General features: G+C 46.0%; 2 protein-coding genes across 3 annotated transcripts in view; one reads left to right on the forward strand and one right to left on the reverse strand.

The window, feature by feature from the left end:
- Positions 1 to 6,320: 6,320 nt before the first annotated feature.
- Positions 6,321 to 31,806, reverse strand: Kcnj5 (potassium channel, inwardly rectifying subfamily J, member 5). Its single transcript, XM_013009593.1, has 4 exons — positions 31,654 to 31,806; positions 15,841 to 15,874; positions 10,572 to 11,510; positions 6,321 to 6,741 (listed from the first exon to the last, which is right to left on the reverse strand). Exons 3-4 carry the CDS (start codon positions 11,506 to 11,508, stop codon positions 6,428 to 6,430), a joined length of 1,251 nt encoding a protein of 416 aa, XP_012865047.1. The 5' UTR covers positions 11,509 to 11,510; positions 15,841 to 15,874; positions 31,654 to 31,806; the 3' UTR covers positions 6,321 to 6,427.
- A 19,887-nt stretch (positions 31,807 to 51,693) lies between these two features.
- Positions 51,694 to 71,469, forward strand: part of Kcnj1 (potassium channel, inwardly rectifying subfamily J, member 1) — a 31,808-nt gene continuing 12,032 nt past the window's right edge. Inside the window, exons 1-2 of one of the 2 annotated variants that reach the window (XM_013009818.1) lie at positions 51,694 to 51,883; positions 60,915 to 61,022. In XM_013009818.1, coding sequence (XP_012865272.1) covers positions 60,963 to 61,022 — 60 coding nt within the window. In that variant the 5' untranslated portion in view covers positions 51,694 to 51,883; positions 60,915 to 60,962. The remainder of the gene's footprint in view (positions 51,884 to 60,914; positions 61,023 to 71,469) is intronic. The other variant, XM_013009819.1, reaches the window with a different exon arrangement.

A 71,469-nucleotide genomic window follows, 5' to 3' on the forward strand; every position in this document is an offset into this window, starting at 1 on the left:
AACTGATCACCTAGGAGGAATGGGCCTCCTTGATCTTGGATATCTCAACCTTCAGACTTGTGAGCAATGAATTTCCTTTGTGTATAAATACATCACCCAATCAGAGTCAGTCTTGATCATGACAGATTCCACAGTGCCTCTTCCTGCTTCTAGAGCAGATACTCAGTAAATGGTGGCATGTGTAAGAAAATGAAGCAGTGGGAAATCAGACTTTAGACTTTATGTGGAGTTACAAATCTTTAGACTTTATGTGGAGTCAGACTTCTGTTGTCTTTATTGTTGGTGGGGACTGAGCCCAGGGCCGCCTGGTACATGCTATGCAGGAGTTCTACCACTGAGCTACTGTTTTCTGATACATATTTTTCAACCTCTACTATAATGGGACAGTTGCTGGAATGGCTATCAAAGCTCTACTGAGCCCAGAGGAAATGATGAGAATGGACAGCTACTGGGCTCATGTCCAGGTTCTGCTGTGTGAGACCCAGGGACCTGCAGATAGGAACAGCTCCCCCACAGGAGTCCCTCCTCACCTACAAAATGGGGTTAAGAACCCCTGAAGGTGGGCCAATTGGTGGGAAGAATTCTAGTCTGGTTAGTGTGAAGAAGAGGGCTGCCTGGGGAGAGGGCGGGGAGTTCTGCCAAGGGCAGTTATCCAATGGGAATGAGCAGGGGAGTCAACCGGCTAGTTCTCATCATTGAGGGTGCAGTCAGTTGAGTGGATGCTCGCTCTTCCTTCTTTCCCAGATGCCTCGGTGGGTCAGAGCCCACAGGCTCCCCTCTGTGAGGAGAACAGATGGCTGGTGAATTCCTGAATGACCGGGATTTCTCACTTCTCCAGGTAACAACAGCACAGCAGGGAGGGGACACGTGACTGCCTCAAAGTCCAAACCACCCAGAGCGGCTTCCGTGGCTTTCATGAGTGAGTTCATTTAAGAGGTGATTGAGAATATCACAGTGACATCTAGTGACCTGCAGAAGGGTACCTACAGGCCAGTACACATACATCGACCCCTTTATTCCTGGACGCAAGCTTACCCTACTCAGGCCGGCCCTCTCTGCTAATGCTTTTGTCACTGGAAAGAAGAAGAAAAGCCCAGATTCTCAGTAATATTTCCTCCCCCCCCTTGGGAATTAGGATGTTTGCTTCCAGCACAGAGGACCTGGGGATTATTTGAACAGCAGCTTCTGAATAAAAGTAAACAGTCCTCTGGAGAGAAAGAGAAAAAAAAAATTCAGCCAAATTCCTATTTCCCAAACTCTTCCCTGGGTGCTTATTTACCACAAACCAACGCGCCTCTTGCTGGACTCTAATGAGTCTAATGAGGCTCTGTGCACACCAATGCTGATTTTCTAACTCGTAGAGCAAGATGGATTTTCTGGGCTAGGGTGGGTTTTTGTAATGTTCCAGTGTTTTGCTTTTGATTGGGTAAATCAGTCTGGTTCTTCCTCAAATCGCAATTCAGGCTTGACTGGCAAATGTGCCCATTTAGGAACCACAGGTCTTCCTGAACATTATATATGTTGCTTATTGGGACTGTAACTGAACCATACTTGCAGGGTAGTTCCCAAATAAAAGGGAGTGCTGGCTACTTCAGACCTACTCATGTTTTCTGTCCGTTCTGGAAGGCAGTGCCCTCAGTGTCACCAGGAGCTCATGCCCACTGCTGATAGTGGTTTTGTACCTCTGACAGTACAGGTTCTGTGGGCTAATTAGCTTCTGTCTGGTCACTACGCAGGGTGGACACTGGGAAGTCGTGGGAAATGCAAGCACACACTGCGGTGTGCTGTCCCATCCCCAACCTACAATACTGCCTTTTAGACTGTGGTCATGACGACCACCACATTTTCCTCTGTTGCCTTCCACAGCTCTTAACATCAGTCATTATGTGAATCAGGCCATCCGTCCAGGATCCCCTACATTGGTATTTTTAAAGGTCTCAAAGGAAGAGCATATTTTTTAAATTACTCATGACTTCTGGTGATGTAGATTTGGAGTATTTAGCATTAATGAGCAGGTGGGTGTTACTTGAGGGCACAATGAATGGGCTACTATGTGACTCCATACTGCAGTGCTTAGCTGCATTTGCCACCATCTTGAATTGATCTTTGCCTCTTGGGGCTGCACCCTGATCCCTGGGGCAGTTGTAGCCCTCTGGTCTGGTCTGTCTTTTACCTTTGCCCCTACATCCACCTCAGTTTCCATCTAGCTGCTTATGTTGCCCTTTTAAACCAAAGCAAACCATGAAGGGCATTTTTTCAAAGTGGCAATGCATCTGAATGGGAACCAGGTGGCCATCTATTTTAAAGGAGGCAGTTCTTTTTGTAAGGTCAAATCTACTTTACTAGGTGTTATTTTTAGCAGTGTAATGGTGTCCTTTTTCATAAGACTGACAAATCCTACACAAGAAGAAAAGATGGGGCCCAGCAGTTTAAGGAGATGTCATTAGCAAAAAACTAAGTCTAGCAGAGTAAAGTGGCTTCTCTCCGGAAAGCAATTCTTCTTTGTCTCGTCTCTGTTCACAGCTCATTAGTTCTCTGGGAATCAGAATAAGGCGTTTCCCAATTATCTGGCCACAGGAGAATGTTGCTGATGGATGGAGCTGAGCTTTACAGCAACACACACACACACACACACACACACACATATCCTGGCACCATCCAAAGAGGTGGGTCTTTCCTTATTCTTGAGGGAACCCTGAGAAGCTCTTGATACTATAGCCCTGCCCCTCATCTCTGGCCTTCGGCAAACTAGGGAACCTCTCTGTACCTCCACAGGCTTATTGGTAACAAGGGGACTCATAGGCATTCTCTGCAGTGTTTTGAAAATCAAGTGCCAATATCCAGAAGTGCCTACTGTGTTCATTCAGTGGTATACATTCAGAGATATTTTCACGGCACTGTCTTAAAACACAGTGGGCAACTTTTGCTTTTATTTTTTGCAACTTCAATACAAACAATTCAAGTTGCCATGGTCCTTGTGTGACAGAAGACACACAGTTGAGAGGCAGGCCAGAAACTAGAAGTGTAAATAAAGGTACATAGGACAAGCTACCAGACAAACAGGGTATCTTCCCCACAAGGTCAGCTAGCTACAGGAGCTAGATCTCAAAGTAGCAGGAAGAAATGATGGGCTGCCTCCCTGATCTCACAGGAAGCCATGGGGGGCGGGATCTGAACAGAAGAGGCGTGGTCAATGTCCTTTTTGCCCTGGTCCTGTGGCAATAGTACAACATCTAGCAGGTACCAGACCATTGGAGAGAAAACTTGTGAGCACTTATCTTCTTGAGTTTCTTGAAGTTTCTCCATTATGTGAGGATATATGAGAGTTAAGGCAGGAAGTCAGTGCCCCAAACTTTTAGGGTCTGACAGGTGTGCTATTTCTTTAGGATTTTGGAGTGGCTCAGTCTGAGGGACCCAGTCTTTAAAGTAGGGCTTAGCTTTCTGTGGTCATCTGTGAGATACGGGCTCAGGGCCATGAAATAAAGACTGTGACCTAGAGCAAGTGGTTTGTATGTAGGAGCAGTGATTTGAAAGTTACCAAGGGAAACACCAGCCATCATCAGACTCTGTATTTAATTGTCCCATGTTTATTCAACAACTTCTAGCCAGGTGCTGATGGCTCACATCTGCAATCCTAGCTACTCAGGAAGCTGAGATCTGAGCATAGCAGTTCTAAATCAGCACAGGCAGGAAAAGCTATAATTCTTCTCTCCAATTAATCACACAAAAGCCAGAAGTGAAGCTGTCACTGAAGTGGTACAGCACTAATCTTGAGTGAAAAGCTGAAAGACAGCATTCAGGCCCTGATTTCAAACCCCAGTACTGGCAAGATAAAAGAAAACCAAAAAAAAGGCCCACTTTCTAGAAAATGATTTGAACATTTGAAACTTTAGTTAGATCAACTAGTCATGAAGGTGGAGATTTCCTTAGGATAGGAAGGGCAGTCTTCAGCTGGTAGAAAGAAGAGTAAGCACATTGGGATTTGTATGTTACGAATTCAGTACACATCAGCTCTGGTCTTTCAGAAAGCTTTAGAATAGGATTGTACTGCTCCTTTCTTCAATCACTTCTATAACTTCTAGAGTTGGCAGAGAAGGATTGTGGCTTCTGGAGGCGGCAAGCAGCTAGAGAACGGCAGAAAGGCTCATCTGTCCAACCGGGCGATGCCTCCAAAACATACAGGAAGACAGATATGAAACAGAAGCCAGGTTTCCATCCAGCCTCCTCTGCAGCTTTCCATCCCTACCTCACTACCATAACAACTAGTGTCATAACCAAAGACACGAACTGGTTCTAAGACCAGCTATCTACCCTGCTCTCTACCCTCTAGCCTGGGATCTTGCTAGAGCCAGGGCTGAACGTTAGCCCCAGCCGAAGGGGTCTAGCTGCAGCTTCCTCCATCCTAGGCACCCAGTCTTAGCAGGGAGCCCCCTTGTCTTAGACTCTTGATTGCATGTATTTTATCTACTGTGGTGCATTCAGATGCCTGCCTCCCTTTCTCCTGAGAGGGGAATAGAGGCTCATTCCTTGTTCCCTGCAAGATCAGCTTTAACAACAAGATGCCTGGAACAACAGCCCCAATGTCCTGTCCCTGAGGGACTTGCAGAGATCTCTACTTGCCACATTGTCCACCTTTCAACGTCCAACCCATTGTCAAGCACAAGACTTCCCACTCCTGCGTGGGGTCAGAGCCCATCCCAGGACCCCTTCCCCTTCATCCCTCCAGCCCAGAACCTAGGAGGCCAGCCTGAATTCAACAAGGTATCCCTTATGAGCCCTCTGCCCCCATGTGGGGCCAGAACCTGGGAATGGAGCTGGGGTTTGGGAGAAGGCAAATGCTTTGATTCTCCAAGGCCATGTGAGAGTTGTGAATGCTGTGTGTGTGTGTGTGTGTGTGTGTGTGTGTGTGTGTGTGTAATTCCATGTCTGGGAACATCTGATTTCTCTCTATAGGATCAAGCCAGGGAATCACAGGCCTGATTTTTGTCAACATGTGCTTCATCAGCCTGGTAATCTGTATTCCTTGTCCTTTACACTGATTATAAGGCTTTTTCTCTACTCCCTTTCTTAACGTTCTTCCTTCCTGGATTCTCACACCAACTTCCCAGGGTAGGAAGAAGCAGCCTTTCTCCTCCCCTTCCCTGGTCCTCATATTTCTTCTCTTGCCTAGCCCATCCTGTTGAAGTAAGATTCAGGAGCTGCCCAGCACCAGCCAGAGACTCTGGTCCAGCCTGGCCTGACAGTGCAGCTGTTTCTTCAGTCACCTGTCGGATCTGATTCACATCCTACTATACACCTGGATAGCCAAGGTGTGCTGAGCACTGAGGCAGGTTTTGGGGAAGATTCCTCTTCCTCCTCTTCTTTGGTGAGACAGGATCTGATCTTATTATATATAGCCCAGGTTGTCCTACAAAGATTGATCCTCCCACCTCAGTCTCCAAAAACGCTGAGATTACAGACGTGTGCCATCATGTCCAGTTTTCCACTCTTTTCCTTTCCTCTCTATCTCGCCCCCATCTCAGTGCTACACATGACCCTTTCCAACTCAGCTTTCCTTCAGGATCTCATTGCAGGCACTCTGGGTTGTGAGAGAAAACTACAATGAAGGAGGTTCTTGGGCCAAAAAAAAAAAAAATCCTACCAAAAAATCAAACAAACAGACAAAAAAATCAAGAACTGCCAGGGTTCCCTTGGATGGACAGTAGAGGGCACCGTGCGCTGAGCGTGAGTGAGCTGGACAATGGCATGCTGCCTGTACCTGTGTTCCTAGGTGCTCAGTAGTTGAGTGACTCTGTTTCCCAGTAGGTCATAGTAGAAACCGCAGTATAGAAAACACGCATACTCAGTGGATGACAGAGCGGGGTGGGGCTTGCACTCTGCAGCTCTTAGTAAATGGCTCAAGGCCTCAGATTTAAATATTTAAACGTTCCCCCATGACTTGGACGAGTCCTTAGCTCACAAGGGCTCAGGGTGAACTCCAGGCTAGAAGCTGGAGTCTCCAACTGGAAGAATAGATCCTCCCTGATCTATGGACATGCCTCAGTGGTAGGAGGTCGGGGATGGGGGCAGGGGGTTGAGAGCCTCTAGGGAGGCCTTTGAGTACCAGAGAGGGAAGTGACTGGGGCCAGTAAGCGGAGAGAAGAGAGATGCCACAATGCCACTCTCACCATGGGAAACCTACCTGGCCCAGCCTTGAACTAGTGTTGACAGAAGCTTGAGAAAAGGCATCACTGTCCCAGGGGCCTAGGCCTGGTCCCTGAGCCTGACGGGAGGGTGGGTATATATGCTGCTTCCCTCCACAGTGTTGGGGTCCACAGTGTCTGGGCCCCCAAACAGCACACTCAACTACCTGCCCTTTCTGCTCTCCCTTACTTTGTAGCAAGTGCCTGGAAGGTGGCAAGGGGAAGCTGTGGAGAGCGAAGAGTCCTCACACTGAGCCCCTGGTCTCCTGGGACCGATGTAGCACATCCTCTACATCCTGTTCAGCCTCTGCATCCTGCTCTGCCTCAGTACAGGCCCCCAGCAGTGGGGGGCTGGGAAGGTACTGGAGGAGTCGGCCTTCCCGCTTCATTTCTGCCAGCTCCTTGGCACAGCAGCTGGGTGTGTTGGTCTCATAGGTGTCGTGGAAGGTGTTGTAGTCCACCTCATAGAAGCCCTTCTCCAAGGTAAGGACGGGTGTGAACCGGTGGCCCCAGAGCACCTCTGTATCCATGTAAGAACTTCGTGCTTGGCAAGTCATACCTGAGAAAATAGATGTCACGTGCATTATGATATAATCTACTGTCCATCCACCCACCCACCCATCCTTCCATATTTTCAACAATCTATCAGTCTAATTATCCATCCATTCACCCACCCATCCCTCCATCTATCTATCATTCTATCTAATTATCCACCCATTTGCCCACCCATCCACCCATGTACCCATCCTTCACTCAGCCATCTTTACATCTATCCAGCACTCTGTCTATCCAGTTGTCCATCCATTCACCCATCTACCTATCTATCCATCCTCCTACCCATCCTTCCTTCTATTCAATAATTTATCAGTCTAACAGTTATTCATCCATCCATCCACTCATGTACCCATCCTTCATGCACTCATCTTTATACCTAGCCAGGAATCTATCAGTCCATTCAGTTATCCACCCATTTACTTATCCATCCATCTATTCATTCACCCCTCCTTCCACCTATTCAATAATCTACCATTCATTAAGCATGTCTTCAGGCAGATGCTGTACGATTGATCTGTACCCATTTCTAAGTAAGCATTTTTTGAACATCTATTTGTGCTAAACAACCAGAGATATAAAGCAAAATAAGACCTAGTCCTTGTCCTGGAGAAGCTCACAATGTGATGGGGACAGAAAACTGGAAGCAAACATGCAAAATTCCAGAGAACATCTCTAGAGATAAGAGTGAATAATTTGGGGGGAGGTAGTTGAGGGAAAACACTTGATTCTTGAAATTCGCATTCAGGTACAGAAGACTGAGACAGGAGGGGAGGCAGACAAGGGGCTAAAACCAAGATGAATTCAGAATGGGGGAAACATAGAAGAGCTGGCAGAATTCAGAACATAAGGGGATTGTTTGGAGTAACCACAATATGGACAGAAGCCTGCATGCTCCTGCACACATGCATGTTCATGCACATATATATGTACACACAGGAAGGGGAGCAGTCACCCCCTCCCCGACAGACTTCTTGATCTGAAGATGCTCTCTAGTGCCTCCACGCCCTCCCCACACAGCCCTTACCATGCCCGTGTTATTTTTAGGTATTGCTCGCTTGCTCACTCTCTCCAGAGAGGGAGGGCAGCTTTGTTTATGGATGAGGAAGCCTTTGAACATAAGGATCACAGGAAAACAGCTTTCTAGTTATCCTTTGAGCTTAGGAAAGGACTAGTTTGTGCACTTTGGGCACCTTTCTGAGAGGGGTATTATACAAATCAAACCCAAGCCAAAGGCTACCTCCACCCACTTGTGCTCCAGTGTCCAGACACCCCCCCACGGGACCCCAACCTTAATGGGCTTTTTGCCTGCTCTTAGTTCTCATGGGGAGGCCTGTCTAGGCCAGGTGTCTCCATTCAATCCTTACTCTTTTCTGCACACTCCCTAGCCCCAGCAGAAATATAACTGTCCACCTCTAAACTGGGCACTGACCAATCTAAAACCATAGGCTCCCACCCAGAGCCACTGGGACCAGGACCTCTTTGGGAGCCTTTGGGACCAACTTGCTGAGCTCTGCCTACTCATTTTCTAGTGAGCTGCCTTGCAGCTAAAGGTCCTGCTTAAGTGCCAGCCTGCTCGTGACTCATTCTGTCACTTTACCACATACAATGGCAGGGAATACACATTAACTCTGGTGCTCCATTTAGCCATTACATCTTCCCCAACAACCCCATGGGATTAATTTTCCTGATGGGTTGACAAGTGGAGCAAGAATCCAAGCTCACCCAAGTAGGCTGTGACAGAGTATGTGCTCCTCAAACCAACTAAACTCTTGGCTTAAGATCAGAACAATTAGGTGAGTGATTTTCCTCCTGACTCCCAGGGTCTCCCAAGGGGTGGAATCCTGTCTCTCATAATGGAGACAGAGTAGCCCAGGTTGAGGGGAGGAGGTCAAGCAAATCAGACAAGTCAGTGTTCTGACTTGGAGGGAGGAGACAGTGGGCAGAGTGAGCAATCAATCTCTGGGGGCATGTGGGTGCTTTCCCCACTAGCAGAGATGGAAGCTGTGGGAATGTTTCTTTGCCTCCCTCCCTTTTACTTGATCCTTCCTTCTTGACCTCACAGTGGAGCAAATCCCAAGAAAGTAAGCCTGCTTTCTGATCGTGACTCTGTCACCAAGGGCAGAGTGACCTGGGCATCCTGGCTCTGTAAGAGGCAGCTTCCTGAATTCTGCCTGTCCTTAGCCCCAAGGGCTCTCCCAGCTGCTACCATATGCTTCCTGTTCAGGCTCCGGCCCCCAGCAGATGGCCAGGCAGCCCCTCTGGCACTGTCCCTAGAGCCTGTCAGCACCCCTGCCTGGTTCCACTGACTCAGAAACTAGAGCCCCGGCTGAGTCCCCCCACTCAGCATCCAGCTTTCAAAGGCTAGGCAAGTGTGCTTGGCCACTAGCAGGCCTTAACATTGAGGGGTAGACTTGAAAATGAAAGGCCTGGATCTGAGCACTTAGTGTCTGCTTGAGCCTTTCAAGGAAACCAAACCCTATCCTGTTGTCTGCAAGAAAGAGAAGAATAGAAAGGTGCATCATTCTGAGGATGGATGAATTCTCTATACATCACAGGGAGGGCCTGGCTTGAGGCTCAGTCTACTTGATGGAAGGAAGGAAGGGATGGAGGGAGGGAAGGAGGAAGGGAGGGAGAAGGGGAGAGGGAGGGGGGAGGGAAAGAGTAGGGAAAGGAAACGAGGAAGAGGACAAGGAGGAGGAAGAGGACCAGGAGGAGGAGGAGGAGGAGAAGGATGGTATATTGACGTAGGCTCTCCTCCTTGAGGAAGCCCTGCCCAAAATGTGGGATGGGATGTGTGGATCCCAGACCTCAAGCTTCCTTAGGAACCATGTTCTCTGGAGCGAGCCACCTTAGAGCCATTTGCTGAACAGGGCAGTGTGTCTGAGACACGTGGAAGCCCTCAGCTCCCAGCTGCCCGTGAGAGTCAGCTGAACAGGAAAGCGCCAGACTGGTCCCAAAGAAGACATCTTTCCAGGCATACCTAAGTGGATTGGCACACGTCTGTGTGGATGCACTGATTACTGCAAACAGAAGCTGTGCTTGGCTTAGGGAGGAAGGCTGAGGGGAAGTTGCTCCAGGGAGGGGCCAATGGAATAGTCCCTGCCTCACGTCTGACTCCTTGGTGTTTTTGAGAAAGAAGAGTGCAAATCCCTGTGAGTTTAGAAAAGGCTGCCTGTGGCAAACTGTCATCTCCTGGAGATAACATTCATAGTGGAATCATGAGGTCCTACTCTAAAGAACCAGCTCCCGTCCGGCACCAGTGGCTCACACCTGTAATCCTAGCTACTAAGGAGATCTGAAAACCAAGGTTTGAAGCCAGCCCAGGCAGACAAAGTCCATGAAACTCTTAGCTCCTATTAACCAGCATAAAGTCAGAAGTAGAGGAATAGCTCCAGTAGTAGAGCACCAGCCTCAAACAAAGAAGCTTAAGGACTTATGCCCAGGCCCTGAGTTCAAACCCTAGTACTGGTAACAAAAACAAACAAACAACAAAACCCCTCAGTTCCTGTAATCACCCCAGATTTTTCAGGGTTATTTGTAGCTGTCAGGGGAGCACCTTTTCTTGTTTGGCTTCTGTTTCTATCCTCCAAGGATGTGGGAGGCTCCTAGCCTGTATATGTGCTTACATTTTAGATCTGTTCCTGAAAGTTGGACAAGCCCAGCAATGCAGTCATTTATCATGACTCCAACTTGAGTGACAGAACCTTTCAAATCACATTAGAGACTGGACAGGCTACCTCAGGATTCTTACATACAAGCTTTCCAGTTCGGGTGTCCCAGTGACCCTTGCTCCTGGCAAGGGTAACTGGACTAGGAAGAAGACAGATGTCTTACCTGTTGCTTCCACCATTCCTTCTAGAATGACCACCACTTCGAACTCCTCCTGATCCAGCTGAGCCCTGGACATCTCCCAGAAAGGGCTCTTCTCATTGATTTCGTGGGAGATGATGAGCGGAGACACCAGGAAGAGGCGGTCATCGCCAGTGTCGAAGCCCACGTTGATGTCGGTCTGGTTCAGGGGGATGAACTCCCCTTCTTTGGTCTGCCGAGACTTGATGAGCTTGGCCCGGATGGAGGCCTCTACGATGTGGGAGTTGCGGAGGTCTCCCACCCGAAACATGAGGCACAGCTTCTCATCCCGCATGGAGATGACCGCGTTGTTGGAGAACATGAGCGTCTCCGCTCTCTTCTTGGGCTGGCTGATCTTGACAAACATACAACCCACCATGAACGCATTGACGATGGAGCCCAGGATAGCCTGGACCAGGAGGAGGATGATCCCTTCTGGACACTTCTCAGTGATGACCCTGAAGCCGTAGCCAATGGTTGTCTCCGTTTCAATGGAGAACAAGAAAGCAGACACAAAGCCACTGAGGTTTTCCACACAAGGAATCCACTCTTGGTCACCAACGTGGTCCAGATCGCCCCGGATGTATGCAATGAGCCACCAGATGAAACCAAAGAATAGCCAGGTGATGGTGTAGACCATGGTGAAGACGAGCAGGTTGAAGCGCCACTTGAGGTCCACCAGGGTGGTGAAGAGGTCGCTCAGGTAGCGGTAAGTTTCCTGCACGTTGCCGTGGTGAACGTTGCATTTCCCGCTCTTCTCCATGTAGCGCTGGCGGGGCTTCTTGCCTTCGGCCAGCAGGCGAGTGCGGTCGGTGGCAATGGGTATGTAATCGCGAGCCTGCTTGGGAATCTTGGTGGGGTTCTGGGAAGTTACTCCAATCTCCATGTCCTGGTTCATCGCATTCCTAGAGTCACCAGCCATAGCTGGGGCACATTGAGTTAATAAAAATAAAATAGGATAAAGAGATCATTGTGAGTGAAGAGGGCTCTTGTGATTCCCAGAGACCGAAGATTCATGGTCATTCTGACCTGGGGGCACTCATGGGTGATCTTCTAAAGGTTTGTTGAGCTGTCCACAGGTGGCTCACAACTATAATCCTAGCTACTTAGGAGGCTGAGATCTGAGGATCACTGTTCAAAGCCAACCATGGCAGGAAGTCTAGGAGATTATTAACTCCAATAAACCACCACAAAAGCCAGAAGTGGAGCTACCCTTGAATTAGTGACAGAACGCTAGCCTTGAGCCAGAAAGCTAAAGGACAGCACCCATGCCCTGAGTTTAAGCCCCAGTACTGGCTTAAACACACTTACACACACACACACACACACACATACACACACGCATGCACACACGCACGCACATGTTGTTGAGTGAACAAATAAATAGGGGCAAGGTATACATAAAATAAGTAAAATATTTCAAGAAATCTGGCAATAATTTGAAAAATAATAAGGACCACAGTGTATAAATGCATATTCTATGCTATGTATTATAGACAGAGTGCCACTTGTAACCAAAATAGCCATCCCTTTTTGTACTGTGTATTCTGTGGATTTTGAATGATGCCTTTCCCTCCCTTAGAAGGTATGTCCCACAAAGATATAATCTTGGGTCCTTTTGTTCTGAATACATTTCAAGCAACTAGAACATTGTCTGGCCAGCCTTATGTATTCAAAAATACTTTCTGAATGAACAAATGATAACTTAAGAAAACAGAGTCCCAAAGAAGGGAAGTGATCATCCCTAGGTCACCACACAAGGAAAGTGCTAAAGCTGACATTTGGATTCCTGCTTACCTGGTGCACAGCTTGTGCTCCGTCCTTTATACTTGTCTGCCTCTTTTCTTTCATCTAATTCTTTCAGCGGCAGACAGAAAGGAAAAGGCGGTGTGTGTCTGATTCACCAAGTGGTAGCTTTTGCTGTCTGCGTGGGGAGTCTGGCCGCCTGAGCGCTCACTAAAATGACAAATGGCTGCGTAGCTCCACCCTTAAAACTTTGATCTAATTATTCCTTAAGAAATTGAGATGTTCTCGTGCCCCAAGCCTTTCAAGAAAAGTCTGGTTTGGGAGGTTATGTCACATTTCAAAGAGACACCCAGAACACCTGTGGTATCCAGTTTACTTTTTCCCTGCCAATGAGCTGAAATCCATTTTAAATGTTTTCAGGACGGTTGAAATAAAGAAAGACCCGAAGAATCTCTGCAAATTAATGAGAGCTGCTTGAATCTCTGAATGCCACAAGCCAGCTAATGTGTAAGAAATATGCATATGTAATCCATATATATGTATATAAATGAGCTTCAGAGTAGGATTATGTATGCATAATCCTTCCACAAGTCTACTAGACAGTTACAAAGGGTCCATTTTTCAGATGAGAATAACAGAGCTCACATAGCTTGGGGCTCACCGTATGGCCACAGCTGTACAGTGATCCACAGGCAGTGATGTTCTATCACTCAAGCTTAGATTGATAAACTGCCCCCTCCAGAACATTCCATGAGCTCCAATTCTGGGAGATATCCCTTGACAGGATAATGCCACTCTTATCTTTCTTTATAAAAATGTTCTTGAGTTTCATTCCTTCCCACCCCATTGTCATTCTTTGTAAAACAGCAACAGTTTGCTGTGACCTGACCTGTTGCTATTTTTCCCAGACAGGCTCAAACTCAAGCCCTGAACATTTCCAGAGACTGATACACTGATTTTGATTGTTGCTCTAAGCATTGAGAGATCAGACACGGTCCTCACTCGTAGCCTTGGACCCGAGCCACATTCCTTAAATCCCCATAAAACTTCACACCGGGCACTATCACTGCAGATGGGCTGTCTCTCCTGGGGATACAAGTTCCCCTAGTAAACCTTCTCATCTGACCCTCTTGGGCTCCAATACTTTCTTCAACTTGGCATAGCTTGGCACAGTCCTTTGTGAGAATGCTTCTGTTACACTTTGGGGGGTGACTCCAGCCATGGGGTTGGGTAGATAGAATGCCAGGAAATGAATAGAGCCACACTGTGAATGTCCTATAAACCACTGCATCGTTGGCCAATCAAGGTGATCTCACCCATGCTGAGTAAGTCAGAAAACTGACTGGCCTTATCTATTGCTACCCCAGTGACTGCAGCCATTTCAAGGTAGCCTTTAAATGTCATAGGTAAGAGTGATTCTAAAGGCTATTTGTCTTAGCCATCCATTAGCCACTTGCCATTCTACACAAAGCCACCTGCTCCCTGCTCTGAAACATGGGCATTACGAAGACAAATGAGATCAGGATGGCCATGTGTAGGGCTACTGGGCAGAATCCACACAGGACTTTTCTCTTCCTAGGTTGGGTTGCAAGGAATAGGGGTTTAAGCAATTTGGTTCAGGACCAAGACTAGCTTTTCTTTGTAGTGCCTTGAGCTTGTGAGGTATGCTGCCAACTTCCCAGCCCTATGAACTCCTGGAGACCCTGGCTGAGACGGTGTCTCACCCAGCCACAGATGCTGGGCAGGGCTAGGGCAGGGCTGGGAGAATGAGTCATGGCAGGGCACTTGGGAAAGTGTTCGCTCCTGCCCTCCACTCTGGAGGGAAAACAGCTTTGTGCTGATTTTCTGCACTGTTTCCTTCTTTATTTTTAAACCCACTCTCATGCATTCTTGTAGGAGAAGGCTAGTGCTGCTGTAGAAATACAAAGATGTTTTCTAGGACACATCAAGCCAGGTCTGAAAACACTCCACAGCTGGCAGACAGGGAAAGGCTGTTTAGTTCCCATTAAGACTAGTACACATTCTCCATGTAGCAGGGATTCCTTGCTCCACTCAGTGTGGAGCTTGAATTCTAGCTCAGTGTTCAACAACTTGATCTGTGATCTCTGGAAAAAAAAATCTTAACTTTTCTCACCTCAATTTCCTCTGCTGTGAATCTCAGACAATATGTTCAGCTCTGAGAGGTATTACAATGACTCCCAGAAAGCATATATGATACAATCGTAAGTTTATGCACACAGTCATGAACTGCATGAAGACACTTTGATCAATGATGATTGGCATAAACAGTCGGCCTTATGCCTGCTTGGCAGGCTATTTACCACTTGAGCCACACACTCAGTCCTTTCTACTTTAGTTTTTGAAGAGGACTCTCTCTCTCTCTCTCTCTCTCTCTCTTTCTTTCTTTTGCTCCTACCTATGATTCTGGTATAGTGGGGATCACAAACTCACACTACCACACTTATTAAGATAGCATTTTGATAACTCTTGCTGTGCTGGCCTTGAATATCATCCCTGATCTCCATCTCCCAAGTAGATAGAAGCACAAGCATGAGCCATAGTGCTAGACCCATCTTAGCCACTTTAATTTGTATAAATGAACTCTAAAATGTTTGCACAAAAAGATGGTGCATTGTTTCCAGAATGTCTCTCCATCATAAGGCTTGTATATATTCATATATACAAGTTGTATATATTCATAAATGCTCCTTGAATTTAAATATAAGGTAATCTGGGAGCAGATGGCATATAGCCATAATCCTAGCTCCTCAGGAGGCTGAGATCTGAGAACCACAGTTCAATGTGAGCCTGGCAAGGAACGTCCATAAGATTTGCATCTCCAACTAATCAGTAAGAAGCTGGAAGTGGAACTGTGGTTCACGTGGTAGAATTACCAGCCTTGAGCCAAAGTCCTAAGGGACAGTGCTTGGGCCCTGAGTTCAAGCCCCAGTACTGGCTTAGACACACACCTACAACCCCCTACACACATACACACTGTAATGGTCCATGAGCCTCATTTTAAACATGAAGAGAGAGCAAGGAGCATCTAAGCCAACAGTCTGAAACCAATCTGCAGGGTAGGTATTTAGCTGCTTGGCACAGGGTCTCTGTGATTCAGATTTCTTTGTATGGTAAGCTACATGCCCATCCTATAAGCCCTGGTCTCTAGTCTGTGTGCCCATCAAGCCAAACAGATTTTTCAGAACAACAAAGATGAACTTTAATCAGATTTTATGGAGTCTATTCATTAGGTATCCATTCAGGAAACTCTAATTGAGGAACTACTATAGTTCAGCCCTCTAGCTGGGAGCTGACCATAAAGCAGCAAAGGAGATAAATGCAGACCCAGACTCCCCGCTGTTTATATTGTAGCACTGCCTCTTTGAACCTTGGGTTTGTGCAGAAATGTGTGTAGAGAGAGGCAGGGAGAAAGGCATCAGCTTGCGGGCTGCTCTCTGCAGGACATAGGACAAGCACCGACTTGAGTAGATCCTATTCTACTGCTCACCTTGTTACTGCTCTTCGTCCAGCCTCCCCTGTGCCTGTGGAGACACAATGAAAGATTTTCAGACAGAAGGCTTCAAGTCCAGCAAAGAGGCTTAATCCCTTTGTTATAAAACACAAGTGGATGAAGAGACTCAAAAGAAACCAAATCACAAAGAGTTGTATTTTAGATGATAGATGAGTGAATGTGACATCCGTTTAAAGGGATCTCAAAAAAGCCCAAAAACACCCATCACAGTGGAGAAGGCTCCATGTCATAGGGCGGTCTAGAACACTGGGAGCCTGTGTAGTAGCTTGATAGAAGCTTGGCTTGGAGATCAGTGGATGTTCTTAGAAAGAACTGGCTGGATGTCTAAGCTCAGAGTGTCTCTATCTATGAAATGTGGGTCACAAGCATCTTCATCCATTCATTCCTCCTTTCTCACATCTGCTGAGCCAACATCTGCTTTCCCTGAAGTGTGGGACATGGATGAGATTGGAGTGAAAGTAATGGAGGAGACATTTCTGTCACCCATAGCAACATATTTGAGTACTATTCTGCAAGAATATGGTGACTGTGGCCATTGTTAAAATATGGAAAAGCTCCAAAATTGATGGTGAATAGATGTCTCCCCAACACCTGTTCAGGTTAGCAGAGAGGATTGTCTATATAATTATACACCACTATAATCTACAATCAGAGGATTTAGGAAAGGACCTGTGTGCCCTTGATTGGGTTCTGGTACGTGGCCCAGTTGTCACTTTGCTGGTGCAGGTGTGGAGAGTTTCCTTCGCATGGTGGTCTGTCGCTGTCATTGTCGCCCTTACTTCTAGCTTCCTGAATGCCCAGAAAGGTCATGGGGGATGAGTCTCTAATCATAGGAATCCTTGGAAAGGACTGGGCATTTCTTGAAGAAGATTGAACCGCTAGAATTAGATGAGAGGAAGATTTCTTCTCCTTTGCTGTTTAAAGATGGAGGGCGAGGAGGTGGTGACCTTCAGGGGCTGACACAGCTCCCAGCTGGGAAGACAGCAAGGCAGTGGGGCTGAGCGCTGGTGGCTCATGCCTGAAATCCTAGCTACTCAGGAGGCTGAGATCTGAGGATCGATCACAGTTCAAAGCCAGCCAAGGCAGGAAAGTCCATGAGACTCTTATCTCCAAGTAACCACCAGAAAACTGGAAGTGGAGCTGTGGCTCAAAGCTTTGAGCAAAAGAGCTCAGGGACAATGCTCAGGCCCTGAGTTCAAGCCCCACCACTGACAAAAAAAAAAAGAAAAGGAAAGGAAAAGGTAGTAGGGACCTAAGTTCTTCACTGATAAAAGAATTGAACTCCAACAACCACCAGAGCTGGAGAAAGAGTCTCAAATGGGAATAGTTACCTCAAGCCATCTTGACTCTGGCTTGAGAGAACAGAGCACATTGCCACACATGGCTAGACTTCTGTACAACTGTGAGCAGAATAGAAAACAATACAGGAAGGGTTGCAGGGACAGAAGGACTAGGCATTAGACCACCTGCTTTGGTTCTTGTTCTTCCTTAAGCTGAGGCCCTCAGAGTCACTCCTGGAAGCCTCGATTACCTTGTTTATAAAATGGGGCTAACAGAACTCATCAAAGAGAGTTGCTGAGAAGTTTCTAATTCCTGGCTTATAGGCATTCTCCAAACTGGCAGCTACACCTGACCCTTTGCCTGTGTGGATTCCACACTCGTGGATTCAGTCAATCACAAACCAAAAATATTCGGGGGAAAAAAATTCATTGAGAACCAGACATGGTAGTACACACCTATCATCTCAGCTTCTTGGTACTGGAGGCAGGAAAACCACCGTAAAGTTAAAGTGAGACCTTAGCTGAAAAGCAAACTAAAGCGAAGGCAAAAGAGGCGTGGTTCAAGTAGTTAGACAGTAGGCCCTGATTATTGCAATATATATATATATATATATATATATATATAACACTTTATATAACTTTTTACTGAATGAGTATAGGCTTTTTTTAAAAAAAAGATAATTCACTACAAATATTTTCATAGTATATGAAAAGTCAGTATCAGTAATCCAGAAATGATTTAACTCATACAGGAGGGTGTAATAGCTTATATGCAAGTGCTACACTGTGTGCATAAAGGAGTAATATTTTATTATTCACCAGGTCCTGGAATCAACAGGACTGCAAGGTTATTCTCTAGCAGGGAGCAGAGCTAGGATGCAGATGCCCCTGGGTAGCTGGAGGAATAGACATGGCTGGCAGAGTTCTGGAATGTCTCCAGCTTCTATGGAGTCCTAGTTGGGAGCACCCAAGAAGCTGTGAAGACCTTTCCTTCTTCTGATCTCCACTTAGGCAGACCCTTGCTGGTGCTGGGTCCAGAGAGTTTCCTTCACACTGTGCTCCGTCACTGTCATAGTCTCCCCTGCTTCTAGCTTCCTGGGTGCCACTGCACTTCCTTGGAATGAAAGGCGTGGGAGCCAGCACCCTGAGGCACTGGGCAACAGGGGGACCCTTAGTTCCAGAGTGCAGCTAGAACTAGGGCTCCCTGAGCCATGCAGCCTCTACAGTCTCCCCTTCCCCCATACAGGTCCAGACAGTGTCCCTCTTGTTGCTAGAAACCAATTCTCACCTCTCCTCCCCTTCTGTAGTCCCCTGGCAGTCCCCTGCTCAGAGGCTTCCAGGGGTGAAGCCAGGAGAGCAGGGCCTCCTCCTGCCCCAGGCAGGAAGAGCAGGAGTGAGAGGTCAGGAGGGGCCTGGAGAGAAGGGATCCAGCAAGCTGGCCCAGACGAGCACAAGGCCCAAGACCCTCCCCTGCAATCCCTCTTGTCTGAGGGGGTGAGGGTGGGGTCAGCCATGACTCCAGCATCCTAGATCTTGTATCCAAGACTCCCCAAATACTATCCCAAATACAAAATTACCAGCCTTAAAACAAAATTCTCTTAGTGTACTCTGAGGTTTAATGGCATGGAAACCAGTAGTAGAAAACCTTTAAAAGCCCGCCAGGTCTTCTGTTCGTAAACCTCATCATTTAACAACTTATTTGTTCCATTAATGTAAGGGGGGGGGCAGGTGCTTATTCTCGAATTCCATCAACCTTTAAAGGGCCTGTTCCTGAATTCCTGGTTGTTGAACTCAAATTTAGTCCAGGTCATGTAACAGGATGTAGTAGGTGTGAATGCCCAGAGGAACAAGGCTTCATTCCTTCACTCAATTAGTCAGTCAGTGAACTGGGAATTTACTTCATGCTGGGCCATGGAGAGGGGGAGGAGGAGGTAGAGATTCATGTCCATGACTTTCCTGTGTTTTCCACTCAGGGAGATCTTGCAGTAGTGCAGGTCCTGACTCATGAGGCCTGGGCTTCCCCAAGTCTGCATGTTTCCCCAGGAAGCTGACACCGCTGGTCCTCAGCACACACCTGAGCATTAAGGCTTCTCCTACTGGGTGCATGGTGAACTCAGCCCTGGCCCTGTGGGTCTGTCTGTCTGCCTGCCTGTCTGCCTGTCTGTCTGTCTGTCTCTCTCTGTATATATGTGATGGTAGCTAGACCAGCCCTCAAACCAGCGTCTTCGGTAGCTTTCATGCATGGATGGGCTGATCCCAGGCTGCTCCCCGCTGCCCTGGCAATGCACTATCCTTTTAGTTCTGCTCCAAACAGAAGGCCCAGGAAAGGGGTCCTTCTAAGTTCTCCCCGGGCCAGAGTAAGACATGATCCCCTGTGCCTGGGAGGGGCTGGTGTGCCAGGAGCTGGGAGAGGAGTCTTGGGGGGCTGTGGAGCCAAGGGACGATGTGGATCCAGGAATAGCTGGTGTCAGACAGGACACTTCAGCACCAGACAGCTGTCCCTGGATACATGGGTCTCACTGCAGGGTTGCTTAGGGCTCTGTACAAGGGAGCTGGCAGCGATGCAACTAGATGTCCTTAGGGGGAGGAGACCAGCATCCCTGGGGAGCAGCCACAGGTCCACAGGTTGTCCTTGCTCCAGTGCCTCTGCTCCTCAGAGGGGAGCCTTGGACCTGGGCCGTCAGCACAGGTAGGATTGTTCTTGAGAAGAAAGCCATGGTGGAGAGGACTACGGCTGTGCCTCATTTGGACCCAGAGAGGCCCCAACATAGCTTGCTTCTTAGAAGCATCTAGGCTGATCTGTGGTGAGTTTCCTGTGCCCTTTGCATTCCCTTGTGCCATATATATACATATATATGCCATATATATATATATATGCCATATATATATGCCATATATATATATATATATATATATATATATATATATATATATATATGTTCTAGGGCTTGAACTCAGGGCCTGGGTGCTGTCCCTTCACTTTATCACTCAAGGCTGGTACTCTACCACTTGAGCCACAGTTCTACTTCCAGCCTTTTGCTAGTTAATTAGAGACAAGAGTCTTACTTGCTTTAACTGACTGGGTTTTCTTCAAACCTCCATTCTTAGATCTTAGCCTCCTGGGTAGCTAGGATTACAGCTACCGGTGCCTGGTTTTGTTTTTGTTTTAAGCAAGTGCTCAATTTATCTCTGGAAGACTCAGAGGGGAGAGGGAACTTGCCCAACGTCACACAGCTCGAAAGCAGCAGAGCCCTACTTTGAACTGACCCTGGCCTAACGCCAGAGCCCACTATCACCTAGTCTCCAATTTCCTGTCCTAGTCTCCAATTTCCTGTCCATCACAGCCTAGTGACCTTGGTTCTGAATTATAGTGCTGACTCTCTTAGACACATTTTAAACTCTGTCTCACTCCCCCACCCCCACCCCACCCCTGCCCTGAGTCCCTGACTGGGACTCAAACTCAGTATCCGATGCTTTTGCTCATTGGCCAGCACTCGATTGCCTAAGCTACCCATCCAGCCCCACGTCTTATACTCTTAATCATATCTTATTCCATAAGTCCCCCACCTTGAATCTCTCTCTCTCTGGAATGAAAATATACAGGAATCCACCAGGTTCAAGACACAGCTGCCATTTCAGCAGGAAAATTCTATCCTGTTGGATTCTAGTATAATATACTTTTGCCCCCTTGATCCAAGTTAGTATAGATTAAGAACAGATACAAGGTATAAAATAATAGCAATATTAGTGTTGGGCAGGATTATTCTTATGAAATGTAATTGGCATCTATTTTGCATTCTTTCAGAGTCCTTGGGTTGGCTCCCATTGAAGGGCTGCCCAGGTTACATTGCCTAAGGGCAAATAAAGGCTGGCATGGCGACTTCATTTCCAGGATGCTGGCCTCAGAAATACTGGTTGTGACTCTTTATGAAAGACAAACACTGAACGATTTCACTACAAGCCTCGTAGGTGGTTAAGATTTCTGTCACAGCCAGAGGCCTGTTGGTACCAATGGGGTACCAGAAGGTGAATCTAGGGCCTCGTGAGCCTCAGTCAGTCCAGATAAAGGAGAGAAGACTCACAAAGCCCTCCAGTTGCATCTTTTGCTCCCCCTCCTCACTCCTACTGCAAGTCTGAGGAAGTAATCAAATTGCCTGCATTACTTCCTGCTATCTAGAGACAATCCAATGTCCAATTAGAAATGTTGTGGATGAATCCCCTGGTTATTTTGTCATTAAAGAAAGGCAAACACTTGGGAGTTTGTAATAAAGATAAAAAGAGAATCCTAAATGTTGTTTCACTTAACGATTTTTCAAGGAAGACAACATTCTTGTCTGAAATGAGAAGAGACAAAGCTGGCATATAGAGAGTTTAATTCTTTAGATAAAATACAGAGACAAAAATGCAGTATTTAACCAGGCATTGGTGACACATGCCTGTAATCCTAGCTACTCAGGCTGAGATCTGAGGATCATGGTTCAAAGCCAGCCTGGGCAGGAAACTTGATGAGACTCTTATCTCCAATTAACCACCAGAAAACTTGAAGTAGTACTGTGGCTCAAGTGTTAAAACACTTGCCTTGAGTTGAAGAGCTGAGGGACAGTGCCCAGGCCCAGAGTTCAAGCCCCACAACTGAAACACACACACACATACACATACACACACACACACACTATTTAAGAGATTTCATTTGAGTATATCTATGAGTCGAAAGCCTTGGGGCAATTTTCTAGAAAGCTGATATTTGGCCTAATTTGAGGTGTGGAGTACAGTGAAATGCGGTGGAGGGCAGGGAGGCAGTGGAGGGCAGGGTCTGAAAGGCTTAGTCAACGTGAGCTCCTTTTACTTTTCTTTTGTGTGCCAGTACTGGGGTTTGAACTCAGGATCTTGAGTTCTTGCTTGTTTTTTTTTTTTTCTGCTTCAGGCTGGCACTGTACCACTGGAGCCATACCTTCACTTCAGGATTTTTGCTGATTCATTAATTTGAGATAAGGTTTCCTTGGAATTGTGTGCATGAACTGGCTTTAAACCTGGATCCTCAGAGCTCAGCCTCCTGAATAGCTAGGATTACAGGCATGAGACATCAGCACCCAGCTTGAAGTAACTGATTCCTGAGCAGTGCATCCATGGTGCAGGACTGTGCTCTCATCACTGAACACCTGCTGAGCTCCCATGTCCTATCTGGCCAGCTGTGGGAGCCCTGCTCACAGCTGCTCACATCTGTTTATTGTAATACTTTGCTATGTCTTCTTGCACAGTCCCTTCTCCTAGGCCTCTGCAGAAGATGTATGAAAAAAACTGCAAATAAAAGGGCACAAAAATCAAATGAATTTCTTTCCCATTTCCCTACATTTGTATCTGTCTGTCTTGTACTTCTCCCTGTTAAGCCTGCTGTCCTCTCTGAAAGCAAGCAACATAGTTACATTTTCTTCACTGTAACCACACACTGTATGTACTCTGCATTAAATAATAAAGAGGATTAATAATTAAATCAAAATGAAAAACCACTTGTTCCTTTCTATGGCCCCAGAGACAGATTTTCTGAGTGGGTGCCAGCTTCTTAGTGAGGGTTAGAGAATATGATATAGAAAACATCAGCAAGAAGGCAAAAGAATGTGAACAAGTTTATAAACATTTGAGAAGGAAGGGACGGTGAGAGGAGAAAGATGAACTAGGTCTGAGACAAAAGCAGGGAAGCAGACATAAACAGGTACAATCCTAAGAATTGGAGCAGAAGCCTACTGGGGGCAGAGCATACTATATGCCAGATTTTTTTTGAATGGTTTGTATTCACTCATTTATTCTCTTCCCAAAAGACATGATGCAGTTACTATTTCTCCTTATTTTATAAGGAAGCCAACTGAGGCAAAATGGTGAGTTGCCTCCAAAGCAATCAGTTGCTGGATTTAAACCCAGGGTGAGTGGCTCTAGATTTACACTCAACATCTAAGAAAGCAAGGAAGAAAGAATGCCCCAGGGCCAGAGAAGACCAATATCATGGAAGAATGAAGGGAATGTGAAGAAAAGAGGAGAGTTACAGTAGGGGGTTGAGAATGGAAGATGATGGGGTGAGTAAAGGATGAATGGGAAAGAGTGAATTACAGATGAGTAGACACTGTGAGAGTTGGGAAGAAAGAGCTGATAAGTGAATTGTCCGAGGGGACATACCATCATTGAGAATTTCCTGTTAGAACCTTCCAATTTGCCATGTTTTTCTTTGACACATTTCCAGCTCTTTTCAAGACAAGTGCTACCAGATCCATTTTCCAGAAAGTAGACTGAAGGTCTGAGGAACAAAATGATGCCTAAGGTCATACAGTTTTAGTTCCTGGCAGGGCAAAAAAGAACTTCTGAGAACTACAAAGTAACAAGCACAAGGTCCAGTCCACTAAAAGTGTTAGTTGATTGAAAGACTCAGAATAAAGATGGCAGCTCTCCTCAAGTTGACAAACAGATTGAATGTAGTTCCTAACAAAATCTCATTTTAGGTATAGATAAATACCTAAAATTAGTAGAGGAAGACAAATAGCCTAGATAAAATAATTTTGAGCCAGGTGCTGGTGGCTCATGCCTGTAATCCTAGCCACTCAGGAGGCTGAGATCTGAAGATCATGGTTGGAAGCCAGCCAGGCAGGAAAGTCTGTGAAATTCTTACCTCCAATTAACCACCAGAAAATCAGAAGTGGTGCTGTGGCTCAAAGTAAAACACTAGCCTTTAGCAAAAGAGCTTAGGAACAGCCTCCAGGCAGGGAGCTTAAGCCCCACAACTGACAAAATAAAAATAAAAATAAATTGAAAAAGAATAAAGAATCAGCTTACTCATTTCAGAGTTTATTAAATAGCTACAGTGAACTGGACTAATTTGATATTGGAAGAAAGAAAGACATACTTGTCAGTGGGGTGGAACAGAGAACCCAAAATACATCTTCACAAAGATGTTCAATTTGTTTTCAACAAAAATGCAAAGTAAGCTGGGTATCAGTGGCTCATACCTGTATTCCCAGGTACTCAGAAAGCTGAGATCTGAGGATTCTGGTTCAAAGCCAGCCTGGGCAGGAATGCCTGTGAGGCTCTTACGTGTGTGTGTGTGTGTGTGTGTGTGTGTGTGTGTGTGGTGTGTGTTGGTCCTGGGGCTTGAACTGAGGGCCTGGGCACTGTCCCTGAGCTTCTTTGCTCAAGAGGCTAGCACTCTACCACTCGAGCCACAGACCCACTTACAGGTTTTTCTGAGGAATTCATTGGAGATAAGAGGCTCACAGACTTTCCTGCTCTGGCTGGCTTCAGACTCCCACCTTCAGCTCACAGCATCCTGAATAGCTGGGATTTTAGTTCTGAAGCACCAGTGCAGGGCTTGTCTGGGAGGTTCTTATCTCCAATTAAGTACTACACAAAAAAGGTGGAAGTGGAACTGGGGCTTAAGTGTTAGAGCACTAGTCTTGAGCAGAACTGCTCAGACAGCACTTAGGTCTTGACTTTAAGTCCGAGGACCAGCGCGTGCGCGCGCGCACGCGCGCGCACACACACACACACACACACACACACACACACACACGTGCAAAGTAAGATAGCCTTTCCAACAAATGAAGGAACAGCCATCCACAGGCAAAAAAAAACCAAACCCCAAAACAACGAAAACAAAAACCTTGACCTAAGCCTTAGACCTTATAAAAAAATCTTGGACTTAAATGCAAATGATACAGCTATAAAACATTTGAAAATAATATGGGGAAACTTTTGAAAGAATATGGAAAGAATATGGTACAAAATCTAAGATATCAGAGACTTCATAATCCCTAATAAGAAAAACTGAAAAAATAATTTTTATCAGAATTGAAAACATGTTCTCAGCAAAGATCCCCCCCCCCCCAGCCCTTATGAAGATAAAAAGACAAATGATAGAGTAGGAGAATTTAAACTCCACCCTTGGAGGACAGATTAGACTCCTCCCTCCTCTTGGCTAAGTCTCCACCCTGTGTCACCTAGGTAATTGGCACACCTGGAGGCAGTCACCTCCCCCACCCTAAGATCACTACCAAATCCAGTGTGGCCACACCTTCTCCCCTGCCCAGCCTTGGGAAGTCCTGGCCCAGGGATGGCTCAACCCTTTCTGGCTGCGTGGGCTTCCAACTTGACCAGAGGCCAGCCAGCAGTTTGGAAAATAGACCTTTCTTCCTGCTTGAGTACCACGTGGTGTTCTCATTACTCAGCAACGGATTAATTTACCTAACAGTGAGAATGCTTACAACCACCCACCCCCATCTGACAAAGGACTAGTATCTATATTATACAGAGAACTCTCATAACAACAACAACAAAACCTCATCCAATTAGCAAAGGGGCCAAACTCAGTTTACTGAAAAGGATGTAGAGAAGACAAATGGGAGCATAGGAAGATGGTTAGCCTAGTTCACCATTAGAAAAATACAATCTAACATCACAGTGAAGCGGGAGCCTAGTAGTACAGGCCTATAATCCTAGTTCTATGGAGCTGAGGAAAAAGGATCAGGAGTTTGAGACCAGCATGGACTACATGCTGAATCCTTTCTCAGGAAAGGAAAACAAACTATATTAAACAAACAAGACTCACAACAACAACATCCACTCATTGTTAGCTATTACTACAAACCTATCAGAAAGGCTAAAAGATACAGGACACTATATTGAAAAGGAACTTTACAATGTGGGGTAGGGGGGAGGACAGGAGGAGTTGGGGAGGTAGGGAGAGAAGTGATGGTGGAAAATAAAGGAGGAGGAGGAGGTAACAATGCTCGCTATGAAATGTACTCATTACCCTACTCATGTAATGGTCCACCCCTCTGTACAACATTTTTACAATAAAAATTAATAATAAACAAAAAGAAAGCCTAAAAGAAAAAAATTAACACCACTGAATCTTGACAAAGACATAGAAAAAGTGAATCACTGCTAAAGCTGTTGAAGAAATGTAAAATGGAAGTCACTATGGAAAACAGTTTTGACAGCTTTTTGTTTGTTTGTTTTAAACTAAATGTACAACTATCATATGAACCAGCAACTGTACTTCTGGGTATTTATCTCAGAGAAGTGAAAAATATGTTCACACAAAACACAGTGCACAAATATTTAGAGAAAGTTTATTCATAGTAGCCCCCTACCTGGAACAACTCAAATATCTCTCAATAGGTAGATGGTTAAATAAGCCATGATACAGTCATACTGTAGGCTGCTATACAGAAATCACATTCACACATACACACTAACACACAAGTATACACACATACACACAGGAACCTGAATAAATCTCCAGGAAACTGTGTTGAATGACAAAAGCAAATCCCAAAAGCTTACATGCCATGTGAATCTTATTTATATATTATTAATATTGGGACTTGAACCCAGGGCCTCACATTCTTCTTTGGCATTTTTTGCTTAACACTAGCACTCAACTACTTGAGCCACATCCCCACCGATAGCTTCTTGCTGGTTAATTGGTGATAAGACTCTCCCACATTGTCTGTCTAGGCTGGCTCTGAGCCTTGAGTCTTAAATCTCAGCCTCCTGATTAGCTAGGATTACAAACTTGAGCTGGTTCTCTGCATTATTTCTTAAACTGTAAGTAAATCTACAAGATCTAAAATTAAAACAATATCTATAGATTAAAAAAAAGAGAATGAATATAGTTGGAAAAGGGACTAGACTAAAGCTGAATGCAGGTATGGCCAAAAGAAGAAAGCTAAAGGGGGGGAGCGTGGGGGAAAGAGCCAAATGGAGCCAGGAAGGGAGGGAGGAAGCAAAGGTAATCAAGTATGAGCACCTGAAGGGGTGCGGGGAGGTGGCCAGAGAGGAGGCTGGACTGGGATCCCCCGGGAATTATAACCTCGGTGGTAGGTGCTGTTGGGGAGATGCACAAAAGCCCTGGGGAGGGAGACCTGGCTTTGCCAGGGGGCATCAGAAAAGTCCGACCGGGCCTTCCAAAACACATCTGCTGGTGGCCAGGAGCTGGAGGCCAGGAGTTTCCCAGGAGTGCAAGCCCAGGCCCAGGCTTGCATGTCTGACCTTTCCTCTTCCAGCCTTCCTCTGCCCTACCCTGTGTCTAATTTGTGCTGTCTCCTCTCTAAACCGCTTCAGGACAGCCTCCATCCAGCCACCAGCACTTGTGTTTTGGAAGGCCCTGTAGGATTTTTCTGACCACGCCCCCCCAGCCTCGGGCAAAGCTAGCTCTCCCTCCCCAGGCTTTCTGCACATCTCCTGCACAGCACCTACTACCTAGGTTATTATTTATTCTTTGGCAGGAAACCTTTGCCAATAATCCCATCTTCTCTCTTTGTGCTCACTGAAGAGAGGCACCATCTTCTCTCTTCACATCTTCTCTCTTAGGAGTTCCACACGGAGTTTGGAAAAGATGTGAGTAAATTATTGAGCCCATTGGACCAAGAGGTTTCTGCAGAACAGCAAAGGCCACCTGACTTGGGCCAGAGAGGCCTTGTATCTTGGTGTTCAGCGGGACTGCTGGCTTTAGCACAGTTACCTGGCTGTCAGGATCACTAGGACTGGACACCTGGAGCTTGTGTTAGCCCTGGGGATGGCCATTTTCCGGGAGCAGAGGCAGCATCTCATGCCTGTTGCTCTCCTGAACTTCAATCCCTTATCACCATGGCAAATGCTCAGTGGGAATTTCTGGTCTGGGGATGGAGGGTTTTGTGTGTCTGTGTGGAGGGGGGGGGGCAGGGAGGGGGGAGGGCGGGAATGTGAGGTCCAAGGCAGCAGGTGAAATCCTTGTGGCTCTTGCTCCCCTCTCCTGGCTTCCTCTCTGAGCCCAAGAGAGAATATATAGGAAGATGACTTTGGGACTTGGTGGTTTCTCACATTTCTCTGAAATGTGAGATGTTAGGGGCTGGGAGTATATTCAGCCCCAAACAAGCAAGTCAAGGTCAGGCGGGTGAGCCTGCCAGCTGCAGCCCCTTCCTCCCCACCCCCTTTGTCCTCAGCCTCATTGCCCTTCCTCCCCACAGGGGTTTATCCTTGGCGGCCCATCAGTGCTGGTGCCACCTGCCAATTGACCACATTCTCCCTGACCTTTGCCCCCCACACTGCCGGTGGTTAGAATGATAATGGAACTTAACACTGAAAGCCCCAACCAGCATCTCCATAGTCCTCGGTTAAAGGTTTGGCTCTGACATTTAACTCAACACAGCTCTTGGCAAGGCTTGATGCCACTCTGGGCTCCAGGGGCGAGAATAGCTCCCTTATCAGAATGTCAAGGTAGGAGGAAGTAGATACTGAGGCCGGTTATCTGTGCCTGGGGATTCTGTCCTTTCTGTTTTCAAAATAATCTCAGAGATAGCCATTTTCCAAGTTGCATTTATGTGTGTGTGTGTGTGTGTGTGTGTGTGTGTGTGTGTGTGCCTACAGACTTTTGTGTCTGAACTCTCATTCTTCAGTTAGAAGCCACAGAAAGATTCTCCCATGGCTGATGACAATCTGTCATAGTGGTTGTCTGGTGATTTGTCCTCTCTCACAAATACAATGGCTGGTTTGTAATTCACACAGGGTATTAAGTTTAATCTAAACAATGGCTCCTATGAACTACTCCTGGCCCCCTGCTTTCTCTCCTTTGTCCTCCCATCTAAAATTCCAATCAGTACTGGCTTAGGAAATGCAAACAAGCTTTTGCTCATATTCTTAGAAATAGAAAACATAAGCCTGACCAAGAGGATCTCATTTCAAGGTCTTTAAAAATTAATAATTCCTGGCACATGCTAAATGATCAAATAAATGTAAGTTAAACTGACTTACAAAAAGAATAGCCAGGTGCCAGTGGCTCATACCTGTAATCCTAGCTACTCAGGAGACTCAGATATGAAGACTGAGGTTCACCAGAAAGCCAGAAGTGAAGTTGTGGCTCAAATGGTAGAACACCAGCCTTGAAAGAAAAAGCTAAGAGACAATGCTCAGGTGTTAAGTTCAAGTCCCAGTACTGCCATACACACAAAAAATAATTAAAAAATTAAAACACACACACACACACACACAAACCCAAACCCAGCCTGGGTTCACGTCTGTAATCATAGCTACTCAGGAGGCTGAGGATCATGGATCAAAGCCAGCCCAGGCAGGCAAGTCTGTGAGACTCTTATCTCCAGCAAACTAATCGAGAAAAAGCTGGAAGTAATGCTATGGCTCAATGGTAGAGTGCTAGCCTTGAGTACAAATTGGCACAGGGACAGTGCTCAGGCCCAGAGTTCAAGCCCTAGGAACAGCAAAAACAAAACAAACTACAGAAGTAGATACAGTCTTTAAGTGCATGCATGCACATCACACTGGTGTTTTTGCTTCACAGGTCACAGGCAGAGTCTTTGTCAAGTTAACAACATGTGGAACGTGGAGAAGGGGTACTCATTCCCTTCTGTACTGTTAACCTTTTCACTGGTCACGAAAGCAAATTCAAGCTCAGTCAAGTGCTTGCAGAAAACCCCAAAGGGACCTTGCTATACAACAGCCTGTACCAGTGGCAGCTGGGCCAAGAGAACCTAGTGACAGAGTCACGTTGATGTGTTTGCTGGACCCATGGAGAAAGGGCGAAGCCTTTGGGGGACACGGCCCAGCTTGGGAAATCCTACTGAGATCAGAACAGGCAGCTCACTCTAGGCCAGCCCTGGGCCCAGGAAGCAAGCCCCAGATCTCATTTTCACTATCCTCCTTTCCACCTTGCTTTCTCCTCCTGAATTGCTTACTAGCTGCAGGGCACTTGTTTTCTGTGGAAGGCAGACCTTCCACCAAAGTGAGAAATGCTGCCTGTGAGTGAGTAGTTGGGGCAGCTTTTGGAGAGGCTTTGCCTGAATGCTAGCTCTCCTGTCAGTTGGAGAGCATGGTATGAAGTCCAGGAACCACAGCCACCCAGAAGGCCCTGGGGCCAGAGCAGAATACAACGTCTCAATAGATCAATAGTCTATAATCCCAGGGAAGCTTTTCCTGTTAGAACCCAGCCCAGGGCTGGATTCCTACAGCTCTGACTCTGCTCTATTCATCCCCCAGAATCCAGAGAGCCAGCGGATGGGATGTACCACTGTATCTAAGCCAAAGGCATAGATCTGAGAAGACCAGTACTTCTCCCACGGTTAGTGTTTGATAATGGAAAGACCCTGGATTTGAAGCCAGAGGTCAGAAGGCTTCAAGGATAACAGCACTGCATTTGTGCTCAGAATTCTATTAGCTTCAGTCTCATCAAGAAACCAAGAGAAGAAGCAAGCTCTGCCTCAAAGGACTGCTGTCAGGATGAACTCACTGAAATATGTTCTAGTGAGGAGCCACAAAGATGGTCTTCTTTTCACACTCTTCTGTTCCACATGGGAACAGTCTGTGGATCAGAGCCTGCTTCGGATGAAGATAAAGTACATTTCGTAGTTGGACCTAGATGAGAATCTCCTTCTGTAAGCTGAGGACCTCGGGCAAAGTTACACAGCCTTTCTGGGCTGCCATTTCTCACTCAGTAAAAGATGGTAAATTCTGCTTTTTAAAAAGGATCAGAAGAGAATAAATACTTGGAACTGGGCAGGCATTTACCCCTCCCCCTAGCCCTCCATTCTCAACCTCCTATTTTCGGGGTTCCAAACACCATCAGAGGAGCCCACTCTGACCTAACTCCACTCCACAACTTCAGGGGCTCTTGGAGTAGCATCCCAGGCATGAGAAAAAATAAAGATCAAAGCCAAGTGCCGGTGGCTCACACCTGTAGTCCTAGCTACTCAGGAGGCTAAGATCTGAGGATCATGGTTTGAAGCCAGTCTGGACAGAAAAGTTCCCATGAGACTTATTTCTAATTAACCACTCAAAACCCAGAAAGGTGTGGTGGCTCAAGTGATAGAGCACTAACCTTGAATACAAAGACGCTCAGGGACAGCACCCAGGTCCTGAGTTCAAGCTTCACAACCAACCAAAAAAAAAAAAAAAGATCAGAACAAGACTTCTCCCCTAAATTCCCATCCTCTGACCTTGCACACAGACCCAGGCCTTTCTGAACAGTTTGAGAGACATTTAGAAAGAAGAAAGGAGGCGTACAGGAAGTGACCTGGCAGCGGGGAGGGCAGAAATCACAAAGCCAAGTTTCCAATCTGGCCACACTTCAAAGAAAAAGCAAGATTAAGCCACCCACAGCGCATCCCGGCCCTCTCTGAGCCCTCCATGGAGGACGGTCATGTCATGTCTTCTTCCCTTCCTCCTAGGTGCCTGGCTTGTAAAGCCAAGACGGATGGTCCTGACCCCTTACCCCCACCCTCAGATAGGGAGATCTAGGGCACAGATGTGGGAGGCAGCCTCTGCTAAAGACAGCTCCAGTTTCCCTGGCTGAACTTTGGGCCCTCCCAGAGCCTTGGTTTGGAATCCCACCTGTCCCAAATCTGGGAGTCTCAGGAGGGCGCAGCGGGGGTGGGGGGTGGGAGGAGTATGCTGCCTGGGGTACCGGGCACCCCAGGGAAGGTCCATCCTGCTCTGGTCTGGGAGAGAAATGGGGAAGGAAAAGAAGCCAACTTACTTGTCCAGATGGGCGCTTTCGAGCGTCAGGATGCGAACTTCAGGGCTGTCCCTCAGAGGCTGTGCGCAGCGAGGCGATCAGGGCTTTGGTCCGGGCTCTGCAGCCTTAGCCATGACCCGCTCAGAGCCTCGCTCTTGCCGTGGATCCCGTGGGCACCGGCGGCGGCGTCTAGACCATCCGGTCCCTTCCCTGGCTGGGAGCTACCGGAGGCGCTGCGCCCTCCTTCCCACCTCCCTCCTCGCCCTCCTTCCCTCCCGCCCTCCCTGTTCCCTCCTCCTTCTGATCTCTTCCCCGATACAAAAGGATCTCCAGATAATAACGCGATTTAAAGGGCCATAGGCAGAAGGCAGTATCGGGGGTGGACGGTGGTTGGCGGGGAGGGCAGGGGCTCCACGCAACCCCTTAGACACCCGGTGTTTCCCAGGAGTTGGATGGAGAAGGGGAAGACAGAGAGAGGGAACTCCCCTCGGCTCCCTTTCCCAGCCCACCTCCTCTACAGCTTTCTGCCTGTCTCTGTGGCTCCCCGGCTGGTGTTGGGGTGCCTCCGGTCTTGCAGGTGCAAGGTGGGGGGGGCACCTGGATGTGAACGTGTGAGAGCGGCCCTGCCTGTGTGGGAACGCCCCCCACCTCCCGCGCGCGTGCCCCGTCCTGAGCAACCAGCATGGGAGAGTGAGTTTACTAAGAGGTGCACCGCTGCTCCTCTGTCAGGGTAGAAGACAGCAAGTCCGAGCCGGGGAGGGCTGTGCAGGCAGTCTGCCCTGAGGGTGAGGACATGGCAGGATTTGGGTGCCCTTTCTGACATGGGGAGCAGTAAGTGGGGGGTGTGGCCTTTCCTCCAGTCTGGGTGTCAGCTTCCCACTCCTGTGGCTGGGATGGAGGTGAAGGCCAGGGCTCACACCTGTCATCCTCACTACTCCTGAGGCTGAAGTCTGAGGATTGAACTTGGAAGTCAGACTGGCAGAAAAGTCCACGAGATATCTATCTCCAAGTAAGCACCAAAAAGTGAAAATATGAAGGTGTGGCTGGAATGGTAGAGGGTAAGCCTTGACAAAAAAAGCTGAGGAAGACAGCAAAACCCTGAGTTCAAGAAGAAGGAGAAGGAGAATAAAAGAGAAGGAAGAAGGAAGAAAAAGAAGAAGAGGAGGAGGAGGAGGAGGAGGAAAAAGAAGAAGAAAGGGGGAGGAGGAGGAGGAAAAAGAAGAAGGGAGGAGGAGGAGGAGAAGGAGGGGGAGGAAAAGGAAGAGTAGGAGGAGGAGGAGATGGTGGAGAAGGAGGAGGAGGAGGAGGTGATGGTGGTGGTAGTGGAGGAGGAGGAGGAGGAAGAGGAGATGGTGGAAGAGGAGGAGAAAGAATCTCTGCTGATTGGGGCTGGGAAGGTGGCTCAGTGGTAGAGCGCTTGCCTTGCATGCCTGAGGCCCTAGGGTTCGATTCCTCAGCACCACATAAGCAAAAAGAAAAAAGCCGGAAGTGGCCCTGTGGCCCAAGAGGTAGAGCGCTAGCCTTGAGCTGAAGAGCTGAGGGACAGCGCCCAGGCCCAGAGTTCAGGCCCCATGACTGGACCCCCCCAAAAGAAAGAATCTCTGCTGATCCCAGACTCTCTGCCCCCTGCTCCACTTTCCCCCAGCACAGTTGTCTTGTGGCTGGGTAGGAATGGCAGGGAAATGGCCCTCCAATGACAGAGATGAACAGCTCATAGGCCTTGTTGGGACTTCACTACCTCCTGGGCATTCCCACCTTGAGGAAAGATGTGAACATGATCTCTTCTTCAGTTTGTCTGAGCTGTAGGAGAGATGCAGGCAGACCCCTCCCTGCCAAGGGAGGGGCGGTGTCTGGGGCGGACCAGCAGGTGTTTCTAGGATTTCGTGGGTCAGTTGTGACCTCTCTGTGTCTAATACCCAGCCTATTGGGTTGAGTATGGGGAGGCAGGCCCTGACTGACAGCATGTGGCATTCCCTATACCTGTCTATCACACTGCAAGAGGGAAAAGAGTAGACTCAGGAGCAATAAAAAGACTGTCACTGGGATTGGAGGGCATCAAGTCTGTCCTAGTCATGGAAAGTAACCCCTGCAGTCCTCCGCTCCATCTCTTAGGGAGATGGGGGTAGGTGGGGGAGCAGGGCCTGCCCTGGATACACCCCTCTGTTCTCTGTAGAGAGGCTGGTTACTCAGTGTGACCACACTAGGCTCTGACTTTCTGTCCCCTTTAGGAGCTTTGGCCTGCCTTTGAGCTCATCTATGTCCGATGTTGGTTGATCTTATGGATAACACTAAGAAGAAAGGGTTTGCTTCCTTCAGTTCCCAGTTCTCGGTAGAGGACTGGCTGCATGGCTCTGAGATCCGGGTAAAACACAGATCTCAGAGGCATCTACTAGATCGTCAAGGTCTATGTCCCAGGGCAGCAGTCATTGGTCTTTGAGTAAGTATAATGACTGTAATATTCTTTCTGCCTTGGTTAGTTTGCAGGGAGGGGACTATCTGTTAGCTTTTGTGCTCAAGGCTGGTGTACTGCCACATGAGCTACATTCCTACTTTCTGGCCTTTTGGTGGTTAATTGGAGATAAGAGTCTCATGATCTTAACTGCTTGAGCTGGCTTTGAACCGTGATCCTCAGATCTCAGCCTTCTGAATAGCCAGTGCCTGGCTCTGGCTATTTTTTTTTTTAATTGAATCATCTGGGAAATGTCACTTTGTAAATATTCTATCAGTGATCTAAGCCCAGACCAGGTAACCGTTCTCAGCCAGGACCTGAAGAATGAGAAGTATGGAAATTCTAGTCCTGACTGGTTCGGTGCAAAGTTAAGGTAGCCAAAGATCAGAAATGGCATTTAAGAATAGGTGGAAAGATTGTAGAACTACTCAGGGAGCTTTTTAATGGGACTCAGCGTCTCATTGTCTGATCACTGTGATGTTGGAAAGTAACAGAGAATGTAAGTGTGTCATCACAGTTAATTAGCACGCAGACCCACCTCCTCTGTCCCTTTTATCTGTCTTTCTTACCTTCCTTCATCAAGCAGGAGATGAATTCACCATTCAAGTTTTCTCTTCGGAATATGACACTCATAAGAAATTGTTTTTTCTCCTATTTATAGAAGTCCCATTTGCATATATGAAACTGGTAATGTCTCATAAATATTTCTGCCAGATAAAATATTAATTAAGAGAGTTTGTGGAGTTATAGTTTGAAATTTTCACTCAATCTCTTTTTGTCTAAGACAATATTTTAAGTGCTTTTTTTCTTAGGTCAGGAGAATTTCTCAGATAATGTGGAAACCACAGTTATGCATTAATCAGTAAAATATAATTTCTCACTATTTAACAAATAGTCATATGGTTGCCACCCAGAACAAGGCAGGCACCAGTGGCTCATGCCTATAATTCTTGCTATTCAGGAGGCTGAGATCTGAGGTTCTTGGTTCAAAGCAGACCTAGAGATAAATCTGAAAGTCTTCGATCTCCTATTAACCACCAAAAGTCACAAGTAGAGGTGTGGCTAGAGGGATAGAGTGCCAGCCTTCAGTGGAATAAACTAAGGGACAGCACCTAGGTTCTGAATTGAAACCCCCATACTAGCATGCCCCCCCATGTCATGTGAGAGTACAAGGCCCTGAGTTCAATACCACCCCAAAGAACCATTACCAACACTTGCATTTACCTCAGATCATTTCTTTTTCCTGCAAGACAGAATCAGTAGTCTGAATTAGATGTTTCTGTTTCTCATAATGTCTTTTTTTCATTTAAGTAAATTTCATTTATCTATCTATCTATCTATCTATCTATCTATCTATCTATCTATCTATCTATCTATCTATCTATTTAGGTTGGTCATGGGTCTTGAACTCTAGGCCTAGGTGCTATCCCTGAGCTCTTCAGCTCAAGGCAAGCACTCTACCACTTGAGCCACAGCACCATTTCCAGTTTTCTGGTGGTTAATTGAAGATAAGAGTCTCACAGACTTTCTTGCCTGGGCTGGCTTTGAACCGTGATCCTCAGATCTCAGCCTCCTGAGTAGCTAGGATTTATAGGCATGAGCCACCAGCGCCAAGTGCATCCATTTATTTTTTTTAAATTTTTATTGCAAAGGTGATGTACAGAGGGATTACAGTTACATAAGTCAGGTGATAAGTACATTTCTTTTTGAATGAGCATCACCTCTTCCCTTGTTTTTTCATAATGTCTTTATTCGAAACACACCCACAACTGACCAATCAGTCAATCAGTAAATGCTGGCCATATGCACAATGATTCCTTTTTATCTGTACTTTCCTGGATTTCAGTTACATGCTATGATCTGAAAATATCAATTGGAAAATCCAGAAATCATCAATTAATAAGTTTTAAATCGCAAGGAATTCTGGGGAGCATGGTGAAATCTGCCACCACCCTGCTCCATCCCGTGGAAGCAGGTGAACCACCCCCTCTTCCCAGTACCTGCTAACCACAGGTTATCAGCTTGATTATTGTGGTATCTTCATGCTCTATGATAATACTGTGTTCAAGTAAATGTTCAAGGAAACATCATTTTACTTAATAATGACTCCAAAGCACAAACGCTGAAGGATAGATACGCCAAAGAGAAGCCATAAGTGCATATTTTAGCTGAGATAGTGCATGTTCTCAATCTAATAAGGAAAGACTGCTTGCATATCCCTAGAATGCTATGTTCCTTGTAAGAAGGAAACTTCTATGTGAAACTGGGAAAGAGGAAAAATGAATTTGTTAGTTTCTTAGAACTCAAATGCAAAAATGACAACCACATTGCATGATAAATGCTTAGTTAAAATGGAAAAGAAAGTTAAATTAATGCATTGATGAAGAGGAAAGAACTGCATGTAGAAGTTTGATGCTTACATAGTTTCAGATATTTTCTAGGTTTGGAGATCTAGCCTCTCCTCCCATCCAAAATAAAAAATAGGGAACAATAATGGGTCATTTGGGATTTCCACACTGTTTCTGATTAATCAAGGCCTGCTGTGTTTGTGACATCTTAATAGATGTTGTGCAACAAAAACTACAAAACATAATTGATGGGCTTTGATAAAGATGACTTCCATCTAATTGGATGGTCAGGGAAAGTTAGCAGGCAAATTAACAACCTAGGGTTTTTAATTCATAGGTGATAATTATCTGGTAGTATGGAAATAGCAAGAATATCCAGGACATTTAGAAAGAGTACCTAAGGTGTGACCTCTGCCTGCCATGTTATACAGAGAAAACGAAGGCAGAAGGGCCAGAAAGGAGACCAGGGCTTGGCTGTCCCATGCATCTTGTGTTCAGAGACAGGGGATGGGGGTGGAGAGGGGGGGTGAACAATCACAGAGGCTAGAATTAACTAAGGGCTTACTATGCTCTGTGCTCTACTCTGTGCTTGGAGCAGTAATTGCTTGTAATGTTCTTAACCTATTGAGGAAACAGGCTCAGGTAAGCCTAGCATCTTATTAGCACAGTTATTAATACTGGATTTCAGAGGGTTTTAAGCAGATTTTGATATTGTTAGATTTCTAATTGTTATGCAGGCTGATTTGTGTCCCTTTTGAATTTGGAGATTGAAATCCTAACCCCTAGTACCTCAGGAGATAACTGTATTAAGGACAACACTTAAATTAAAATGGCACCATTTGGACAAATCCAATTTGGGGAATGCTTTTGTAAGAAGGGGACATTGAGACAAAAAGAAAAGGGCACCAAAAGTTTTCCGCACAACGGAAAGACAACGTGAAGACAGGAGAGGGAGGCCTGAGGAGAAACCAGACCCATCAACACCTTGACCATGAGCTTGTAGTCTCCAGAACAAAGAAACAAGATTTTCTTATTTAAGTGCTCAGCCCTGTGGTACAATCTTTAGTGATGGCTAGGACCGAGAACCATAATGCCTGTCTATCTTTGGGACATGGTGTCCCAAGTAATTCTATAGCTATGACGTGATTATTACTAGTTTTAGGATTGAGGAGTGTCCTAAAAAACCATGTGAGTTCCCTGACGTGCTTTGTGTATTTTTCACTCATGAGTTGTTTGCTTGTCCCCACCACCCCATGAATGATTTGAGGACTTCCATGATTGTGGGGACCACATGGCCAAGCCCCATCTACTCCCAGGGCCAAGCACAGAACCTGATACCATAGAAGATGATCAGTGAATCTTGTCAGGAGGAAGTGAGCCTCCAGGGACAGAAAAGATGGCAGGACAATTCATCATTGGCCTTCAAGGAGCTCATGGTCTGGAAAGAACAGCAGCTCAGTGTGGCAGTCCCAACAAGGGACTGAGGGAAATGACATGGGCATTGGCAAGTGCTACCATCCTACAGAACTTTGCAAAGAAGAAATTTGTTTTATCTAACACAGAACATGTGGCTGTAACACAGTGAAGTGTGCTTCAGCGAACAAGAAACTGAATTTTAAATTTTAGTTAACTGTAAGTAGGTGAAGCCATATTGCGCAGTCTAAGATTAGAGGCAGGGGGGAACCTTGGTGGGCTGGTCCCTGTGGAGGGAGGATATGGCCCAAGGTGACAGGTTTCTAACAGTGGCAAAGAATTTCAAGAGACAGTGTTGCATAGTCAGGCAATTCCAGCGACACCTTCTGGGAGTGAATAAGTATTGCAGCATCTAAAGCTCCACCTGACTTCTCCTAGAGAAGGTTCATTTTCACAGAGACATGACCCAGGAGTAGCTGCATTGTTGTTTTTGTTTTGTGTGTGTGTGTGTGTGTGTGTGTGTGTGTGTGTGTGGTTTTTTAGTGAAATCAAACCTGGGTGCTACTAGAAAGAAGGCAGAATATTCCAATGGCTGTAGGGCTCTGGATGTTGTCTCTCAAGCTGAGTTTTCAATTAGGACACTGCAAGGGACAAATGAGTTTTTCTTTCCACTCTGTAAAAGGAAATAATACAAACAAACAAGAATTCATAGAAATGCAAGGACCCTTGCCTGGGTAGTTTCCACAAGTGGTCAAAAGCACCATCTAGTGGTCAAAGAGAGATTTTTTTACAGTGGGTAGACTACAGGGTTCATTTTAGCTTTAGTTTTGTTTTTGTTAAAGTAGAACATGTATATATTTGAAGAATTGAATTGTTCTAAGTAGTGTGAAGTGAAAACTGGCATCTTCTTTTACCTCTTAGTCTTCACAGGCTACCTCTTCCGTTTCTTTTGACTATTTGTTCCTCTTGGTTTTCTTGCATATCTTTGGATGACAGGTTTATAATACATTTATTCGACTTAATAGATAGTGACTGTCCAAAATTGTCTATTAAATTTTTGCCATTGATGATAGAAACCTTGCTTTTGTGTTTGCCAATATCCCTTTCACACTGTTGTACTTTCCCCTTATCTTATTCAGTAATGGAATTATATCCTATTGCTCGATGGATAAAATACTATGTGTGAGGATAGTTGTCTGCAAAATTCTGTTCGGAGCTGATCTATACTGTAGACTTCTCATTTGCTTCTCTTTTCTTCCCTACTTTTGGCTCTTTGTATTTTTCTCTATGTCTCAATACTTTCTCCCAACTCTTTCACTGAGATTTTTGTTATTGCTATCATGTTTTAATTTCCCAGATTCTCTCTTTTTATTTTCTGAAAGTTCATTTTTTTGGTACCACTCTTTCTATTTGACGCTTTCTTCTCCTTGCTAGTCTCTGATTCTACAAAATGCTTTTTCATGCCTGTGTGTTTTCTCTCTGGTTTTCCTCAGAAACCTGGCAATCTGGTGTAAGGGAGGAAGCTGTGGGTGGGGCCAGACACATAAAGCTCCCAAGAGGATACTCTAGGAAGATCCTGTTTTTTGGTGTTTTGGCTTTTTAAAATATAGATTCCTCAGAAGTGACCCTTTAAATCTTATGCTTGAAGGATGGAATCCTGACCACCAGCCTTCTGGAATGGAAGGTGATGAGAGTTGGGAATGTAGAGATGTTTATTCGATTCCCTTTCATTGAGGTCATTATAAACCCACGGTTAAGTGAAGCTGTGTGCTTCTTAGTCAAGGGGCGTGTATTTTCCCCGTCTTCATTTTGTTGCTTTGTTTACTGCCCTCTTCTTCCACAGAGAGACATGCCACAGACCTCTATATTGTTTGCGATTTGGAAGTGTCATTTGTGCTGGATTTTCCCTGCATGCTCAATCTTGAATATTCTCAAAGGCCCATGTAAAGGCTTGTCCTCAGTTTGGGCAGGATTGGGAGATGATGGAACCTTTAAAGGGTGGGGCCTCCCGGGAGGTCTTTAGGTCATTGGGAGGTGTGTTTTTGAAGAGGATTGTGGCATCTCAGTCATTTCCTCTTCTCTTTTTCTTCCCCACCTTGAGGTGATGGATTTTGCTCTGCCATGTGCTCCTGCCAAGAAGGGCTCCTTGTCACATGTCCAAAACATCAGAGCCCACTGGGGATTATGGACTGGAGCATATGTAACTGTGAGACCAAAAAAACCCCCACTTTTCTTTCTCTTTATGAGTTTAATTTCTCAGATATTTGTTTCAATAATGGGAAGTTGACTAACATATGACAAAGTATAGAATACTTATGCTGGATAAGTATAGAATATTTATACTGGATGTCAACATTGTTATCATTTTCTCTCCATAACTTCTTACCCTTGAGGATTTAGGCCTTAGGGGATTTCCAAGACAGTGAAAGTAGCACCTTGTCTCCTCTTTCTCACCCCCTCCTTTGTTTTCATTTTTCTTTAAATGCCAGTACTGGAGCTTGAACTCAGGGGGCTCTTAATCTTTATTCAAGGCTGGTGCACTACCATGTGAATCACACTTCCGCTTCTGACCTTTTGCTGGTTAGTTGGAGATAAAAGTCTCACGGACTTTTCTTCCCAGGCTGGCTTCTGACCACAATCCTCAAATCTTTGCCTCCTGAGTAGCTAGGATTATAGGCATGGGCCAACAGTATTGGGCTTTAAAGTCATTTCTTTAATTCATCATCTGGCACCAGTCATTTATTACTTTTTAAGTCATCCATTCTGCAAACATTGGTTGACTCCTTGCTCTGCAATAGGCTTTGGGCTAGATTCTGGACATGTAGAGATGGTGAGACCATGTTCCCTGAGCCCAAGGGGTATGCTTTCTCTGAGGACACACCTAATGGGATGTTTGAGTATCTCAATGGAAGTCAGGTTGGTTGTTTTCCAGGAGATCCATAGCTTACAGCATTTACCAAAGTTCTTAGAAGATTCAGATACCTGATTTTCCAAACAGTCATCTCCTGAGAACATCTATATCCTCTAATTACAGTCTGTCTTCCTGAGGTCCATCTAAATGAGAATACTAATCCATTAATATACAGTGAGCCCTGTGACTGTGCTAGGGACTAGCATCCACAGGATGGCTTGATGGGTGCATTGCTTCCTGCAGCGGGGAGTTGGATTAGGAGCCAAAGCACGTTTGTAATATTTCTAGGGGAACCGAGAGTCAGTCAGGGATGTGCTGATTAGTCTGGGCTATTAAGCAAGAAGGAAGGTAGTGCTCAGTGAGCTGGAATGGTAGAGGCTGGCCTTTTCCTGGAAAGTATCTCCCAGTGGTTCTAAGGTTGGGTTTTTCTTTTTCTTCACCTGCATTGGTTCACTCTTTACCTAAGGACACAAAAAGATCAGGCCTTTTCTTTTTCTTTTAATTGTAATTTTAGTGTCTTCAAGTAGTTGTTCCAAGGGGTTACAATTCAACTTGTCAGTTGATGAGTCCAGTGCATCCAGGTCAATGTCATCCATTCCGTCTTTCTCCTGAGGCTGGACTTTTCCTCGAGAGGAGTGTTCTTACACTCCTTCCTGGCTGACTCTCAGCTGCCATGGCTTTCTCTGGACAGAGGGTGCTCATTTGCTAGAGTGACTTCCCTGCCTCTACCAGGGAGGATTGGGGACTTACAGGAGGTAACATGTAAGTCTCAGAGAAAAGGGCCACCTGCCTTCCTCCTTAGTAATATCAAAAACTCATCAAACAATTGTTCCCAGAGAATCACCTACCCCATGGAACTCTGGCGGTCCTTGGGACCAGCACCATCTTTAAAGGGAGAATCAAGTCCTGAATCTGTTGTGGGGAGAGAGGCCAAGAGGAGATCTCCCTCCCCTGGAGACTTAATGAGACTGGAAGTGGGGGTGCAGGATAGGGGCTCATGGCTTCTGCTTGCTGGGCAGGGAGAGTGAGGCTGGAGTGAAGCTGGTGTGGGTGGGTCACAGGAAGTGGACACGTCCTAGACTAGTTCTGTTCTAAGATGCCAGTGCAACTGGGGTAATGGAGACAGATGATTTATCTGTAACTGTGAGCCCCAGAGGGCCAGAGCCACCTCTGCAGCTACTTTCCCTTGCTTAATTAGTCACATAAGAAAAGCTCAACAAAATAAGCCAGGAAATGGGTTCTTGCAAGAAGGTAGGGTGAGGCCAAGGGAAGAGGGAGAACAGAAAGAAGTGAAGGAGGGGGGAGAATGCAGGCCAGAATTCATCTTCCGTACAACAGAATTGAAAAATATAAGGGAAACGGTGGGCTGATGTGGGACGTGCCCTCACATACACACACACACACACACACGTGCCCTCACACACACACACACACACACGTGTGTGTGTGTGTGTATGTGTGTGAAGAATTTGAAGTCATGACAGAGATCAAGATGTGTTGTACACATGAACCGCTTTGTTAAAAGGCAATTTTTAAAAACAACGACATAACCTAAAACAAAAAATTAAGGGAAGCGGTGGGTTGAAAGGGGTGGGTGAGAATGCTAAAATGAATAAAAGTGATCAAGACGTACTGTATTCATAAACTGCTCTGGGGGGTGGCAGCTCCTTTGTACAACTACTTAAAGATAAAAAAAATGCCCCAAAATAAATAAGACAAAAATACACAAAAAGAACATTTTACTTAAAAAAAAATGAGTATGCTATGGGATGGGCCAGACCAAGAGAGGCTGCTATGATGATTGTCCCAGGGCCCCCAAATCCCTTCATTAAGGGTAGAAGTGATGGTCTTGCAGACTGGGACGTGAATCTAAATCAGGCTTCGTCTTCTTCAGTCTTCAGAAATCACCCCTTCCGTTTCACCACCCCGTGTGGAGCCCCTGGCCACTGAGATGATTTTTTTTTTCTGCCCCAGTGTGACAGTTGGGGATGCACGGGCTGGGTATGGACGGAGAACTTCCCAGGCCCTGCTTATATTTGATTTCCATATTACGCAGCACGATAGAAAGTGGTGTATTTCTATTCAGGAAGGTTATGTAACCACCCCAAGGTTGTACTGCCATGAGGTGACAAAGTCACCGCGTGGATTTTGTGAAGCTCAGGTTCAGTGTTTTTCCTACCCCTTGTGCTCCCTGAGGCTCAGTTGAGCCCCTTATTCTAACACGTTTTTCCCAGCCTGGGATGGAAGTCCTTTTGACCCAGTCTCCAGGGCCTGTTAGAGAACCAGTAGAAACCCAGGCCAGAAGCCAGTGAGACCCATCCTGATGACTCCAAATTCTGGGGAACACCTGCATTTTGTGATTTATCCTGAGTACCAAAAATTTCCCCGTAGTATTAATATATATATAGGCGTGGAGAGGAAAATCTCTGAGCCATGAGGTGAGGTGAGGGGTGGGTAGATTACAGCAGGGGAAGACTGTTCACATTTACCAATGCGGCTGTAGAAAGGTCAACCTCAAGGTCACTGGGCTGGTGAGAGGAGGAGAGTGTTACCTACTTTGTTCCTGTAGATACTGGTAATTTCCAGGCCAGGATGTGCGCATTGGGACTCATAAATATGCAAGGCTGGCAGGGGTGCCTCCTAGGGGTATCTTTCCCCCTACCCACCTCTACCACTTCCTGGAGCATTCAGCTAACACATAGAGTGACCCTCTGGAAATATGTCAACTTTTGTGGCTTGACTTCCATTATTTTTGGGGGTACATGTGAGGGAACCAAGAGTCAGAAACCAAGTATGTGAAACATACCAGCGGAAAGGTCTAGGTAAGCCCCACAGTTCCTAACATGCAAAGAATCTCTCTGGAAGCCAGGCACCAGTGGCTTACACCTATAATCCGAGCTACTCATGTGGCTGAGAATTGAAGGAGCTCAGTTGAAAACCTGGTAAAAAAAAAAAAAAAAAAAAAGGGATGAGGCCAAGTCTGCAGCCTCCTGGCTTGGTCTCTTGTTTGACTTCATTTTCTGACTGGTGTGAGTTGCTGGGTTCCAGGAACACTGTGAACTTGTGAGAATTGGGTTTGTGGGATGGGCTGTCCAGTGTCAAAGAAGGAAAACTCACACATCTGCCAAGAATGTTATAGAAAGCCTGGCACTAGTGCCTCACAACTGTAATTCTAGCGACTCAAACGACTGAGATCTGAGGATCAGGTTTAAAGCCAGCCAGAACAAAAACAATGACAACAACAAACTTATGAGACTCTTATTTCTAGTTAGCTACCCCAAAAGCTGGAAGAAGGGCTGTGGCTCAAGGTGTAGAGCGTTACCCTTGAACAAAAAATCTAAGGGACAGCACTCAGGCCGTAAGTTCATGCTCCAGTACCAACACACACACACACACACACACACACACACACACACACACGAACATTCTAAATAGACTGGAGACATGATTCAAGCAATATATCATCAGCCAAAAATAAGAAAGCAGAGCAAGAGCAAGAGCATAAGGTTTTCTTTGTTCAAGGCCCAGTACCAGTATAAAAGAATGTTCTAGAAATGTCAAAATAGGGGGAAAAAGCTGTAAATAGGAAATTCTGGTTATGGCATGACAACATTCCTGAAAATAAAAAAAAACAAAAAACAGAACACAAACGATGAGCATCTGCTTATGGAGAGACCCACTGCTCTTGCATTTGGGTTTTTATCCTTCCCCAAATGGACACAGGAGTCCCTATGTTGACTGATTTCTAAGTCAAATTCCAATGGGTACCATGATCTGTCCTCCTGACATCTTGTTCCTGTCTGTTCTGCTTAGCCTACCTTGGCTTTTCCCTTGAACCATTTCTTCCTGTGAGCATTCTGATTCTGCTCTCTGGCTTCTGATCTATTGCTTCTGTATCCACTGTCTACCTTTGTTGGTCATCTATGGTAATTCTCTCTTCCTACACATGACTATGTAAGAACTATCCCCAAGTTTTCCAGCTAGAAATAACTGCCTCTTGTATGTGCTAGTAATACTTCCTGGACAGTTCTGCCTTACTGGGTTTATCACCAACTTCTCCTCTATAAAATATTGAATTCTTGAAGGACAAGGGACATGTTTTATTCATCTTTGGGACTCTCAAAGTGACTACTCCTGGCTCCTTCAAGAAGCTGTGTGTGTGTGTGTGTGTGTGTGTGAGCGAGCGTGTGTGACTAATCGATAATGCCTGTGTATGTTTTGGTTGTCAAAGACTTGATAGCTCATACCGTCACCCTAGCTTTGTGGGAAGTTGAGATTGGGAAAATCAAGGCTCTAGATCCACCTGGGCAGACTGTGAGGCTCCATCTGAGTGGAAGAAATTGAGTATGTTGGCACTCACCTGTCTTCCTAGCTCCGAGAAGTAGTATAAAATAGGAGGATCAAGGTTCTAGGTGCCTTCAAAAATAATTTTTAAAAATGGCTAGAGAATGCCTGTCTAGCAAATATAAGGCCCTGAGTTAAAACTCCAGTTCTGCCAGAAACTTAAATAGAAAAAAAACTAATAAAAATAAACAGAAGTAAATAGAGAAATTTAAAATAAATAGAAAAATCTCTTGACCTGAAATTTCTCACTGAGTGATTTGTTCTTCTTTAAATGGCAGCCAGTGTTTTGGAGTAAAAGCATTTCATTTGTTGCAGACGACTTTTTATGAAACCTAGCACACACCTTTCTTCTCATCCCCTAAGTAGAGTCTCTAGTTTTCCTTTTATGCAGATGCATTTGGATGTTCCCAACATTCTTAACAGATGTTGGCGCTCAAGAAAAGCATGCCTGAAGCATGAGAGGACCATCTGAACCACATCTTTGTCCTGTGCTTTCCCATTTAGGAGCTGTAAACCTGGGTTTGGGGGGAAGAGGGGATGTGTTTCTATGGTGGTAGACTCTCCAACACTGATATCTCTAAATCAAATCAGGACACTTGTGGGGGTGGACCATCTGGAGGACAGTGACCATAACTACAGCTATGGAGTAAGGTGAAGTTAATATTTCAACCCAGTTTCACTGCATTTAAGTAACTTGTCAAGGTTCTTGCATTGCAAAATGGGTGAGATTGGGGTGATACTTTATCACCATAACTTATCACCACCACTGGGTGCTGGTGTGCTGGTGGCTCATGGCTGTAATCCTAACTACTTGGGAGGCTGAGATCCAGAGGATGGAGGTTTGAGGCCAGTCCTGGTTAAAAAACAAACAAACAAACAGTTCCTGAGACTCGTTCTTAATCAATTTTTTTTAAAAAAGTGCTTTCCATTCCAGCTGTGGGATAAGTATAATTAGGATAATCTGTAATCCAGGCTGGTCTGAGCACAAAGATGAGATTTTATCCCCAAAATAACATAAAGCAAAATAAATAACTAAGCCAACTCAAAAAAACTGAAGTCTGCCACTTGATACTGCTTTCTGTTCCTATCTGACTATAAAACACGTTTGGGCTTTTACAGATGCTTCTCACATCAACAAACAAGACCTGCTCTCTCAAAGACAGCATTAATGAGAGGGAGAGAACATCTGCCAGGAATATAAAACCCATATCCCAACTTGCTGGCCCAGAAACTGAGCACTCACTTTAGAGTCTAATTTCTGAGAAAGGCCTTGCCCTCAGACAAACCTTTAGGAAGGCTGTGGGGTAGCTTTTTTTTTTTTCAAATGAGTGGTGCTTCAACAGGTGATGTTGATTATGTTGACTGGAGGACACCTCCACTTTTCCATCTCCCCACCAGTGCATGATGGGTGAAAACACCTCCTGGTCTCTCACCGTTATGGCACCATTTTCCCCTGCAAGAAGGATGGCCGACTTCTGTGGCCCTGAGAGTTGTGGTCTGAGGGAGGCCAGAGGCTCCAATGGAATGACACAGAGACCTTCTCCTAATACTAGCATTTCCTGAAGGTTCTTCAAAGATTAAAAAACAGACCAATGGCTCAAACCTACAATATATCTACCCAAGCCACTGGGAGTCAGAGGATAGTGATTCTGGGCCAGCCTGAGCAGAAAAGTCCTCTAGACTTCATCTCAGCAAAAAGCTGGGCTGGAGGTGTGGTTGAAGTGGTAAAGCACCAGCAGAGCAATTGTGAGATCCTGAGTTCCAACACCAATATCTTAAAAGGAGGGGGTGGGCAAGAAGACTGTGTTAATTAATGAATTAGTTTTTCAATTTCTATTTATTTTATTTATTTTGTTTTGCAATCCTTGCCACGTGCTTGCCTAGACTCTACTACTGAGCTTTCTTTTGCTTTGGTTATTATTGTCAGCCACATCAGCTTTGATGTCAGAGGTGCCTGGAGTCTTCCTGTCCCCAGATTCTGGAAGCTCACCCTGTGTGGACTTTCTTCACAGGCTAGGGTTAAGGGCTTGCAACTCTGAAGTCTTCATTTGTTTCCCGCTTCCTAAATTGTGTTAAAATCTCCTGACTGACATTGTCTTTTTCTGAGTCTTTCTCTGTGGATTTTTACCTTTGGGTTCTTTACTCCTATTTCTGTACACAAACAAAACTAATCACTCATTAAATTTACTGTATTTTTATCTTAAGAGTCTTTTTTTTGGCCAGTCCTGAAGATTGAACTCAGGGCCTGAGTGCTATCCCTGAATTTCTTTTGTTCAAGGCTAATGCTCTGTCATTTGAGCCACAGTGCCACTTCTGGCTGTTTCTGATTTGTTTATTGGAAACAAGGGTCTCATGGAATGTTCTTCCCTGGCTGACTTTGAACCACAATCCTCAGGTCTCAGCCTCCTGAGTAGCTAGGATTACAGGTGTGAGCCACCAGCTCCTAGCTATCTTAAGATTCTTTTGTTTCGGCACCCCCTCCCCCCATTCCCAAAAGGATGAACTCAGGACTCTGCACAGAATATGTCTATGAGTCTTTGGTTAAAATCGCTTTGTAATGAACTACAACACACGCAGGACAAAGATCCAAGCCTTTTAGAACACGGGGAACATTTTGTCTAGCTTGCAGACAAGCATCTCCAGGAGGTAGTGGCTGGGACAGACTTCCTCATCAGTGGCAGGCCTAAATTGGAACCTCAGCTTTATCACGTGCCAAAAATGTGCCCGGAAGCGAGACTTCTTTTTAACCCCTCTAGCCATAGGCCCAAGGTTGCCAGCATGAACCATGAGGCGGTGTGCAGAGGCCTAGCTCAGACTGGCTCCCTCCCCCCCTTCCCCGCCCCGTGTGAGCTCCTCCCCCTTCCACTGCCACACCAGGAAGAACTCTGACCTGATTGGCTGCTCTTCCCTAAGTTGTTTACTAGGCTCCTCCCCTCTCCCCAGACCCAGAATTCCATTCTGCTTTGCCAATCCCTGCCGGCTTTCCAAGGTCTGCTCCCTCACCTGGTCCAGGGGACTTGCTCTCTGGATTCTGTCATATACTCTTCTCTGTTGTATGACTAGGAATGCCTATTTTTTCCCCAAACCAGACAGGCACCTCTAAAGGCTTTTGGCTTTTCAAAATGGCTCTTGTTAAACAGGATCTGAATAGGGCAATCTTTTTATTATGTTCCAAATTACCTCTGTGTATGTATCTGTGTGTGTGTGTGTGTGTGTGTGTGTGCGTGTGTACACCCATGTGCTGTAGTGCTGGATTCTGCACTCAGGATCTGTGTTCGCACTTGACTGCCACTTGAGCCATACCTCCACTTGCCACTTTTTGCTGATCAAGAGTCTCAGATTTGTCTGCTCCAGCTGTCTTCAAATGAATTGTGATATCCTCCGATCTCAGCCTCCTGAGGAGCTGGGATTACAGGAGTGAGCCACCAGCACCTACCAAATTTCTTTAAGGAAATCACTCCTTGGACTTTGATCCTCAGTGAGGCTGATGCTTTATGTCAACAAAGTCAATGTGGTTAGACTCTGTGTGTGTTAGTGTGTGTGTGAGTGTGTGTGTGTGTATGAGAGAGAGAGAGAGGGAGATTTCCACACTCTGCAACTATCTGCTGTGCCTTGAGGACCTAGGTGCTCGTTCTCTCTCTCTCTCTCTCTCTCTCTCTCTCTCTCTCCCCCTTTAGAGGTGATAGAGCCACAGACAGATGTCAGAGTAGGAGCAGATTTTCTCTACAAGAGATATGGAAAAAAGGAGTCCTATTAGTTTCACGGAAGTACAACAACATATCAGGTCAAAAGTCTTTACTTGCTCATTAAACACTAAGATCTATAGAACAGAAAAAATGCATCAGCTCTGCGCTTCCTGTTGCTTAGCAAAGGGCCTCTTTCTCATTCCCGGGAGGTATGGAAAAGCCTAGGTTTGAAGGTAGAGAGCAAGAGGTGGGGGACAAAGGAAAGGTCACTGCCTGGTTGGCACAACAATAAGACTTTCTGGTGTCATTGTGTAAGAGGTCCCTACCTTGCCATTGGATAAAGCTGTTAAGAAAACATTTATTTTCCTCATTTGGGGTTTATTCTGCACTGTCTCTGAGAAGTACTGTTTACCTTTGAGAAGTACGTGTTGGTATGTGTGTTTGTCCTACCACAGCCCAGGGCGGGATAGCTGGAGGGTGAAAAGGTAGACCCAGCATCATATTGGTGGGGAAGCAAAGCACCAGCTCCTGGGACGACTACTCTAGACATGGGATGGATAAACCCCACATTCAATCTCCACATCTCTCCTACCAAATTTAGTGACCATTCCCATCTTGTCTGAACATCCCAATATGATTCTGCAAGAGACGGGGCATATAATCAAAGAAAAGTGTACAGATTTTACTAGAAGAGATGTCCAGGTGAGAAGAAATTGGCAGGAAGCCAGAAGTAGCCATCAGGCTATGATTCAAGGCGACCCTGAATGTAGGAGAAAAGGAGGACAGGATAGAGGAAGTATCGCAGGCTGCAGTGTGGAGGCTGAAGAAAGAGTCCGTGTGAACATGCTGGGTCCTTGGGTGTCCATTCATTTCAGCGCATCAGTAAGAACCTTAGATTTGGAGGTTTGCAGGCTATGTCCTTATGGCCTTCATACCCATACTTCTGGAGAAGTGGTAGGCTTGGAGTTGGGTAAGGTGAGTGTGGGGTTGAGAATATCCAGTGGATGAGGTTGGAAGATAAGGAGAGGTAGGTAGAGAGCCACACAGTGGGAGATTGAGAAAGGAGGTTTGTTTTTGTGGAAAAAACAAACCTAGGGACAGGAAAGCAACCGCTGGGGACTGGAGTGTCCATAAGGAGATACTGGACGGAGGGAAAGGTTACAGTTAGCATTAGCTTTGATTCTCTCCTCTTGTTGACCTTCCCACTCTTCTCCATGGTACTGTTATTTCTTGGTAAAGGTCTTTTATGATCAAACATCACATGGGAAATGCTGCCATGCAACAGGTTTTATTTAACACCTGTCTGCTTGTGCTTCTGTAACAAAATACACAAGACAAGGTGATTTGTAAGCAGTTAAAATGTATTTCTCCTAGTTCCACATCTCAAGGAGGGAAGGGTAGCTTGTACTCTATTTCAAACATTTGCCTTTCAATGCTGTATCTGCCCATGGTGGAAGGCAGAAAGGCAAAAGGAAATGTGCTTCCACTACAGAAGAGAGAGAATCCATTTCATCCAACACTTTTTGTAAGGGTGCCATCCCAAGGGCTTGGACCTCGTGACTCAGTCACAGCCTAAAACTCTTGCATTGCTGATGAAGCCTCAATTTACAAAACCTCAGTTACTGGCTCAACTCTTTTTCCTTCTCTCTACCATCTATCTGACTGGACTTACGCATATATCAGAAACGGGAATTTCCTTCTCCCATGTAATTTTGCACTGATGTCTACTTTATTCTGTGAATATTGGATGTATCAGGTCTCCTGTGGAAGGCAGTGGTGTCAATCACTAGTACATGGTCTCTGAGCTATGGTTCTACTTGGACATTTTTTTTTCTGAACTCTAATAACTTCTAATAACCTCCTCTTCCGCTTCTTTCTCCTCCACCCCCTCCACCTCCTCTTCCTCCTTCCGCTTCCTTCTCTTTTTTCTTTTTTTGCTGCTGGTATGGGGTTTGAACTCAGGAACTAGACACTGTCCCTTAGCTTTTATTTTGCTCAAGGCTGGTGCCCTACCACTTGAGCCAAAGCTCTATTTCTGACTTCCCATTGGTCAATTAGAGATAAGAGTCTCAAGGTCTGGCTTTGAATCTCAACGCTCAGATCTCAGCTTCCTGAGGAGCTCAGATTATGAGTATAAGCCGCTGGTGCACCTGGCAATAACGTCACTTCCAAATAAAGGCTGGTATCTCATACCATCAGACAGTGAAGACCGTCTATGGCTACAGTTGCTGTCATATGCACAAGGCAGCTCATTGTGGAGACTATTCCGATACTTCCCATAAGGGGAGCCATGTGAGGGTTCACAGAAGGCAGCCTGACCTGGAGGAATCTGGGAAGGAAACAACTCAAAAATATAACATGAGAACTCCCTCTCTGGAGGGACCACAGGAGATGACTGCAGGGGCAGAATACATTGGGTTTCTATCTGGTTTACCCAATTGCAAGAACATTACCCATAACATCTTCCCACTACATTATCTTTCTTGGAGCAGGTGCTCAGCCCCATCTGTTGACTGCAAAGTCTGTGTTATAAAGTTCTACATTGTCCTATAGGCACAGTGACAAGGGACGGGCCAAAGGAAGGTCAGGTCAGCCTGACTTTTAGGATAGCTGAGTAAGTTATTAGGTAGGAGAGCAGGGGACACATTAGATGGGCTTCTTAAAGACCCCCGACTCCCCACCTTAGAGAAACCAGCTCCTTGGAGGCGCATTCATTTGACTTAGACATGGTCCTATGAACACTGGCCTTCGGATTCCCAAAATCAGGTGGTTCCTTAAACCAATCTTTCTTAATTAGTCTTGGCAGCTCAACACCTTTGGTGTATCTTGCCCATTTGCCACGCCTACTCTTGGATCTGGTTATAAAGTAAACTATGTTCTTTGAGACCTGTTGCATACAGATGAGTCGGGGCAGCCGGTCTGAACTGACCCACAGACTCATAAAACCAACAGGGTCTCCCTCCCCCTAATACCTTCACCATGGACACCTAAACTATTGGATCCAAAGTACAAGGATTTGCTCTCATCAAGGATTTGGCTGCATTCTTGGGGACCAAGCAAATGAGGTTTTGTCTCTCCATTTACACAGGCAATCCAGGAGGTAAGAAGAGAAATGTCTCGTTGTCTCTTTGTAGAAAAAAAAAGTTGAGTCGAGTTAATTCTCATAGAAACTTAACCCTCTTTTCTCCCACCACAAATCTAGGCAGACTTGTCCATCCACTCCCCGAGGACAAAAGTGTGGTTTTAAATCACTCCTGGGATGCTCATGATCCAGTGGTTAGATTACTAGGAAGGATTACACCTGCTGGACCATTTCACAGCCCTGAAGCTGGAAGGCATTTCAGATCTGTTGCAGTCTTCTTGGTTCAGAGATGTACGTAGAGCAACTCTGTGTGAAGGATCCTCTCCATTCCTCCAAGATCCCTCTAGGGCCTTCCCCATAAAGACACTAGCGAGGTATAACATAGCAAAAGCCTACCTGGAAAAGGCAAGTTAGTATGACTTTCTGTTGTTGTTCATCTCCACTTTAGTGCCTCTGCACATTTTCTGACATGCTACTTTATGGAATCTTGTGCCATTTGGATCTTCCTAAAGATATTGCTGACTTCTCTAAAGACTGCTGAGACAAAGGCTCTGACCATGAATCCAGCTGTTTATGCCCTGGCAGGCAGGGGAAGCTCCTTGTCCAAAATATTGGTATCTTATAGAGTCTGTGCTTAGTTGCTCCAAAGAAGGCTGGCTTTTGGCAGTTGGGAATACATAGGGAAAATGGGGTCTCCCCCACACTTGAATTGGGTATCAAGACCAGAATGAACCTTAGTAACATTGTGTAGAAGCTGTAAAAGACACGGCTCATCAGATCCCTTATTATTAAAAGTCTTAGTGCTCTTTAGCCATGAGCACAGCTTGTACCATCTTCCTCGTCATTGTTTAGTGTAAATTTATCCCTGCTGGGTCAATGTCAGCTTTGAAAAGGCAAAACAGGTAGGGTTATCTGGGAAAGTATGAGCTATGCCAAGTTTTTTTTTTCTTCTTCTTCTTTGCTATTCAAATGGTGAAGATGGATTTCCTTCTGCATAGGAAGTGACCAAGTCCATTTAGGTACAAGACTGAACTTGCAAAAGACAGTCTATGGGTTGCCTATGAAAGAGTCTTGAATCTTTGATGCTGTTGCTGGTTTGTTATTTTTTGGTTTGTTCTGACGTTAAAAAATTAATATAAAACGTTTATAATGACAAGTGAAGCATAACTTGCTCCCTAAAGCAGATTCAAAATCCTCCATGCATATCCCTTCTCTCTCTTTTGAAAGGTATTTTTCTGGGTTGGGTTACAGATCTACCCTGGACCTTTTCATAGCTCAGTGGTTTTCCAAGGATTTAGTTGTGACTCACATGTTTTGCTTTTTTTCCTTCTTTATGCCCTGTGGCTTCAAAGAGTGAAAGCTTCCTAATTCTTTCTCACGAAACTCTCTCTGAAATTACTTCTGCCTCCTCGGTTTGGTCCTGTGTTTGACTCACACTGAACTCTTCTTTGCTCTACAATGAAAGATGTACTGGTGATGATTATCTTGCTTCTGTTCACATATAATACTTTTCTACGAGTTTATAATAAGTAAACTTACAATGTGTCATGTGAAGCTCCTGGATATCAAAGCATGGCCTAGTGAAAGCTTGTAAATTAGAAATTGTGCTTTGCTGGAGAGACTTGCAGTCCAGAGTGGATGTCCATGGAAGAAATACCATGATGCTTTGGGATTGCTGCCTGACAGTTTAGTTATGGTAGAAGTACTGAATGCATAGGACCGTGTGTTGTGCTTTGCTTATGGAAGGATACATGAAGCATGATCTTAAAAGCTCTGGATAGGCAGGATGGTGGCTGATGGGTGCAAGAGAAAGAACATTCCAGAACAAGTAAAGGCATGAGAAAAAGCATAGCATATAGATGGAGGCATATATAACCAGGGAGGTGGGTGCAGGTGAGGTGGGTTCAGGGGACACGAGTCAACAGATATCACAGGGAGCAAGTGATGAAACTGAGGAACTTGGAAGTATCTGGAAGGCAGTGAGGAGACAGGATAACAGCCACATTGTAGAAAAGTTGCCTCATCTGTGGATCATAAGGTGGGGGTCAGAGCAGTGCTACAGACACCAGGTAAGAGATGACTAAAATGCCTAGAACTCAAGAGCTAGTGTCTGGTTGGCTCTGAGGGGGGCAGCTGAGGATGAAGGAGAGCCTGAGATGTGGCAATGTCCCCAAAGTCCACCCAGTGAGCACACTTCAAATGGCAGAGAGGGTTTTCTTTACACTTAGCACTGCTACCTCCATTTCAGGGGCTCAGACTTGGAGGGAGGAGCTAGTGGACCCCGGAAGTGTATGTATGGTGATGTGGAGCAGGAAACACATTTCCTACACTTTCTCTTCTTTTTGTGTATCATTGATAGGCACATAAATCTGGGGAGAAGATTGGGCTGGGAAGGTGGCTCAGTGGTAGAGCGCTTGCCTTGCATGCTTGAGGCCCTGGGTTTGATTCCTCAGCACCACATAAGCAAAAAGCCAGAAGTGACACTGTGGCTCAAGTGGTAGAGCACTAGCCTTGAGCTGAGGAGCTGAGGGACAGCGCCCAGACCCAGAGTTCAGGCCCATGACTAGACCCCCCCCAAAAAAAAATCTAGGGAGAAGATACTTGAGCCCAATGAGAAATCATAGTTTGTGTGTCTTCCCTCTGCCACCCCACCCCCACCCCCAGCACCCCGTCAGGTGTCCAGGCCTTAAATGAGGAATTGCTTTGAATCTACCGCCATCTCATTTGTGAGTCTCTGCTAACCAGTGCATAGCCCCTCGTAGTATACAAATCAGACTTACTGTGTCAGAGTAAGGTTGAGACCATGTCGGGAGTAAGAGGTTCTTCTTTATTTTTTTTTGAGATGACTTGAACTCCATATATGATGTTTTTGCTCATTGGCTGTCTCTCTACCACCTGAGCCACACCTCCAGCCCCAGTAAGAGGCTTTTATTACACCTTCACTTATTGCCCAAATGTACCCCAGGCTGAGCCGAGGCAGCCCCTGGGCTAAGTCTTTCCCAGAGATCATTCCTCATCTCAGTCTCTTTCAGCAGGGAAGTAAAGGGAACTTGAGCCAGTGTCGCCACAGTTTCCCTTGCCTGGTTGTGTAGAGCCTGGTGGTGTTTATGAGGCCCGTGGGGATGAGGCTGCTGCAGCTAAAAGCTTACGTCTCAAGCCCTTCCTGACCTCAGGAGCCAAAGACAGCACCATCTTAGTACATCCCTTCAGGTTGCCCTGTTTGAGAAGTACTAGACCAAGTGACACAGGTAGTGGTACATGACAGAGCTGGCATTCAGCACTGAGTCTGCCTGACCCTGGTAAACAGCCTTGAAACTATGCAGTGAGGTCCCACAGGTCTGTGTGTCTGCAAAAAAAAAAAAATCAGTGCTTTTGGGTTCAACCCTGGCTTATTATTGTGAAACAACCCTGTGTCTTGATCTCTAGAGCTGAATTGACCCTTAAAGTCCTACAGTGTCTACAGGGATCTACAGTGATATCAGTTTAGCTTTTGTAAAACCCAGGAAGAAGAATGTGCCAGAAGATGTATTGTGTCACTCGCTCAAGTCACCACTGAATAAATTATTAGCTTAAATCTTATTAGATTAAATCAGGATTTGCCCAATAGCTAGCTAAGGATACTGGGAGAGGTTGACTAGTTTTTAACTCTTCCTTTGGACACTTACTGCCCTCTCATCTCTTGACATCAGCTGGGCATTTTCAGAGGGGGAAAGTGATGGCCAGGTTGATAAAGGCTGAGAAAGAAATCATCTACCTTCATTTCAAGGCCCTAATCTGGATTTTAAATAAGAGCATTCCCAACTGGACAGACTGGCTAAAGTCAACATGGTTAAAGGACAGGAACTTAGATTATTCCAGTCTTCTCTGTGTCTTAGAATACAGGGTTCATAAACAATATTAACTCTTTTCTGAAATAGTAAAGAGCAGCTAGTTGGATTATGTGCTTCAGAAGTTAAAAAAAAAGAGCCAGATATGTGGAAATTGGAAAACAATGAAGATGAAATTTTGAAAGAAAAATGATAGGGGAGACAAATGGGAGACACTTAGAGAAGTCAGCAATACGCTAAAGGTAACCTTAAGGTCACAGTTGCTTTAAGGGCAGGAAGGCATCCCTGTCCTAGCTAGGAGTGTCCCAAGCCTCCTTGATGAGATTATTATGAAGGATGCTTAGAGGCAGTGTTGGATATCCTTGCCATTACCTTGTTAGAATCTTCCAGAAAACAGGAAGAAGAGCAATGTAATGCCTGGTGGCTTTTTTTTTTTTGGTGCCAGTCCTGGGGCTTGAACTCAGGACCTATGCACTGTCCCTGAGTTTTTTTTTTTTTTCCTCAAGGATAGTACGCTTAACACTTGTGTCACAGCTCTACTTTTGGCTTCTTTGGTGTTTAATTGGAGCTAAGGTTCTCATGTACCTTCTTGACTGGGCTTGCTTAGGACTGTGATCCTCAGCTCTCAGCTGAGTAGCTAGGATTACAGGTATAAGCCATGAATAAGGCAGATAACAAGGAACTTCAAAATGATTGAGAACGCAAAGATGTTCTGCACCACATATAGTCTGCTCAAAAAAACTCTTGTAAGGACTCTAGCTGCCAAATATAAAACCAGTACAACATCATCCTGTTAAAAATGTTCTGAAATAATAACTTTAATCTTTGAGTCTAGTTCATCCATTGTACAAAAGAAAAAACAAAACAAAACTAAAGCCCAAAGGAGGTCAATAGCTTGACCTCCATAAGAAAACTGGTAGTCTGACTTCTTCCAGCAACACTGTAGATCAATGATTCCCTTACTTAAAAGTAAATAAATAAATAAAATGACCTCCTTGCTATTTTCTGAAGTTAGTTTCCCAGAATGCAACACAATCAATCCCAGCATGCATCTGTCCCACACTGGGTTCTACAGGAAGGATTCTTTTATTTTTATTTTTTTGTTGGCTGTGGGGCTTGAACTCTGGGCGCTGTCCCTCAGCTCTTCAGCTCAAGGCGAGCGCTCTACCACTTGAGCTACAGCGCCACTTCTGGTTTTCTAGTGGTTTATTGGAGATAGGAGTCTCACGGTCTTTCCTCCCCGGGCTGGTTTTGAACCGCGATTCTCAGATCTCAGCCTCCTGAGTAGCTAGGATTATAGGAGTGAGCCACTGGCGCCCGGCAGGAAGGATTCTTGTAAATTTTACATCCTAGTTAGATGCATGGGACCCACTTATACTTCTGAGATCCTGCTTTGAATACTCTGAAATACAAGCAAGAACTTTCCATTTCATTAGAATTTTCCAACCTCCCTCATTTACCCCCCCCCCCCCGCCACCTGCCACTGGCCTCCTTCAATTGTACAAACACCCATGATTTTTTGGCTTGGAATCAGGAATTGTATTTACCAGGCTATATCGGGGTGCCTGCTACCTTATCCCCAAGGAGACCATTTAAATATGCAACAAACACAGTTGAAAGTAGCAGATTAATATGGTTTTTGCCGAATTAGAACAACCAACGTGCTCTCAGGTGACTCCCCCTAAGGGAAAGCTCATGGTTCATTGCCCTTGATGAAATTCTTGGGAGCTTTCTGGCTCTCTCTAGATCTGCTATTTGTCCTTGAAGAGCCCTATAGAACTTGGCAACCGCAAATAAACCATTGTTAGCATCTCATGGGAAAAGTCTCCATGAAATGTGGCCCTGTGGAGATGGAGTCCAATGATGAGATGTTCAGAGAGATTAGAGTGATCCCAGTTTCGTGTTTGGAGACATAGCCAACCCAATTCAGGCACCAGAAAATCCGGATGCTTTCAGAGGATTGGACCACTGATGAATTATGCATGGAGCACAGAGACCGTGAATCGGGCTCAGAGATAAGGCACAGGCCCAGTCATAGGATCATGGTAGAGGACTCCTTCAAAGACTGTACTTCAATGAATTGTGTATAAAGTATAAAGAAGACTCTCTGCTCTGCAGAAGTTTCGGTCACATTGGGAGAACAGGTGTGATGGTAGGTACAACCTGCCACATTGCACACCAGAAAACCAATAAAGCACATTGGACAGTCACTGACTAGGCTGTCCAAGTTCCAGGGTCTCCCCAGGGAGGTGAGACCATTAAAGACAGAGGTCTCTCCCCTTCTCAATCTGGAATGCTCACCAGGAATGGATCTAAGCACCCCTTAAGAGCTTGAGGATCTTCACACTGCTTGTGCTTGTCTAAATCCATCCTGCCAGAGAATCAAGGTTTGTGCATTCAGTCCAAGCAGTGCTCATCACTGCTGATAGAGGGACGGGTGGCTGGCAAGAGGCACTGTGGAGAGGTGGAGAAAGACACATGCCAAAGCTGGGTTTTATTCACCTTCTTATTAACTTGTGTGTTCCTTCCTCTGGGCCCTTTATAGCTTATGGTAAGTGTTTGCAAAGGTGAACTGCTACAGAAAAGGTTCATCTCGCATACAGGGGCTTCTTCACTTTTGATGGGGCAATGACCTGCTACAACCTTCATAAGACAAAACAAAATACTGTAAGTAGAAAATGCAGCCAATTCTCCTATCCTACAGAACAGTACTGGCGTGGCAGAGCACCACATGATGGTGTATAGATCAGTTCCTTTGTGATCACTGGCTGTCGGTGAGCTCAGGCCCTGCCCCTGTCCAGGGTCCCCACAGGTGATCCTAACGCTAGCTTTCAAAAAGATCAAAACTCAACTAGGCGCTGGTTGGCTCATGCCTGTAATCCTAGCTAACTCGGAAGACTGAGATTTGAGGATTGCTGTTTAAAGCCAGCTAGGGAAGCAAAAGTCTGTGAGACTCTTCTCTCCAGGTAACCATTAAAAAAAAAGCCAGAAGTGGAGGTGTGGCTCAAGTGGTATGGTACCAGCTTTGAGCAAAGCATGCCCTGAGTTCAAGCCTCAGTACTGGTGTGCACGCACGCATGCGCGCGCGCGCGCACACATACACACCACAAAGATCAAAATTCCTCATCAAATGGCATGAAATCCTTTTTGGTTCTGCCTGGGACCAGGACAAAGAGGAAGCAAGGCACCCTCAGAGAGATGCTAGTTCTGTCTATGCTGTTGGCATTTCCTGTCCAGAGTTAAGATAACAATCCTTCCATGACACAGGGTAGATTTTTGCTTTTCTTAGTGTCCTAAGTGGAAAATGCTATACCAGGGAAGGGGCTATGCTGAGACCTGATCACACAGCTCACAGCTAGAAAGCTAGCTCTGCTGGTCCCTATTGAACTTTCTTCTGTCTAGGTCATGCCTGGGTTCTGAAGCCATTCTGGGTTTCACTTCGCATCTCTGGACAAAGTTTTCTTCTTTCTGTCCTCCTTGTATTTTGTCTGTCCCTTGGGGTCACCTTGCTTCTGGACTCTCATGTTTCCAGTCCCTTGGTCCAGCTGGTGGTGGAAGACTGATTTTCAACTGGTCTATTTGGTAACTTTTCTTCAGAGAGACCTTGCTGGAATCTCTGCTTCAGTAATGGCAAAGGGAGTTCCTGAGTTTCCTAGCTTATTTTATCCTTCAAGTGACTGCTACATTTAAAAAACTGTGAGCCGGCTGCCAGTAGCTCACACCTATCATCCTAGCTACTCAGGAGGCTGAGATCTGTTCAAAGTAAGCCGGGGCAGGAAAGTCCATGAGATTCTTATCTCCAATTAACCACCAGAAAACCCGAAGTGGTGCTGTGGCTCAAAGTGGTAGAGCACTAGCCTTGAGCAAAAAAGCCCAAGGATGGAGCCCAAGCCCAGAGTTCAAGCCCAGGACCAACAAAAAAAGTGTTTGTTTTTATATTAATTTATGAATCTATTTCACACTATGAAACCTAGACAGTGTCAGTCACTTAAGCCAAACGGGGTGTTATTGCTTCTATTTTAAATTGCAGCATAGGTAAGAGTTTTCATTGGAAGCCAGGCAGAGACACTGGTGTCTCATGCCTGTAATCCTAGCTACTCAGGAGGCTGAGATCTGAGGATCATGGTTCAAAGCCAGCTGGGGCAGGAAAGTCCCAGGCCTCGAGTTCAAGCCCCAGGATTGGGGGGAAAAATGTCTTTATTAGAAACTTTGTTCTTTCACTCATAAATCCTAGGTTCTTTCTGTCTAAGTGAGCTTTTCTTGCTAGGAATCCAAGTCACTCACTTTCCCAAAGTGCCCAAATATGGCTTTATTCCTCCCAAATCTGTACAATGGTCCTGAGAGGACCATTGCTGCCATTTGACAGAGGAGGAAACGGAGACTTGATCGTGCCCACTCTAGGCTAGAGGAGGCCTCCTTCCAGAGCTTACCAATCAATGTGTGTGCGTGACATGCTACAGGTGTCTGAGCGGCACCCTGGCAGGAAGCAGGCACAGTGAGGGGTGGAGTGCAAAGGCCTTTCTCAACTCATCATCAGCACCTGGCACCCATCCACTGATCAGTCCTCACTAAGGTCCCTTGCAGTCCAAGTCACTTTCTTCCTAAGTCTTTATCACAATTGATCATCACTGTATTTATCAACTTCCTTTTAATGATGTGTCCAAATTCCTCACTGCCTCCCTGAATATCAGCCTTAAGAGTGCTGTGTCCCCATCCCTTAGCAATTCCTAACACACAACAGTCTTCCAATGAATATTTATAGACAGGAGGAAAAGAAGGAAGGAACCAGCGAAGACAGGGAAAGCAAATAAAGAAAGAAGGAAAGGAAGTGAGAAAGTTGCCAGCCTTTCTCCTAGGCCTCCCTGCTTTACCCATCTCCATGGCCGATGTTAGAATTTGCTCATCTGGCTGGGTGCTTATGGCTCATGCCTGTAATCCTAGCTACCTGGGAAGCTGAGATCAGAAGATCAGGTTTAAAGCCAGCCCCAATAGATCAATCTGAGACCCTCTTATTGCCAATGAACCAGAAAAAAAAAAAGCCAGAAGTGGAGCTATGGCTCAAGGGCTAGAACATTAGCCTTGAGCAAAAATGCTCAAGAACAGTGCCCAGGCCCTGAGTTCCAGTCACTGTGAGGACTACATGAAATACTTCCTGCAATGCCCTGGGATACCACATGGCAGAGGACAGGCATTTAATAAGGGTTTGCTCCTTTGTTCTGCAGTAATTGCATGCCACGCAAGGATCAACTTTTCAACCCTAACCCTCCAGGATGAACCCATTCCTCGGGTATGCCTTCAGTCACATGGGAGTGGTGACCACCCTGGACTATGTGAGTCTTACAGAGCACATACATTGCCAGTCTTTGAGTGCATATCACAGAAAGTCACCTGGGAAGGGATACATTTTTAATGAAGTTCATCCAATAATTAAAACCTAAGGTTGAGACATGACACCAGTTGAATACTACAGTACACTGAATTTTAACCGTTTGGTGCTATGAATTTGGCTCAGTTCTTTAGCTTTTTTGATCTTTGCTTTGTTCCTTCCTACAATGGGAATAACTAATAGTTATTACTATGAGTATATGTCATCTAGGCTATGAAGTAGTGGTTGGTATTGAGTTTGCCCATAAACAATGCCTAGGACACCATAAGTTCCACAATTATTAGTTCTGGATAATTCTATACGTTAGAGCAAAATCTCCCCTTAGAATCAACTAGATTCAAGAGAAGGTTGTGGATCACGCATTGTTTTCCTTTCACTTTAATATACTTTGTCTCCTTTCATCTTCAAACTGTTCTGAAAGGCACATACCTCTTGCCCATTTCCTCATTCATCCATCAACATACTCATTATAACTGAATCTAGGGAGAGCAGGCCATTCTAACAGAGATGAAGTGTCAATAAAATATGGCTAAATGTGCTCCGTCATTTAATCAACACTGTCTTATACCTTCCACTGCAGGGCTTACTGGTGTATTGCATTCCTTTTTCACTGGGGTGGATGGGATCTCTCTGGATGTTTCTGCTTGGTTCATAATGTTTCCTTCTTTCCTTCCTTTCCTCTCTCCTTCCTTCCTTCTTTAAAAAAAGTGTCAATTCAACAAATCACTTGGTAAATACAATGTGTCTTGATCAATGTCTCCCTTTTATCATTCTCCCCCATCTCCTCGAGTGACCTGGGTCGTTTACACACACACACACACACACACACACACACACACATACAAACACACACACGTGTATATCTATATCTATATATATATTGACTATAATGACTGTATTTGCTCATTTCTCTTTATTGCCAACTTCTCTCATTTGCCCATGTTCTCTGTCTGCCTCCTTATCCCAAAGCTTCTTATATTCCATTTGCTCTATTCCATCCACAAGTACCTCTGTCTTTGAACTCTTAAAAAAAACTTTTATACCCTTGTCAAGACAATAAATGTTAGTATGTTGCTTTTTAAATAATATAAACAAATGCCAAAAAACAGATTCATTTCTTATGTATGATTTCAGCCACACTATTGAACTCAAAACAAAGGAGATGTATGTCCCATTAAATGCTTAAAAAGATGAAGGAAAATGTCTACGGGTGCATCTAATTCTTATGGACTAGCCCCGTCTCCTTGTCTGTTGTGTGTCATTGCCAACACTTACTGAATCTGCCACAGATGGTTTTCACACCAGCCCTGGATATTTGCTTGGTTGCTAATTGAGTAAGCAGGTAAAATATAACTTCAGCTGTAAGTTGGAGCAGAGCTTTTCTCTCTCTAGTAGCCTTCTCTTTTCATCTTTTTCTGACTTGGGAGACCACTGAAGAAGCAGGCATGCTATTAGTGATACATGGTGTCAGAAGCTGGATGCTGGTGGCTCATGCCTGTAATCTCAGTCAGTCAAGACTTGGAGATCTGAAAATCATGCATTTAAGGCAACCCAATCAGAAAAATCTGTGTGGGGAAGGGGGGGAGGGGGGAGGGGGAAGCCAGAAGTGGAGGTGTGGCTCAAGGGATAGAGAGGCAGCCTTGAGTGGGAAAAGCCAATCTAGGCCTTGAGGTCCTGAGCCCCCCAACACCCCCCCCCACAAAATAAACAATATAGAGTGGCTAGACAATGCATACACAAGCTCCTCGCCAACTGACCTTCACTGGCAGGAATTTAAGAACTATCTGTAGAGTTCCTGTGGTGCCAGGATGTAAATTAACTGAACTTAGATCAGCATTGGATAAACACACCAGCCCATAGCTGATAGTGAGAAGAGATGGAAAGAAGCTAAGACTGGAGCTACCATTCTGCTGCTCGCTTGTAGGCACTATTTCAGGTTAGAAACTCAGTTCACAGAGATGGTAACAGTGGCAGCGTACACTATGGTAACATATCCAGTTAATATGTGGAAGGTGACACCCTCTTCCAGGCCATCCCTGCCTTCCAGGCACCTAATCATCATTGTATTTATTAGGTTCCTTTTATTTATACATCCAGATTCCTCACTGCCTCCCACTCCCTTCTTTGCTTTGCCAATCCCACGCACTGGCCGTCCAGTAGCAATGTCTGCAGTCATCAGACTGTCCATTCAGGTGGCATGGAGCTACTGTTGCCATCACTGCTCAATCTAGTTGTCAAGACTTCTTCATAATTTGTGGATATCCTCTTTCTGACTTATCTTCTCAGAGGAGTTTATGTGAGGTGGGACATGTCAAGGGTCAAATGATAGTGGGAAAAAAGTTTATTGCAAACAATACAGTTATTGAGAGTGTGGAGAATGAGGAAAGTGAATTGGGGGGGGAGGGAAATCCAGCATGGGCGAGAAGATATGTAATCTGTCTGGGAAGAGCAGCTAGAAAGACATGCCAAAAAATACGGAGAAAGAAGAAAAGACGCTAGGTGCTGGTGGCTCATGTCCGTAATCCTAGCTACTCAGTGAGGCTGAGATCTGAGACCACAGTTCAAAGCCAGCCCGGACAGGAAAGACCATAAATGAGACTCTCACCTATAATTAAACACCAGAAAAGTCAGAAGTGGAACTGTAGTTCAAACAGAATGCTAGCCTTGAGCCAAAGAAGCTCAGAGACAGTGCCCAGGTCCTGAGTTCAAGCCCCAGGACACACGAAAGAAAGGGAAAGAAGGAAGGAAGGAAAGAAGGAATGAATGAAGGAAGGAAGGAAATGGAAGGGAAGGTGAAGGAAGGACAGAAAGAAGGAATGTGATAGGGAGGAAAAAGGAGAGAAAAGGAGAAAGAACCTGCAATAAGCTCCAGGGTCTTCACTGCTCCTAGGTTTCTTAGTGATTTCTTTCTTTCTTTTCTTTTGTCTTCCCGCTCTAATCGATTAGATTATGTTGGGGAAATTAGCTCTGCAACTCCCCGTAGGAGTTTGGCTGGTCACACACCAGGCAATAGCAGAGCTGGAATTTAAATCAGACTCAGAAGTTTCAAAGCCAGAGATGGTAGGGAGCGGGCCTGTGGTCTGTATGTGCATGTCCTTATTTCTTTCCAAAGCATTCAGGGCTTGTGATCTGACAGGGTTTTACTTGAGTTTCTTCTCTTAAACTCATCACAGAGTTAGGATACTTAATAAGATAGAGGTTTGGACCTGTGGTGTGCCATCGAACTGGCCATTATGATCTGTGTAGAATCAGTTGGAAGATCTGTATTTTTAAGGTGGACCACTGAAAATAAAAAGGGTTATCTGATGTATATTCTGTGTGTGTGTGTGTGTGTGTGTGCGCGCACGTGTGTATGTGCACCAGTACTGGGTTTTGAACTCAAGACTTTGAGCTGTCACTTGGCTTTTACTCCATCAAGGCTGGAATTCTACCAACTGAACCATATCTCTACTTTTGGTGCTTTGCTGGTTAATTAGGGATAAGAGGCTCATGGATTTCCCTGCCCAGTCTGGCTTCAAATTCAATTCTCGGATTTCAGCCTGCTGGGTAAGATTACAGGTGTGAGCCACTGGCTCACCTTGCAGGAAGCCTGCAAGGAACATTCTCCCACTGGCCATCTCCTGGAATGGTGGTGACTGGTTTTCTGTCCTTCTCTTGAGACTCTGTTTATCTACATACCAGTTTTTCTCCCAACCATGCTTGGGGATCCATATCCTTCTCTTCCCCTGTGTGTGTTTGTGTGTGTGTGTGTGTGTTGGAGGTGGGGGGGCGGGGTGGATAGAGGGAGGAAATGGGAGGGGAACATGTGGGGTGTGGAGGGTTTTCATGTGGTCTTTGCCGGTCCTGGCTCACCCTTGATGTCCTGCTGAGCCTCCAGGGGGGCAGTTCAGCTGGCTCCAGAAATGCAGGACTTCAGAGCAAGAAACCAATGTCCTAAGGAAAAAATAGGGCCAGGAAAAGAATGAATCTGAGCTCCAGGGAGGGCACACATTATGGGTGAGGCAGAGCGTGGCATAATGCTTGCAGGGGAGGCCTGGAGATGGAGAAATGAAGGGGTCAGGGTTTGGAGGAGTCTCTCTTGTACTGTCTGGGGCTACTCAGGAGGGGAAGAAGGGGGACCAGCCTGCTCTTCTGGTGGGAATGGAAGGCCTGGCTGCCAGTCAAGGTAGTCATGAGGGTGTCCCCCTGGAGCACGGGCTCAGATTGTGTCCACGAAAGCACTCTCAGCCCTGTAGCACCTAGGATCAAGAGATGGTGGGAGGGGCCCAGGCTCAGGAGATGGGGGAGGGGCCCAGGCTCAGGAGATGGTGGGAGGGGCCCAGGTGCAGGAGATGGGGGGAGGGGCCCAGGCGCAGGAGATGGTAGGAGGGGCCCAGGCTCAGGAGATGGTGGGAGGGGCCCAGGTGCAGGAGATGGGGGGAGGGGCCCAGGTGCAGGAGATGGGGGGAGGGGCCCAGGCTCAGGAGATGGTGGGAGGGACCCAGGCGCAGGAGATGGGGGGAGGGACCCAGGCTCAGGAGATGGGGGGAGGGGCCCAGGCTCAGGAGATGGGGGAGGGGCCCAGGCTCAGGAGATGGGGGAGGGGCCCAGGCGCAGGAGATGGGGGGAGGGGCCCAGGCTCAGGAGATGGGGGGAGGGGCCCAGGCTCAGGAGATGGGGGGAGGGGCCCAGGCGCAGGAGATGGGGGCCCAGGCTCAGGAGATGGGGGGAGGGGCCCAGGCTCAGGAGATGGGGGGAGGGGCCCAGGCGCAGGAGATGGGGGGAGGGGCCCAGGCGCAGGAGATGGGGGGAGGGGCCCAGGCTCAGGAGATGGGGGGAGGGGCCCAGGCGCAGGAGATGGGGGGAGGGGCCCAGGCGCAGGAGATGGGGGGAGGGGCCCAGGCTCAGGAGATGGTGGGAGGGGCCCAGGCTCAGGAGATGGGGGGAGGGGCCCAGGTGCAGGAGATGGTGGGAGGGGCCCAGGCTCAGGAGATGGGGGAAGATCCCAGGCTCAGGAGATGGTGGGAGGGGCCCAGGCTCAGGAGATGGTGGGAGGGACCCAGGTGCAGGAGATGGTGGGAGGGGCCCAGGTGCAGGAGATGGGGGGAGGGGCCCAGGCTCAGGAGATGGGGGGAGGGGCCCAGGCTCAGGAGATGGGGGGAGGGGCCCAGGTGCAGGAGATGGGGGGAGGGGCCCAGGCTCAGGAGATGGTAGGAGGGGCCCAGGCTCAGGAGATGGGGGAGGGGCCCAGGCGCAGGAGATGGGGGAGGGGCCCAGGCGCAGGAGATGGTGGGAGGGGCCAGGTTTAGGGGGTGGGACAGTGGGCCGTGCCCAGGGCTCCTAACCTCCACCTGGCTAGCTCTGGAGGACTGCCCAGACCCTCAGAGAGGAGGTGCTGCAGCTGCTGGCTCAAATCTGTGTTAGGAGTGAGCTCCAGCCGAGGAATAAAACTTGCTGTGCACCACGGCTCTTAGGAGAGAAAAGTGATTGAAGCCGCGATGCCTACAGGATCATGTAGCCACTTGGTAGGAAAGGGGGGTGCCAAGTTCACAGGGGATCCTGCGACGCTAGATGAGGGTGGCAGGGCATATTTATTGAGTCCCTATCATTAGACAGGGATGTAATCTTGTCTACATCGGCTTTACTCAGACATAGTTCCATAATACTCCCAATTAAAGAAGTATATTTCACTTGGAGATAAAATTCCCATAATACTTACCATTAGAAGTGTATTTCAGTTTGTGTGTGCCTGTGTGCGTGTGTGCGGCCACAAAAAGCACATAACCATCTCCACAAGCAATCTTAGAAGATTTTCACCATCCCTAAAAGAACTTGGCACTCATTAACTGTCATTCCTGGTTCACCTCTCCCCCCAGCCCTTGGACAACTATCTAATGGAGCGCTCATCTTTTCCTAAAGAGTTGACTGCTCTAAACATCTCAGGTAAAAAGAAACATAGACCCTCTGGCCTCTTTCACTTAGCATCATGCTTTCAAGTTTCATAGATGTTGAATCATTTTTTTTTTTGGGTCTGGTCATGGGGCCTGAACTCTGGGCCTGGACGCTGTCCCTCAGCTCTTCAGCTCAAGGCTAGCGCTCTACCACTTGAGCCACAGCGCCACTTCCAGCTTTTTTCTTTTTGCTTATGTGGTGCTGAGGAATCGAACCCAGGGCCTCATGCATGCAAGGCAAGCGGTCTACCACTGAGCCATCTTCCCAGCCCCAGATGTTGAATCTTGTATTGAACTTTATTCTTCTCTAGGGCTAAATAATATTCCATCGGGTAGGTGTACCACATCTTATTTCTTGGATTTATCCGTGCATGGGCCGATGGTTTGCTTCTTCTTTCCAAACTATGATGAACAATGATGCTACTATTAACATCTATATCTTTTGTGTGGACATGTACATATTTAATTTAATCCCCCAAACAACAAAGCCTCTCTAATCACTGGTTTATTATGAAAAAAAATGGAAGCTCAGAGAGGTACAAGAACATTTTTCATTCTGCAGAGTTCCTCTCAACTTTGATGAATTAAGACAGAAGGGCAAAGAAGGAGAAACAGAATGGCATTTCATTCCACCTTTTCCAGGTCAGTGTGCACAGGACTGGGTGAGAAAGAGGAAAGGCATGGCTGAACATGCGTCAGTGGCCTGCCTGCTGTAGGCTCCACTGGTCCTTTGGAGGTGAGGGCTGCACATGCTGGGCCTGGCATAGCCAGGGGGTGGCCCTCTTCCACTCGCCCTCCTGGTTCTAGAGACAGGCAGAAGATCAGGCCAAAAGTTGCTCCAGTACCTTAGGCTCAGGAGATGGAAGTCTGTGTGACAGTGTTCCTATTCTGAGCTGGCTTCCTGGACATGCTCTGCCCGGTGAAAAGTAGGGATGCACGCCAGCTGCCTGCAAGGAAAGTGTGGAAGAGAGGAAGCCAAGTGTGTGCCAGAGGACAGCTCTGTGTCACGGAACAAAGGTCAGCAGGGCCATTGGCTCTGCTTCCTTCTCGGCCTCAGGCCTTTCCCAGAAAGCCCCTGGATGTGGGAGGGTGGGTGGCGTGCCGCCACATTAATGCCACCCTCATGGCTTGGCAGACTTCAAGCCAAAACTGGTAATCATTGACCTTTGCCGGCTCCAAAGGAATGGCAACAGGATGTAAGGGAAGGCTGGCTCTCAGGGAGTCTGCTGCGCTGTGAAGCCATGAAAGAAGCCCAGAATTAAAGGCAATATGAATGATGCATGATGGGATTTTTCCATTCTCTATGTGGCTGGCACTTGGAGGGGAAGTTAGAGCTGGAGGTAGTATTTATTACTAAAGTGTTAGCAGCTCAAGTGCTTCCTAGATCCCAGTGGGACTAAAGCCCTGTCTGTCCATCTGTAAGATACATACTAGCCGGGTGCTGGTGACTATCCTAGCTACTCAGGAGGCTGAGATCTGAAGGCTCACAGTTCAAAGCCAGCCTGGACAGAAAAAAAATCTGAGAGATTGTACTTTTCAATTAGCCAAGCCAAAAGCCAAAAGTAGAGATGTGGCTCAAATGGTAGAGTGAGAGCCTGAGCAGAAAACGTTAAGTGACAGGATGAGGCCCTGAGTTCAAGTGCTAGCATAAATAAATAAAACCAACTGTAAATACATATGAGTGTGTCCATTTTACAGAGGAGAAAATGGCACACAGGAACACCTGGTGTTAGCACTCTGAAGTGACCAGTTTCTAGAGTCCCTTTCCCCAATAATCCCACTTGTTACAACTTGCCCAGAAGGTCACTGGTTAGGCGTGGCAGCTAACATGTGGGACTAGAAGGCCTCAGAAATCTCCATCCAAAACCAGGAATAGGCGGGTATTCCATAACTTCCGTTTTGCCTGTCTGCCAGGCTGAGCTCAGCCGACCTTATAGTCTGTGGATACAGCGGCCCGGGTACTGGTTTCTAGGTATCTAACTGAAAGCATTAGCATACTGTTCCTCAGTTTGATAAATTGTCAAGGTTGGGGAAATCTATACGTGTCCTTTAAAGCAAAGAGAGCTTTCTTTCTTGTTTCAGACAGACATGGAGTATGTTCAGGCTTCTTGTCCACATGGAATTCATTGGTTTCTGGTCTGGAAAGGGCTGAGTTGAGGTAATACCAAACCAAACCACAGAAAAACTAGAAGGGTTGGACTAATAACAGGATCTCTACACACGTAATAAATACAACTTTTTTATAAACATTTCGATTCTTTCATTAAATTACAGTGCCATTTGAGGTGGATGGCTCAATATGTGAAATTTAAGAATAGGGTGATTATAAATGCATCTGTCCACTTTCCGTCAAAACAACCTCTATCGCCACACACCATTGCAAGATAAACAAGTGAGAGGATGATTATTTAATTTGCAAAAATTATGCTTTATACAATAATCCACTATAGGATTTCTTTCAGTATCTAATATCCTAGTGTGTGTGTGTGTGTGTGTGTGTGTGTGTGTGTGTGTGTGAATAGGGCATCCTCCATACAATTTCTGGTCACATACTTTTGAGATCATCTATTGGGTTTCACGTAAGATTATACATCCAGGCATGTACAGTGATATTTTCAGTGTAATCGTGTTCTTTTCAGTAGTAATGAGAATAGAAAGACCACCCAGCTAGAAAAGCCTTTGGATCATGATAGGAATTTAATGTTCAATCCTAGATTCACTGGAAATGAGAATTTACCAGTTAGTATAGTGACCAGAAAGGTCTGGGTAGAGACCAAGATAGCATTCTGAGAACTTGTACTAAAGTCAAGTCTACCAGAAGCGTAACTGATTGTTGTACTCCTTACTTTGCGTGTGTGTGGGAGGGTAGGGTAGTAGTGGTGGTGGTGGTCTATTCATCTGCTCCAACCTGATTGAAATGATTTTACCCTGGGTTCTGGAGAGACCTATCCTGTCTCTCCAGACAGTTACCATGTGTGTTATGATTTACAAATATGTTCCATGCTGGAGCTCCCCTTCCATACCATCCTGTATCCTGATAAGACAGTATGGCAGAAACCAAACCCAACAATTGGGATCTCAAATCCAGAAGCTCTTATTAGTCCTAAGGTTTATTCACACATGCAGCTTTAAGAATCATTGCTTCTCTTCAGAGACAAGTGGCTTGATTTGCATATAGACTTCTACATAAACAAGCCATTGGGTACAGAAGGCCATCAGAGACCCAGATAGATGCTCTCTACATGGCCCCCTTTGAAGGCCAATCACAGAGCATCATTTGTACTTGCCTGTATCTATTTACCTTCTTGACAGACATTTATTGAACCTCTGTCTTTGCCTGGCACCGGGGACATCTCACAAGAGATGGTTGAAGTAAATACATAAGCTACACTAACAGTTCATATTACAAATAAAAAATAGAATACCATCAAATATTGTAAATGAAGATGCTCTGACTTATATGAGGACAGAATTAATCCAAAGACCCCTCAGCCTTTAGCTGATATTTAACCTTCTTTCTCAGAAATAACATTTAAGCACAGGCCATGTCAGGTGAGGGAGAGTGATAGAGATTTGAGTAATTAGTATTCCGAGCGGAGGAAGCAGCAGGTGAGGCAGGCTGCCAGAGGTTAAGGGACTCACTCAGCTCCTACAGCTGGAATGAGGCAGGACCGGAACCCCAATATGAGTCTTTTGTCTCTGGACTACCAACTGCTTCCTGGAAGTGACCTGGACACTGATGCTATGGCCAAGGTTTTGTCCTCTACTAGAAGAGTGAGTGGCCAGGACTCTTCTCACCATGAAAGCTTCTCTTCATCCACTGAGTTGGGCTAGGGGTCCTGGAATTCACACAGTAGCCTTTGCCAGCTCATCAAATGCTGGCTGTACATGATGCAGAGCCTGAATTCTCCAGAGGTCTATAGGCATCTCATAGAGAAGATGCCCTTATACTGTTTCCTGAGTCAAGACAATGTGTACATGGCAGAGGAGAAATGCTTGATCCACATCCCCAGTTAACTCAATTTTAATGCCTAGCATCATGAGGCTGGTGACACCTGGGCCTGTGGCCTTTTCCAGTGTATATTCTCAGGTCCAATCCAGTATGTCCCAGGTCTTCTCCATCCAGCATCTCTCCATGTTTCTTGCTCCTCACCTCCTCTTTGATGCTCTTCCTGGTTCTTGGGAACCTGTTTGCTCTCCATTAATCAGGTATTTCTTGCCTTGCCTTTCAATGCCCATAGTATGTCCAGATGCTTACTAGCTCTTATCCTATTACACACAGCATAGAGATGTGTGAAAAGCCACCATTCCCAGCACATAGTGAGCTGGTGCTGAATAAATGTTTGCCTTCCCTTCAACACTATTTATCCGCTCTGTAGAGTGTGTCATAGGGCTTAAAAGTAAAGACTCGTCAGTCAGGCAAGTCAGCTTCGTCTAATCTTTTGCTTTTCTGCTTCATGA

This window comes from Dipodomys ordii, unplaced genomic scaffold, assembly GCF_000151885.1.
Source record: "Dipodomys ordii isolate 6190 unplaced genomic scaffold, Dord_2.0 Scaffold10, whole genome shotgun sequence".
Classification (NCBI taxonomy): Eukaryota; Metazoa; Chordata; class Mammalia; order Rodentia; family Heteromyidae; genus Dipodomys; species Dipodomys ordii.

Coding starts and splice junctions, on each gene's coding strand:
- Kcnj5 (XM_013009593.1), bottom strand. CDS start 11,508: ATGGCTGGTGACTCTAGGAATGCGATGAACCAGGACATGGAGATTGGA. Junction 6,742..10,571: donor AGGAATGGTGGAAGCAACAG/GTAAGACATCTG, acceptor CTATTTTCTCAG/GTATGACTTGCCAAGCACGA.